The sequence below is a fragment of the Eleutherodactylus coqui genome, chromosome 2 (genome assembly GCF_035609145.1).
Source record: "Eleutherodactylus coqui strain aEleCoq1 chromosome 2, aEleCoq1.hap1, whole genome shotgun sequence".
NCBI lineage: Eukaryota > Metazoa > Chordata > Amphibia > Anura > Eleutherodactylidae > Eleutherodactylus > Eleutherodactylus coqui.
This window is the reverse complement of record NC_089838.1, coordinates 131,292,040-131,364,128: the sequence shown is the minus strand read 5'-3', so window position 1 is coordinate 131,364,128 and position 72,089 is coordinate 131,292,040.

Sequence of the window (72,089 nt, the reverse complement as noted above, 5' to 3'; positions counted from 1 at the left end):
ATTCTGGAGATGGAATGGCCGGCGGAAGGGGTTGGAGGTGCGCCGTTGTTTTTTAACACCCTGTGTGCATGTACTGAAAGACTGCATACCTGTTGTTAAATACATTTAACTCAGTCTAATGGTCTAGAAAATTGACATGCTTGTAACACCATCAGCATGGGCGCCCTTGAGATGCTAAGGCAGTTTGGACTCCACTCCTTAAAGACCTAAAGTGATACCAATTTCTCCAAGCAGGAGTAGACTCTGTGCATTAGCACCTCACGGGCGAATTGAATGCATGTTAATAAGTTTCAAGCAAGGAAACCAAAGCCCAACATTATTTAGAGAGATATTGGTCCTATATTGATGATGTAGTGTTTTAGTATGTTAATTGCATTTTTATATATAGTGAAAAAATGACAGTGCAGATGAGAAGTAAAAATATATACAAGATGGAGACAATTGTCCGCGGCTCCGGCCCGACTGCCCCTTTCCTTTGAGCGGCTCCTCAATGTTTTGGGAAACAGGTGGAGGACATTGTCTCCATTAGAATTGGCCCCCTTGTGATGCTAATGTAGTTTGGTCTTCACTCCTTGAATTCCACTACCTTCCACAGGTCGAGTGTTGAGTTCTACGGATAGTATTCTGTGCATTAGCACCTCACGGGCGAACTGTATTTATGTTGGTAAGTTTTGCATGAATAGACCGATTGATGACGCTTACATGCTGGACTGTCAAGTTTCTAGACCATCAGGCCCTTTGTTTTTTTTTACCTACTTGATAGGTGATGTTGGTGTGAGAAGTACACCAATTCTGGAGATGGAATGGCCGGCGGAAGGGGTTGGAGGTGCGCCGTTGTTTTTTAACACCATGTGTGCATGTACTGAAAGACTGCATACTTGTTGTTAAATACATTTAACTCAGTCTAATGGTCTAGAAAATTGACATGCTTGTAACACCATCAGCACAGTTAGTATATTAATTGCATTTTTATACATAGTGCAGAAATGACAGTGCAGATGAGAAGTAAAAATAAATACAGGATGGAGACAACCGTCTGCGGCTCCGGCCCGACTGCCCCTTTCCTTTGAGCGGCTCCTCAATGTTTTGGGAAACAGGTGGAGGACATTGTCTCCATTAGAATTGGCCCTCTTGTGATGCTAATGCAGTTTGGTCTCCACTCCTTGAATTCCACTACCTTCCATAGGTCGCGTGTTGAGTTCTATGGATAGTATTCTGTGCATTAGCACCTCACGGGCGAACTGTATTTATGTTGGTAAGTTTTGCATGAATAGACCGATTGATGACGCTTACATGCTGGACTGTCAAGTTTCTAGACCATCAGGCCCTTTGTTTTTTTTTACCTACTTGATAGGTGATGTTGGTGTGAGAAGTACACCAATTCTGGAGATGGAATGGCCGGCGGAAGGGGTTGGAGGTGCGCCGTTGTTTTTTAACACCCTGTGTGCATGTACTGAAAGACTGCATACCTGTTGTTAAATACATTTAACTCAGTCTAATGGTCTAGAAAATTGACATGCTTGTAACACCATCAGCATGGGCGCCCTTGAGATGCTAAGGCAGTTTGGACTCCACTCCTTAAAGACCTAAAGTGATACCAATTTCTCCAAGCAGGAGTAGACTCTGTGCATTAGCACCTCACGGGCGAATTGAATGCATGTTAATAAGTTTCAAGCAAGGAAACCAAAGCCCAGCATTATTTAGAGAGATATTGGTCCTATATTGATGATGTAGTGTTTTAGTATGTTAATTGCATTTTTATATATAGTGAAAAAATGACAGTGCAGATGAGAAGTAAAAATATATACAAGATGGAGACAATTGTCCGCGTCTCCGGCCCGACTGCCCCTTTCCTTTGAGCGGCTCCTCAATGTTTTGGGAAACAGGTGGAGGACATTGTCTCCATTAGAATTGGCCCCCTTGTGATGCTAATGTAGTTTGGTCTTCACTCCTTGAATTCCACTACCTTCCACAGGTCGAGTGTTGAGTTCTACGGATAGTATTCTGTGCATTAGCACCACACGGGCGAACTGTATTTATGTTGGTAAGTTTTGCATGAATAGACCGATTGATGACGCTTACATGCTGGACTGTCAAGTTTCTAGACCATCAGGCCCTTTGTTTTTTTTTACCTACTTGATAGGTGATGTTGGTGTGAGAAGTACACCAATTCTGGAGATGGAATGGCCGGCGGAAGGGGTTGGAGGTGCGCCGTTGTTTTTTAACACCATGTGTGCATGTACTGAAAGACTGCATACTTGTTGTTAAATACATTTAACTCACTCTAACGGTCTAGAAAATTGACATGCTTGTAACACCATCAGCACGGGTGCCCTTGAGATGCTGAGGCAGTTTGGACTCCACTCCTTAAAGACCTAGAGTGATACCAATTTCTCCAAACAGGAGTGGACTCTGTGCATTAGCACCTCACGGGCGAATTGAATGCATGTTAATAAGTTTCAAGCAAGGAAACCAAAGCCCAACATTATTTAGAGGGATATTGGTCCTATATTGATGATGTAGTGTTTTAGTATGTTAATTGCATTTTTATATATAGTGAAAAAATGACAGTGCAGATGAGAAGTAAAAATATATACAAGATGGAGACAATTGTCCGCGGCTCCGGCCCGACTGCCCCTTTCCTTTGAGCGGCTCCTCAATGTTTTGGGAAACAGGTGGAGGACATTGTCTCCATTAGAATTGGCCCCCTTGTGATGCTAATGTAGTTTGGTCTTCACTCCTTGAATTCCACTACCTTCCACAGGTCGAGTGTTGAGTTCTACGGATAGTATTCTGTGCATTAGCACCTCACGGGCGAACTGTATTTATGTTGGTAAGTTTTGCATGAATAGACCGATTGATGACGCTTACATGCTGGACTGTCAAGTTTCTAGACCATCAGGCCCTTTGTTTTTTTTTACCTACTTGATAGGTGATGTTGGTGTGAGAAGTACACCAATTCTGGAGATGGAATGGCCGGCGGAAGGGGTTGGAGGTGCGCCGTTGTTTTTTAACACCATGTGTGCATGTACTGAAAGACTGCATACTTGTTGTTAAATACATTTAACTCAGTCTAATGGTCTAGAAAATTGACATGCTTGTAACACCATCAGCACAGTTAGTATATTAATTGCATTTTTATACATAGTGAAGAAATGACAGTGCAGATGAGAAGTAAAAATAAATACAGGATGGAGACAACCGTCTGCGGCTCCGGCCCGACTGCCCCTTTCCTTTGAGCGGCTCCTCAATGTTTTGGGAAACAGGTGGAGGACATTGTCTCCATTAGAATTGGCCCCCTTGTGATGCTAATGCAGTTTGGTCTCCACTCCTTGAATTCCACTACCTTCCATAGGTCGCGTGTTGAGTTCTATGGATAGTATTCTGTGCATTAGCACCTCACGGGCGAACTGTATTTATGTTGGTAAGTTTTGCATGAATAGACCGATTGATGACGCTTACATGCTGGACTGTCAAGTTTCTAGACCATCAGGCCCTTTGTTTTTTTTTACCTACTTGATAGGTGATGTTGGTGTGAGAAGTACACCAATTCTGGAGATGGAATGGCCGGCGGAAGGGGTTGGAGGTGCGCCGTTGTTTTTTAACACCCTGTGTGCATGTACTGAAAGACTGCATACCTGTTGTTAAATACATTTAACTCAGTCTAATGGTCTAGAAAATTGACATGCTTGTAACACCATCAGCACGGTTAGTATATTAATTGCATTTTTATACATAGTGAAGAAATGACAGTGCAGATGAGAAGTAAAAATAAATACAGGATGGAGACAACCGTCTGCGGCTCCGGCCCGACTGCCCCTTTCCTTTGAGCGGCTCCTCAATGTTTTGGGAAACAGGTGGAGGACATTGTCTCCATTAGAATTGGCCCCCTTGTGATGCTAATGCAGTTTGGTCTCCACTCCTTGAATTCCACTACCTTCCATAGGTCGCGTGTTGAGTTCTATGGATAGTATTCTGTGCATTAGCACCTCACGGGCGAACTGTATTTATGTTGGTAAGTTTTGCATGAATAGACCGATTGATGACGCTTACATGCTGGACTGTCAAGTTTATAGACCATCAGGCCCTTTGTTTTTTTTTACCTACTTGATAGGTGATGTTGGTGTGAGAAGTACACCAATTCTGGAGATGGAATGGCCGGCGGAAGGGGTTGGAGGTGCGCCGTTGTTTTTTAACACCCTGTGTGCATGTACTGAAAGACTGCATACCTATTGTTAAATACATTTAACTCAGTCTAATGGTCTAGAAAATTGACATGCTTGTAACACCATCAGCATGGGCGCCCTTGAGATGCTAAGGCAGTTTGGACTCCACTCCTTAAAGACCTAAAGTGATACCAATTTCTCCAAGCAGGAGTAGACTCTGTGCATTAGCACCTCACGGGCGAATTGAATGCATGTTAATAAGTTTCAAGCAAGGAAACCAAAGCCCAGCATTATTTAGAGAGATATTGGTCCTATATTGATGATGTAGTGTTTTAGTATGTTAATTGCATTTTTATATATAGTGAAAAAATGACAGTGCAGATGAGAAGTAAAAATATATACAAGATGGAGACAATTGTCCGCGGCTCCGGCCCGACTGCCCCTTTCCTTTGAGCGGCTCCTCAATGTTTTGGGAAACAGGTGGAGGACATTGTCTCCATTAGAATTGGCCCCCTTGTGATGCTTATGTAGCTTGGTCTTCACTCCTTGAATTCCACTACCTTCCACAGGTCGAGTGTTGAGTTCTACGGATAGTATTCTGTGCATTAGCACCTCACGGGCGAACTGTATTTATGTTGGTAAGTTTTGCATGAATAGACCGATTGATGACGCTTACATGCTGGACTGTCAAGTTTCTAGACCATCAGGCCCTTTGTTTTTTTTTTACCTACTTGATAGGTGATGTTGGTGTGAGAAGTACACCAATTCTGGAGATGGAATGGCCGGCGGAAGGGGTTGGAGGTGCGCCGTTGTTTTTTAACACCATGTGCGCATGTACTGAAAGACTGCATACTTGTTGTTAAATACATTTAACTCAGTCTAATGGTCTAGAAAATTGACATGCTTGTAACACCATCAGCACGGGTGCCCTTGAGATGCTGAGGCAGTTTGGACTCCACTCCTTAAAGACCTAGAGTGATACCAATTTCTCCAAACAGGAGTGGACTCTGTGCATTAGCACCTCACGGGCGAATTGAATGCATGTTAATAAGTTTCAAGCAAGGAAACCAAAGCCCAACATTATTTAGAGGGATATTGGTCCTATATTGATGATGTAGTGTTTTAGTATGTTAATTGCATTTTTATATATAGTGAAAAAATGACAGTGCAGATGAGAAGTAAAAATATATACAAGATGGAGACAATTGTCTGTGGCTCCGGCCCAACTGCCCCTTTCCTTTGAGCGGCTCCTCAATGTTTTGGGAAACAGGTGGAGGACATTGTCTCCATTAGAATTGGCCCCCTTGTGATGCTAATGTAGTTTGGTCTTCACTCCTTGAATTCCACTACCTTCCACAGGTCGAGTGTTGAGTTCTACGGATAGTATTCTGTGCATTAGCACCTCACGGGCGAACTGTATTTATGTTGGTAAGTTTTGCATGAATAGACCGATTGATGACGCTTACATGCTGGACTGTCAAGTTTCTAGACCATCAGGCCCTTTGTTTTTTTTTACCTACTTGATAGGTGATGTTGGTGTGAGAAGTACACCAATTCTGGAGATGGAATGGCCGGCGGAAGGGGTTGGAGGTGCGCTGTTGTTTTTTAACACCATGTGTGCATGTACTGAAAGACTGCATACTTGTTGTTAAATACATTTAACTCAGTCTAATGGTCTAGAAAATTGACATGCTTGTAACACCATCAGCACAGTTAGTATATTAATTGCATTTTTATACATAGTGAAGAAATGACAGTGCAGATGAGAAGTAAAAATAAATACAGGATGGAGACAACCGTCCGCGGCTCCGGCCCGACTGCCCCTTTCCTTTGAGCGGCTCCTCAATGTTTTGGGAAACAGGTGGAGGACATTGTCTCCATTAGAATTGGCCCCCTTGTGATGCTAATGCAGTTTGGTCTCCACTCCTTGAATTCCACTACCTTCCATAGGTCGCGTGTTGAGTTCTATGGATAGTATTCTGTGCATTAGCACCTCACGGGCGAACTGTATTTATGTTGGTAAGTTTTGCATGAATAGACCGATTGATGACGCTTACATGCTGGACTGTCAAGTTTCTAGACCATCAGGCCCTTTGTTTTTTTTTACCTACTTGATAGGTGATGTTGGTGTGAGAAGTACACCAATTCTGGAGATGGAATGGCCGGCGGAAGGGGTTGGAGGTGCGCCGTTGTTTTTTAACACCCTGTGTGCATGTACTGAAAGACTGCATACCTGTTGTTAAATACATTTAACTCAGTCTAATGGTCTAGAAAATTGACATGCTTGTAACACCATCAGCATGGGCGCCCTTGAGATGCTAAGGCAGTTTGGACTCCACTCCTTAAAGACCTAAAGTGATACCAATTTCTCCAAGCTGGAGTAGACTCTGTGCATTAGCACCTCACGGGCGAATTGAATGCATGTTAATAAGTTTCAAGCAAGGAAACCAAAGCCCAACATTATTTAGAGAGATATTGGTCCTATATTGATGATGTAGTGTTTTAGTATGTTAATTGCATTTTTATATATAGTGAAAAAATGACAGTGCAGATGAGAAGTAAAAATATATACAAGATGGAGACAATTGTCCGCGGCTCCGGCCCGACTGCCCTTTTCCTTTGAGCGGCTCCTCAATGTTTTGGGAAACAGGTGGAGGACATTGTCTCCATTAGAATTGGCCCCCTTGTGATGCTAATGTAGTTTGGTCTTCACTCCTTGAATTCCACTACCTTCCACAGGTCGAGTGTTGAGTTCTACGGATAGTATTCTGTGCATTAGCACCTCACGGGCGAACTGTATTTATGTTGGTAAGTTTTGCATGAATAGACCGATTGATGACGCTTACATGCTGGACTGTCAAGTTTCTAGACCATCAGGCCCTTTGTTTTTTTTTACCTACTTGATAGGTGATGTTGGTGTGAGAAGTACACCAATTCTGGAGATGGAATGGCCGGCGGAAGGGGTTGGAGGTGCGCCGTTGTTTTTTAACACCATGTGTGCATGTACTGAAAGACTGCATACTTGTTGTTAAATACATTTAACTCAGTCTAATGGTCTAGAAAATTGACATGCTTGTAACACCATCAGCACAGTTAGTATATTAATTGCATTTTTATACATAGTGAAGAAATGACAGTGCAGATGAGAAGTAAAAATAAATACAGGATGGAGACAACCGTCTGCGGCTCCGGCCCGACTGCCCCTTTCCTTTGAGCGGCTCCTCAATGTTTTGGGAAACAGGTGGAGGACATTGTCTCCATTAGAATTGGCCCCCTTGTGATGCTAATGCAGTTTGGTCTCCACTCCTTGAATTCCACTACCTTCCATAGGTCGCGTGTTGAGTTCTATGGATAGTATTCTGTGCATTAGCACCTCACGGGCGAACTGTATTTATGTTGGTAAGTTTTGCATGAATAGACCGATTGATGACGCTTACATGCTGGACTGTCAAGTTTCTAGACCATCAGGCCCTTTGTTTTTTTTTACCTACTTGATAGGTGATGTTGGTGTGAGAAGTACACCAATTCTGGAGATGGAATGGCCGGCGGAAGGGGTTGGAGGTGCGCCGTTGTTTTTTAACACCCTGTGTGCATGTACTGAAAGACTGCATACCTGTTGTTAAATACATTTAACTCAGTCTAATGGTCTAGAAAATTGACATGCTTGTAACACCATCAGCACGGTTAGTATATTAATTGCATTTTTATACATAGTGAAGAAATGACAGTGCAGATGAGAAGTAAAAATAAATACAGGATGGAGACAACCGTCTGCGGCTCCGGCCCGACTGCCCCTTTCCTTTGAGCGGCTCCTCAATGTTTTGGGAAACAGGTGGAGGACATTGTCTCCATTAGAATTGGCCCCCTTGTGATGCTAATGCAGTTTGGTCTCCACTCCTTGAATTCCACTACCTTCCATAGGTCGCGTGTTGAGTTCTATGGATAGTATTCTGTGCATTAGCACCTCACGGGCGAACTGTATTTATGTTGGTAAGTTTTGCATGAATAGACCGATTGATGACGCTTACATGCTGGACTGTCAAGTTTATAGACCATCAGGCCCTTTGTTTTTTTTTACCTACTTGATAGGTGATGTTGGTGTGAGAAGTACACCAATTCTGGAGATGGAATGGCCGGCGGAAGGGGTTGGAGGTGCGCCGTTGTTTTTTAACACCCTGTGTGCATGTACTGAAAGACTGCATACCTATTGTTAAATACATTTAACTCAGTCTAATGGTCTAGAAAATTGACATGCTTGTAACACCATCAGCATGGGCGCCCTTGAGATGCTAAGGCAGTTTGGACTCCACTCCTTAAAGACCTAAAGTGATACCAATTTCTCCAAGCAGGAGTAGACTCTGTGCATTAGCACCTCACGGGCGAATTGAATGCATGTTAATAAGTTTCAAGCAAGGAAACCAAAGCCCAGCATTATTTAGAGAGATATTGGTCCTATATTGATGATGTAGTGTTTTAGTATGTTAATTGCATTTTTATATATAGTGAAAAAATGACAGTGCAGATGAGAAGTAAAAATATATACAAGATGGAGACAATTGTCCGCGGCTCCGGCCCGACTGCCCCTTTCCTTTGAGCGGCTCCTCAATGTTTTGGGAAACAGGTGGAGGACATTGTCTCCATTAGAATTGGCCCCCTTGTGATGCTTATGTAGCTTGGTCTTCACTCCTTGAATTCCACTACCTTCCACAGGTCGAGTGTTGAGTTCTACGGATAGTATTCTGTGCATTAGCACCTCACGGGCGAACTGTATTTATGTTGGTAAGTTTTGCATGAATAGACCGATTGATGACGCTTACATGCTGGACTGTCAAGTTTCTAGACCATCAGGCCCTTTGTTTTTTTTTTACCTACTTGATAGGTGATGTTGGTGTGAGAAGTACACCAATTCTGGAGATGGAATGGCCGGCGGAAGGGGTTGGAGGTGCGCCGTTGTTTTTTAACACCATGTGCGCATGTACTGAAAGACTGCATACTTGTTGTTAAATACATTTAACTCAGTCTAATGGTCTAGAAAATTGACATGCTTGTAACACCATCAGCACAGTTAGTATATTAATTGCATTTTTATACATAGTGAAGAAATGACAGTGCAGATGAGAAGTAAAAATAAATACAGGATGGAGACAACCGTCCGCGGCTCCGGCCCGACTGCCCCTTTCCTTTGAGCGGCTCCTCAATGTTTTGGGAAACAGGTGGAGGACATTGTCTCCATTAGAATTGGCCCCCTTGTGATGCTAATGCAGTTTGGTCTCCACTCCTTGAATTCCACTACCTTCCATAGGTCGCGTGTTGAGTTCTATGGATAGTATTCTGTGCATTAGCACCTCACGGGCGAACTGTATTTATGTTGGTAAGTTTTGCATGAATAGACCGATTGATGACGCTTACATGCTGGACTGTCAAGTTTCTAGACCATCAGGCCCTTTGTTTTTTTTTACCTACTTGATAGGTGATGTTGGTGTGAGAAGTACACCAATTCTGGAGATGGAATGGCCGGCGGAAGGGGTTGGAGGTGCGCCGTTGTTTTTTAACACCCTGTGTGCATGTACTGAAAGACTGCATACCTGTTGTTAAATACATTTAACTCAGTCTAATGGTCTAGAAAATTGACATGCTTGTAACACCATCAGCATGGGCGCCCTTGAGATGCTAAGGCAGTTTGGACTCCACTCCTTAAAGACCTAAAGTGATACCAATTTCTCCAAGCTGGAGTAGACTCTGTGCATTAGCACCTCACGGGCGAATTGAATGCATGTTAATAAGTTTCAAGCAAGGAAACCAAAGCCCAACATTATTTAGAGAGATATTGGTCCTATATTGATGATGTAGTGTTTTAGTATGTTAATTGCATTTTTATATATAGTGAAAAAATGACAGTGCAGATGAGAAGTAAAAATATATACAAGATGGAGACAATTGTCCGCGGCTCCGGCCCGACTGCCCTTTTCCTTTGAGCGGCTCCTCAATGTTTTGGGAAACAGGTGGAGGACATTGTCTCCATTAGAATTGGCCCCCTTGTGATGCTAATGTAGTTTGGTCTTCACTCCTTGAATTCCACTACCTTCCACAGGTCGAGTGTTGAGTTCTACGGATAGTATTCTGTGCATTAGCACCTCACGGGCGAACTGTATTTATGTTGGTAAGTTTTGCATGAATAGACCGATTGATGACGCTTACATGCTGGACTGTCAAGTTTCTAGACCATCAGGCCCTTTGTTTTTTTTTACCTACTTGATAGGTGATGTTGGTGTGAGAAGTACACCAATTCTGGAGATGGAATGGCCGGCGGAAGGGGTTGGAGGTGCGCCGTTGTTTTTTAACACCATGTGCGCATGTACTGAAAGACTGCATACTTGTTGTTAAATACATTTAACTCAGTCTAATGGTCTAGAAAATTGACATGCTTGTAACACCATCAGCACAGTTAGTATATTAATTGCATTTTTATACATAGTGAAGAAATGACAGTGCAGATGAGAAGTAAAAATAAATACAGGATGGAGACAACCGTCTGCGGCTCCGGCCCGACTGCCCCTTTCCTTTGAGCGGCTCCTCAATGTTTTGGGAAACAGGTGGAGGACATTGTCTCCATTAGAATTGGCCCCCTTGTGATGCTAATGCAGTTTGGTCTCCACTCCTTGAATTCCACTACCTTCCATAGGTCGCGTGTTGAGTTCTATGGATAGTATTCTGTGCATTAGCAGCTCACGGCGAACTGTATTTATGTTGGTAAGTTTTGCATGAATAGACCGATTGATGACGCTTACATGCTGGACTGTCAAGTTTCTAGACCATCAGGCGCTTTGTTTTTTTTTACCTAGTTAATAGGTGATGTTGGTGTGAGAAGTACACCAATTCTGGAGATGGAATGGCCGGCGGAAGGGGTTGGAGGTGCGCCGTTGTTTTTTAACACCCTGTGTGCATGTACTGAAAGACTGCATACCTGTTGTTAAATACATTTAACTCAGTCTAATGGTCTAGAAAATTGACATGCTTGTAACACCATCAGCATGGGCGCCCTTGAGATGCTAAGGCAGTTTGGACTCCACTCCTTAAAGACCTAAAGTGATACCAATTTCTCCAAGCAGGAGTAGACTCTGTGCATTAGCACCTCACGGGCGAATTGAATGCATGTTAATAAGTTTCAAGCAAGGAAACCAAAGCCCAACATTATTTAGAGAGATATTGGTCCTATATTGATGATGTAGTGTTTTAGTATGTTAATTGCATTTTTATATATAGTGAAAAAATGACAGTGCAGATGAGAAGTAAAAATATATACAAGATGGAGACAATTGTCTGTGGCTCCGGCCCAACTGCCCCTTTCCTTTGAGCGGCTCCTCAATGTTTTGGGAAACAGGTGGAGGACATTGTCTCCATTAGAATTGGCCCCCTTGTGATGCTAATGTAGTTTGGTCTTCACTCCTTGAATTCCACTACCTTCCACAGGTCGAGTGTTGAGTTCTACGGATAGTATTCTGTGCATTAGCACCTCACGGGCGAACTGTATTTATGTTGGTAAGTTTTGCATGAATAGACCGATTGATGACGCTTACATGCTGGACTGTCAAGTTTCTAGACCATCAGGCCCTTTGTTTTTTTTTACCTACTTGATAGGTGATGTTGGTGTGAGAAGTACACCAATTCTGGAGATGGAATGGCCGGCGGAAGGGGTTGGAGGTGCGCTGTTGTTTTTTAACACCATGTGTGCATGTACTGAAAGACTGCATACTTGTTGTTAAATACATTTAACTCAGTCTAATGGTCTAGAAAATTGACATGCTTGTAACACCATCAGCACAGTTAGTATATTAATTGCATTTTTATACATAGTGAAGAAATGACAGTGCAGATGAGAAGTAAAAATAAATACAGGATGGAGACAACCGTCCGCGGCTCCGGCCCGACTGCCCCTTTCCTTTGAGCGGCTCCTCAATGTTTTGGGAAACAGGTGGAGGACATTGTCTCCATTAGAATTGGCCCCCTTGTGATGCTAATGCAGTTTGGTCTCCACTCCTTGAATTCCACTACCTTCCATAGGTCGCGTGTTGAGTTCTATGGATAGTATTCTGTGCATTAGCACCTCACGGGCGAACTGTATTTATGTTGGTAAGTTTTGCATGAATAGACCGATTGATGACGCTTACATGCTGGACTGTCAAGTTTCTAGACCATCAGGCCCTTTGTTTTTTTTTACCTACTTGATAGGTGATGTTGGTGTGAGAAGTACACCAATTCTGGAGATGGAATGGCCGGCGGAAGGGGTTGGAGGTGCGCCGTTGTTTTTTAACACCCTGTGTGCATGTACTGAAAGACTGCATACCTGTTGTTAAATACATTTAACTCAGTCTAATGGTCTAGAAAATTGACATGCTTGTAACACCATCAGCATGGGCGCCCTTGAGATGCTAAGGCAGTTTGGACTCCACTCCTTAAAGACCTAAAGTGATACCAATTTCTCCAAGCTGGAGTAGACTCTGTGCATTAGCACCTCACGGGCGAATTGAATGCATGTTAATAAGTTTCAAGCAAGGAAACCAAAGCCCAACATTATTTAGAGAGATATTGGTCCTATATTGATGATGTAGTGTTTTAGTATGTTAATTGCATTTTTATATATAGTGAAAAAATGACAGTGCAGATGAGAAGTAAAAATATATACAAGATGGAGACAATTGTCCGCGGCTCCGGCCCGACTGCCCTTTTCCTTTGAGCGGCTCCTCAATGTTTTGGGAAACAGGTGGAGGACATTGTCTCCATTAGAATTGGCCCCCTTGTGATGCTAATGTAGTTTGGTCTTCACTCCTTGAATTCCACTACCTTCCACAGGTCGAGTGTTGAGTTCTACGGATAGTATTCTGTGCATTAGCACCTCACGGGCGAACTGTATTTATGTTGGTAAGTTTTGCATGAATAGACCGATTGATGACGCTTACATGCTGGACTGTCAAGTTTCTAGACCATCAGGCCCTTTGTTTTTTTTTACCTACTTGATAGGTGATGTTGGTGTGAGAAGTACACCAATTCTGGAGATGGAATGGCCGGCGGAAGGGGTTGGAGGTGCGCCGTTGTTTTTTAACACCATGTGTGCATGTACTGAAAGACTGCATACTTGTTGTTAAATACATTTAACTCAGTCTAATGGTCTAGAAAATTGACATGCTTGTAACACCATCAGCACAGTTAGTATATTAATTGCATTTTTATACATAGTGAAGAAATGACAGTGCAGATGAGAAGTAAAAATAAATACAGGATGGAGACAACCGTCTGCGGCTCCGGCCCGACTGCCCCTTTCCTTTGAGCGGCTCCTCAATGTTTTGGGAAACAGGTGGAGGACATTGTCTCCATTAGAATTGGCCCCCTTGTGATGCTAATGCAGTTTGGTCTCCACTCCTTGAATTCCACTACCTTCCATAGGTCGCGTGTTGAGTTCTATGGATAGTATTCTGTGCATTAGCACCTCACGGGCGAACTGTATTTATGTTGGTAAGTTTTGCATGAATAGACCGATTGATGACGCTTACATGCTGGACTGTCAAGTTTCTAGACCATCAGGCCCTTTGTTTTTTTTTACCTACTTGATAGGTGATGTTGGTGTGAGAAGTACACCAATTCTGGAGATGGAATGGCCGGCGGAAGGGGTTGGAGGTGCGCCGTTGTTTTTTAACACCCTGTGTGCATGTACTGAAAGACTGCATACCTGTTGTTAAATACATTTAACTCAGTCTAATGGTCTAGAAAATTGACATGCTTGTAACACCATCAGCACGGTTAGTATATTAATTGCATTTTTATACATAGTGAAGAAATGACAGTGCAGATGAGAAGTAAAAATAAATACAGGATGGAGACAACCGTCTGCGGCTCCGGCCCGACTGCCCCTTTCCTTTGAGCGGCTCCTCAATGTTTTGGGAAACAGGTGGAGGACATTGTCTCCATTAGAATTGGCCCCCTTGTGATGCTAATGCAGTTTGGTCTCCACTCCTTGAATTCCACTACCTTCCATAGGTCGCGTGTTGAGTTCTATGGATAGTATTCTGTGCATTAGCACCTCACGGGCGAACTGTATTTATGTTGGTAAGTTTTGCATGAATAGACCGATTGATGACGCTTACATGCTGGACTGTCAAGTTTATAGACCATCAGGCCCTTTGTTTTTTTTTACCTACTTGATAGGTGATGTTGGTGTGAGAAGTACACCAATTCTGGAGATGGAATGGCCGGCGGAAGGGGTTGGAGGTGCGCCGTTGTTTTTTAACACCCTGTGTGCATGTACTGAAAGACTGCATACCTATTGTTAAATACATTTAACTCAGTCTAATGGTCTAGAAAATTGACATGCTTGTAACACCATCAGCATGGGCGCCCTTGAGATGCTAAGGCAGTTTGGACTCCACTCCTTAAAGACCTAAAGTGATACCAATTTCTCCAAGCAGGAGTAGACTCTGTGCATTAGCACCTCACGGGCGAATTGAATGCATGTTAATAAGTTTCAAGCAAGGAAACCAAAGCCCAGCATTATTTAGAGAGATATTGGTCCTATATTGATGATGTAGTGTTTTAGTATGTTAATTGCATTTTTATATATAGTGAAAAAATGACAGTGCAGATGAGAAGTAAAAATATATACAAGATGGAGACAATTGTCCGCGGCTCCGGCCCGACTGCCCCTTTCCTTTGAGCGGCTCCTCAATGTTTTGGGAAACAGGTGGAGGACATTGTCTCCATTAGAATTGGCCCCCTTGTGATGCTTATGTAGCTTGGTCTTCACTCCTTGAATTCCACTACCTTCCACAGGTCGAGTGTTGAGTTCTACGGATAGTATTCTGTGCATTAGCACCTCACGGGCGAACTGTATTTATGTTGGTAAGTTTTGCATGAATAGACCGATTGATGACGCTTACATGCTGGACTGTCAAGTTTCTAGACCATCAGGCCCTTTGTTTTTTTTTTACCTACTTGATAGGTGATGTTGGTGTGAGAAGTACACCAATTCTGGAGATGGAATGGCCGGCGGAAGGGGTTGGAGGTGCGCCGTTGTTTTTTAACACCATGTGCGCATGTACTGAAAGACTGCATACTTGTTGTTAAATACATTTAACTCAGTCTAATGGTCTAGAAAATTGACATGCTTGTAACACCATCAGCACAGTTAGTATATTAATTGCATTTTTATACATAGTGAAGAAATGACAGTGCAGATGAGAAGTAAAAATAAATACAGGATGGAGACAACCGTCTGCGGCTCCGGCCCGACTGCCCCTTTCCTTTGAGCGGCTCCTCAATGTTTTGGGAAACAGGTGGAGGACATTGTCTCCATTAGAATTGGCCCCCTTGTGATGCTAATGCAGTTTGGTCTCCACTCCTTGAATTCCACTACCTTCCATAGGTCGCGTGTTGAGTTCTATGGATAGTATTCTGTGCATTAGCAGCTCACGGCGAACTGTATTTATGTTGGTAAGTTTTGCATGAATAGACCGATTGATGACGCTTACATGCTGGACTGTCAAGTTTCTAGACCATCAGGCGCTTTGTTTTTTTTTACCTAGTTAATAGGTGATGTTGGTGTGAGAAGTACACCAATTCTGGAGATGGAATGGCCGGCGGAAGGGGTTGGAGGTGCGCCGTTGTTTTTTAACACCCTGTGTGCATGTACTGAAAGACTGCATACCTGTTGTTAAATACATTTAACTCAGTCTAATGGTCTAGAAAATTGACATGCTTGTAACACCATCAGCATGGGCGCCCTTGAGATGCTAAGGCAGTTTGGACTCCACTCCTTAAAGACCTAAAGTGATACCAATTTCTCCAAGCAGGAGTAGACTCTGTGCATTAGCACCTCACGGGCGAATTGAATGCATGTTAATAAGTTTCAAGCAAGGAAACCAAAGCCCAACATTATTTAGAGAGATATTGGTCCTATATTGATGATGTAGTGTTTTAGTATGTTAATTGCATTTTTATATATAGTGAAAAAATGACAGTGCAGATGAGAAGTAAAAATAAATACAGGATGGAGACAACCGTCTGCGGCTCCGGCCCGACTGCCCCTTTCCTTTGAGCGGCTCCTCAATGTTTTGGGAAACAGGTGGAGGACATTGTCTCCATTAGAAATGGCCCCCTTGTGATGCTAATGCAGTTTGGTCTCCACTCCTTGAATTCCACTACCTTCCATAGGTCGCGTGTTGAGTTCTATGGATAGTATTCTGTGCATTAGCACCTCACGGGCGAACTGTATTTATGTTGGTAAGTTTTGCATGAATAGACCGATTGATGACGCTTACATGCTGGACTGTCAAGTTTCTAGACCATCAGGCCCTTTGTTTTTTTTTACCTACTTGATAGGTGATGTTGGTGTGAGAAGTACACCAATTCTGGAGATGGAATGGCCGGCGGAAGGGGTTGGAGGTGCGCCGTTGTTTTTTAACACCATGTGCGCATGTACTGAAAGACTGCATACTTGTTGTTAAATACATTTAACTCAGTCTAATGGTCTAGAAAATTGACATGCTTGTAACACCATCAGCACAGTTAGTATATTAATTGCATTTTTATACATAGTGAAGAAATGACAGTGCAGATGAGAAGTAAAAATAAATACAGGATGGAGACAACCGTCTGCGGCTCCGGCCCGACTGCCCCTTTCCTTTGAGCGGCTCCTCAATGTTTTGGGAAACAGGTGGAGGACATTGTCTCCATTAGAATTGGCCCCCTTGTGATGCTAATGCAGTTTGGTCTCCACTCCTTGAATTCCACTACCTTCCATAGGTCGCGTGTTGAGTTCTATGGATAGTATTCTGTGCATTAGCACCTCACGGGCGAACTGTATTTATGTTGGTAAGTTTTGCATGAATAGATCGATTGATGACGCTTACATGCTGGACTGTCAAGTTTCTAGACCATCAGGCCCTTTGTTTTTTTTTACCTACTTGATAGGTGATGTTGGTGTGAGAAGTACACCAATTCTGGAGATGGAATGGCCGGCGGAAGGGGTTGGAGGTGCGCCGTTGTTTTTTAACACCATGTGCGCATGTACTGAAAGACTGCATACTTGTTGTTAAATACATTTAACTCAGTCTAATGGTCTAGAAAATTGACATGCTTGTAACACCATCAGCATGGGCGCCCTTGAGATGCTAAGGCAGTTTGGACTCCACTCCTTAAAGACCTAAAGTGATACCAATTTCTCCAAGCAGGAGTAGACTCTGTGCATTAGCACCTCACGGGCGAATTGAATGCATGTTAATAAGTTTCAAGCAAGGAAACCAAAGCCCAACATTATTTAGAGAGATATTGGTCCTATATTGATGATGTAGTGTTTTAGTATGTTAATTGCATTTTTATATATAGTGAAAAAATGACAGTGCAGATGAGAAGTAAAAATATATACAAGATGGAGACAATTGTCCGCGGCTCCGGCCCGACTGCCCTTTTCCTTTGAGCGGCTCCTCAATGTTTTGGGAAACAGGTGGAGGACATTGTCTCCATTAGAATTGGCCCCCTTGTGATGCTAATGTAGTTTGGTCTTCACTCCTTGAATTCCACTACCTTCCACAGTTCGAGTGTTGAGTTCTACGGATAGTATTCTGTGCATTAGCACCTCACGGGCGAACTGTATTTATGTTGGTAAGTTTTGCATGAATAGACCGATTGATGACGCTTACATGCTGGACTGTCAAGTTTCTAGACCATCAGGCCCTTTGTTTTTTTTTACCTACTTGATAGGTGATGTTGGTGTGAGAAGTACACCAATTCTGGAGATGGAATGGCCGGCGGAAGGGGTTGGAGGTGCGCCGTTGTTTTTTAACACCATGTGCGCATGTACTGAAAGACTGCATACTTGTTGTTAAATACATTTAACTCAGTCTAATGGTCTAGAAAATTGACATGCTTGTAACACCATCAGCACAGTTAGTATATTAATTGCATTTTTATACATAGTGAAGAAATGACAGTGCAGATGAGAAGTAAAAATAAATACAGGATGGAGACAACCGTCTGCGGCTCCGGCCCGACTGCCCCTTTCCTTTGAGCGGCTCCTCAATGTTTTGGGAAACAGGTGGAGGACATTGTCTCCATTAGAATTGGCCCCCTTGTGATGCTAATGCAGTTTGGTCTCCACTCCTTGAATTCCACTACCTTCCATAGGTCGCGTGTTGAGTTCTATGGATAGTATTCTGTGCATTAGCAGCTCACGGCGAACTGTATTTATGTTGGTAAGTTTTGCATGAATAGACCGATTGATGACGCTTACATGCTGGACTGTCAAGTTTCTAGACCATCAGGCGCTTTGTTTTTTTTTACCTAGTTAATAGGTGATGTTGGTGTGAGAAGTACACCAATTCTGGAGATGGAATGGCCGGCGGAAGGGGTTGGAGGTGCGCCGTTGTTTTTTAACACCCTGTGTGCATGTACTGAAAGACTGCATACCTGTTGTTAAATACATTTAACTCAGTCTAATGGTCTAGAAAATTGACATGCTTGTAACACCATCAGCATGGGCGCCCTTGAGATGCTAAGGCAGTTTGGACTCCACTCCTTAAAGACCTAAAGTGATACCAATTTCTCCAAGCAGGAGTAGACTCTGTGCATTAGCACCTCACGGGCGAATTGAATGCATGTTAATAAGTTTCAAGCAAGGAAACCAAAGCCCAACATTATTTAGAGAGATATTGGTCCTATATTGATGATGTAGTGTTTTAGTATGTTAATTGCATTTTTATATATAGTGAAAAAATGACAGTGCAGATGAGAAGTAAAAATAAATACAGGATGGAGACAACCGTCTGCGGCTCCGGCCCGACTGCCCCTTTCCTTTGAGCGGCTCCTCAATGTTTTGGGAAACAGGTGGAGGACATTGTCTCCATTAGAAATGGCCCCCTTGTGATGCTAATGCAGTTTGGTCTCCACTCCTTGAATTCCACTACCTTCCATAGGTCGCGTGTTGAGTTCTATGGATAGTATTCTGTGCATTAGCACCTCACGGGCGAACTGTATTTATGTTGGTAAGTTTTGCATGAATAGACCGATTGATGACGCTTACATGCTGGACTGTCAAGTTTCTAGACCATCAGGCCCTTTGTTTTTTTTTACCTACTTGATAGGTGATGTTGGTGTGAGAAGTACACCAATTCTGGAGATGGAATGGCCGGCGGAAGGGGTTGGAGGTGCGCCGTTGTTTTTTAACACCATGTGCGCATGTACTGAAAGACTGCATACTTGTTGTTAAATACATTTAACTCAGTCTAATGGTCTAGAAAATTGACATGCTTGTAACACCATCAGCACAGTTAGTATATTAATTGCATTTTTATACATAGTGAAGAAATGACAGTGCAGATGAGAAGTAAAAATAAATACAGGATGGAGACAACCGTCTGCGGCTCCGGCCCGACTGCCCCTTTCCTTTGAGCGGCTCCTCAATGTTTTGGGAAACAGGTGGAGGACATTGTCTCCATTAGAATTGGCCCCCTTGTGATGCTAATGCAGTTTGGTCTCCACTCCTTGAATTCCACTACCTTCCATAGGTCGCGTGTTGAGTTCTATGGATAGTATTCTGTGCATTAGCACCTCACGGGCGAACTGTATTTATGTTGGTAAGTTTTGCATGAATAGACCGATTGATGACGCTTACATGCTGGACTGTCAAGTTTCTAGACCATCAGGCCCTTTGTTTTTTTTTACCTACTTGATAGGTGATGTTGGTGTGAGAAGTACACCAATTCTGGAGATGGAATGGCCGGCGGAAGGGGTTGGAGGTGCGCCGTTGTTTTTTAACACCATGTGCGCATGTACTGAAAGACTGCATACTTGTTGTTAAATACATTTAACTCAGTCTAATGGTCTAGAAAATTGACATGCTTGTAACACCATCAGCACGGGTGCCCTTGAGATGCTGAGGCAGTTTGGACTCCACTCCTTAAAGACCTAGAGTGATACCAATTTCTCCAAACAGGAGTGGACTCTGTGCATTAGCACCTCACGGGCGAATTGAATGCATGTTAATAAGTTTCAAGCAAGGAAACCAAAGCCCAACATTATTTAGAGGGATATTGCTCCTACATTGATGATGTAGTGTTTTAGTATGTTAATTGCATTTTTATATATAGTGAAAAAATGACAGTGCAGATGAGAAGTAAAAATATATACAAGATGGAGACAATTGTCCGCGGCTCCGGCCCGACTGCCCTTTTCCTTTGAGCGGCTCCTCAATGTTTTGGGAAACAGGTGGAGGACATTGTCTCCATTAGAATTGGCCCCCTTGTGATGCTAATGTAGTTTGGTCTTCACTCCTTGAATTCCACTACCTTCCACAGTTCGAGTGTTGAGTTCTACGGATAGTATTCTGTGCATTAGCACCTCACGGGCGAACTGTATTTATGTTGGTAAGTTTTGCATGAATAGACCGATTGATGACGCTTACATGCTGGACTGTCAAGTTTCTAGACCATCAGGCCCTTTGTTTTTTTTTACCTACTTGATAGGTGATGTTGGTGTGAGAAGTACACCAATTCTGGAGATGGAATGGCCGGCGGAAGGGGTTGGAGGTGCGCCGTTGTTTTTTAACACCATGTGCGCATGTACTGAAAGACTGCATACTTGTTGTTAAATACATTTAACTCAGTCTAATGGTCTAGAAAATTGACATGCTTGTAACACCATCAGCACAGTTAGTATATTAATTGCATTTTTATACATAGTGAAGAAATGACAGTGCAGATGAGAAGTAAAAATAAATACAGGATGGAGACAACCGTCTGCGGCTCCGGCCCGACTGCCCCTTTCCTTTGAGCGGCTCCTCAATGTTTTGGGAAACAGGTGGAGGACATTGTCTCCATTAGAATTGGCCCCCTTGTGATGCTAATGCAGTTTGGTCTCCACTCCTTGAATTCCACTACCTTCCATAGGTCGCGTGTTGAGTTCTATGAATAGTATTCTGTGCATTAGCAGCTCACGGCGAACTGTATTTATGTTGGTAAGTTTTGCATGAATAGACCGATTGATGACGCTTACATGCTGGACTGTCAAGTTTCTAGACCATCAGGCGCTTTGTTTTTTTTTACCTAGTTAATAGGTGATGTTGGTGTGAGAAGTACACCAATTCTGGAGATGGAATGGCCGGCGGAAGGGGTTGGAGGTGCGCCGTTGTTTTTTAACACCCTGTGTGCATGTACTGAAAGACTGCATACCTGTTGTTAAATACATTTAACTCAGTCTAATGGTCTAGAAAATTGACATGCTTGTAACACCATCAGCATGGGCGCCCTTGAGATGCTAAGGCAGTTTGGACTCCACTCCTTAAAGACCTAAAGTGATACCAATTTCTCCAAGCAGGAGTAGACTCTGTGCATTAGCACCTCACGGGCGAATTGAATGCATGTTAATAAGTTTCAAGCAAGGAAACCAAAGCCCAACATTATTTAGAGAGATATTGGTCCTATATTGATGATGTAGTGTTTTAGTATGTTAATTGCATTTTTATATATAGTGAAAAAATGACAGTGCAGATGAGAAGTAAAAATAAATACAGGATGGAGACAACCGTCTGCGGCTCCGGCCCGACTGCCCCTTTCCTTTGAGCGGCTCCTCAATGTTTTGGGAAACAGGTGGAGGACATTGTCTCCATTAGAATTGGCCCCCTTGTGATGCTAATGCAGTTTGGTCTCCACTCCTTGAATTCCACTACCTTCCATAGGTCGCGTGTTGAGTTCTATGGATAGTATTCTGTGCATTAGCACCTCACGGGCGAACTGTATTTATGTTGGTAAGTTTTGCATGAATAGACCGATTGATGACGCTTACATGCTGGACTGTCAAGTTTCTAGACCATCAGGCCCTTTGTTTTTTTTTACCTACTTGATAGGTGATGTTGGTGTGAGAAGTACACCAATTCTGGAGATGGAATGGCCGGCGGAAGGGGTTGGAGGTGCGCCGTTGTTTTTTAACACCATGTGCGCATGTACTGAAAGACTGCATACTTGTTGTTAAATACATTTAACTCAGTCTAATGGTCTAGAAAATTGACATGCTTGTAACACCATCAGCACAGTTAGTATATTAATTGCATTTTTATACATAGTGAAGAAATGACAGTGCAGATGAGAAGTAAAAATAAATACAGGATGGAGACAACCGTCTGCGGCTCCGGCCCGACTGCCCCTTTCCTTTGAGCGGCTCCTCAATGTTTTGGGAAACAGGTGGAGGACATTGTCTCCATTAGAATTGGCCCCCTTGTGATGCTAATGCAGTTTGGTCTCCACTCCTTGAATTCCACTACCTTCCATAGGTCGCGTGTTGAGTTCTATGGATAGTATTCTGTGCATTAGCACCTCACGGGCGAACTGTATTTATGTTGGTAAGTTTTGCATGAATAGACCGATTGATGACGCTTACATGCTGGACTGTCAAGTTTCTAGACCATCAGGCCCTTTGTTTTTTTTTACCTACTTGATAGGTGATGTTGGTGTGAGAAGTACACCAATTCTGGAGATGGAATGGCCGGCGGAAGGGGTTGGAGGTGCGCCGTTGTTTTTTAACACCATGTGCGCATGTACTGAAAGACTGCATACTTGTTGTTAAATACATTTAACTCAGTCTAATGGTCTAGAAAATTGACATGCTTGTAACACCATCAGCACGGGTGCCCTTGAGATGCTGAGGCAGTTTGGACTCCACTCCTTAAAGACCTAGAGTGATACCAATTTCTCCAAACAGGAGTGGACTCTGTGCATTAGCACCTCACGGGCGAATTGAATGCATGTTAATAAGTTTCAAGCAAGGAAACCAAAGCCCAACATTATTTAGAGGGATATTGCTCCTACATTGATGATGTAGTGTTTTAGTATGTTAATTGCATTTTTATATATAGTGAAAAAATGACAGTGCAGATGAGAAGTAAAAATATATACAAGATGGAGACAATTGTCCGCGGCTCCGGCCCGACTGCCCTTTTCCTTTGAGCGGCTCCTCAATGTTTTGGGAAACAGGTGGAGGACATTGTCTCCATTAGAATTGGCCCCCTTGTGATGCTAATGTAGTTTGGTCTTCACTCCTTGAATTCCACTACCTTCCACACGTCGAGTGTTGAGTTCTACGGATAGTATTCTGTGCATTAGCACCTCACGGGCGAACTGTATTTATGTTGGTAAGTTTTGCATGAATAGACCGATTGATGACACTTACATGCTGGACTGTCAAGTTTCTAGACCATCAGGCCCTTTGTTTTTTTTTACCTACTTGATAGGTGATGTTGGTGTGAGAAGTACACCAATTCTGGAGATGGAATGGCCGGCGGAAGGGGTTGGAGGTGCGCCGTTGTTTTTTAACACCATGTGTGCATGTACTGAAAGACTGCATACTTGTTGTTAAATACATTTAACTCAGTCTAATGGTCTAGAAAATTGACATGCTTGTAACACCATCAGCACGGTTAGTATATTAATTGCATTTTTATACATAGTGAAGAAATGACAGTGCCGATGAGAAGTAAAAATAAATACAGTATGGAGACAACTGTCTGCGGCTCCGGCCCGACTGCCCCTTTCCTTTGAGCGGCTCCTCAATGTTTTGGGAAACAGGTGGAGGACATTGTCTCCATTAGAATTGGCCCCCTTGTGATGCTAATGCAGTTTGGTCTCCACTCCTTGAATTCCACTACCTTCCATAGGTCGCGTGTTGAGTTCTATGGATAGTATTCTGTGCATTAGCACCTCACGGGCGAACTGTATTTATGTTGGTAAGTTTTGCATGAATAGACCGATTGATGACGCTTACATGCTGGACTGTCAAGTTTCTAGACCATCAGGCCCTTTGTTTTTTTTTACCTACTTGATAGGTGATGTTGGTGTGAGAAGTACACCAATTCTGGAGATGGAATGGCCGGCGGAAGGGGTTGGAGGTGCGCCGTTGTTTTTTAACACCATGTGCGCATGTACTGAAAGACTGCATACTTGTTGTTAAATACATTTAACTCAGTCTAATGGTCTAGAAAATTGACATGCTTGTAACACCATCAGCATGGGCGCCCTTGAGATGCTAAGGCAGTTTGGACTCCACTCCTTAAAGACCTAAAGTGATACCAATTTCTCCAAGCAGGAGTAGACTCTGTGCATTAGCACCTCACGGGCGAATTGAATGCATGTTAATAAGTTTCAAGCAAGGAAACCAAAGCCCAACATTATTTAGAGAGATATTGGTCCTATATTGATGATGTAGTGTTTTAGTATGTTAATTGCATTTTTATATATAGTGAAAAAATGACAGTGCAGATGAGAAGTAAAAATATATACAAGATGGAGACAATTGTCCGCGGCTCCGGCCCGACTGCCCTTTTCCTTTGAGCGGCTCCTCAATGTTTTGGGAAACAGGTGGAGGACATTGTCTCCATTAGAATTGGCCCCCTTGTGATGCTAATGTAGTTTGGTCTTCACTCCTTGAATTCCACTACCTTCCACAGGTCGAGTGTTGAGTTCTATGGATAGTATTCTGTGCATTAGCAGCTCACGGCGAACTGTATTTATGTTGGTAAGTTTTGCATGAATAGACCGATTGATGACGCTTACATGCTGGACTGTCAAGTTTCTAGACCATCAGGCGCTTTGTTTGTTTTTACCTAGTTAATAGGTGATGTTGGTGTGAGAAGTACACCAATTCTGGAGATGGAATGGCCGGCGGAAGGGGTTGGAGGTGCGCCGTTTTTTTTTAACACCATGTGCGCATGTACTGAAAGACTGCATACTTGTTGTTAAATACATTTAACTCAGTCTAATGGTCTAGAAAATTGACATGCTTGTAACACCATCAGCACGGGTGCCCTTGAGATGCTGAGGCAGTTTGGACTCCACTCCTTAAAGACCTAGAGTGATACCAATTTCTCCAAACAGGAGTGGACTCTGTGCATTAGCACCTCACGGGCGAATTGAATGCATGTTAATAAGTTTCAAGCAAGGAAACCAAAGCCCAACATTATTTAGAGAGATATTGGTCCTATATTGATGATGTAGTGTTTTAGTATGTTAATTGCATTTTTATATATAGCGAAAAAATGACAGTGCAGATGAGAAGTAAAAATATATACAAGATGGAGACAATTGTCTGCGGCTCCGGCCCGACTGCCCCTTTCCTTTGAGCGGCTCCTCAATGTTTTGGGAAACAGGTGGAGGACATTGTGTCCATTAGAATTGGCCCCCTTGTGATGCTAATGTAGTTTGGTCTTCACTCCTTGAATTCCACTACCTTCCACAGGTCCAGTGTTGAGTTCTACGGATAGTATTCTGTGCATTAGCACCTCACGGGCGAACTGTATTTATGTTGGTAAGTTTTGCATGAATAGACCGATTGATGACGCTTACATGCTGGACTGTCAAGTTTCTAGACCATCAGGCCCTTTGTTTTTTTTTACCTACTTGATAGGTGATGTTGGTGTGAGAAGTACACCAATTCTGGAGATGGAATGGCCGGCGGAAGGGGTTGGAGGTGCGCCGTTGTTTTTTAACACCCTGTGTGCATGTACTGAAAGACTGCATACTTGTTGTTAAATACATTTAACTCAGTCTAATGGTCTTGAAAATTGACATGCTTGTAACACCATCAGCATGGGCGCCCTTGAGATGCTAAGGCAGTTTGGACTCCACTCCTTTAAGACCTAAAGTGATACCAATTTCTCCAAGCAGGAGTAGACTCTGTGCATTAGCACCTCACGGGCGAATTGAATGCATGTTAATAAGTTTCAAGCAAGGAAACCAAAGCCCAACATTATTTAGAGAGATATTGGTCCTATATTGATGATGTAGTGTTTTAGTATGTTAATTGCATTTTTATATATAGTGAAAAAATGACAGTGCAGATGAGAAGTAAAAATATATACAAGATGGAGACAATTGTCCACGGCTCCGGCTCGACTGCCCCTTTCCTTTGAGCGGCTCCTCAATGTTTTGGGAAACAGGTGGAGGACATTGTCTCCATTAGAATTGGCCCCCTTGTGATCCTAATGTAGTTTTGTCTTCACTCCTTGAATTCCACTACCTTCCACAGGTCGAGTGTTGAGTTCTACGGATAGTATTCTGTGCATTAGCACCTCACGGGCGAACTGTATTTATGTTGGTAAGTTTTGCATGAATAGACCGATTGATGACGCTTACATGCTGGACTGTCAAGTTTCTAGACCATCAGGCCCTTTGTTTTTTTTTACCTACTTGATAGGTGATGTTGGTGTGAGAAGTACACCAATTCTGGAGATGGAATGGCCGGCGGAAGGGGTTGGAGGTGCGCCGTGGTTTTTTAACACCATGTGTGCATGTACTGAAAGACTGCATACTTGTTGTTAAATACATTTGACTCAGTCTAATGGTCTAGAAAATTGACATGCTTGTAACACCATCAGCACGGTTAGTATATTAATTGCATTTTTAACCCATAGTGAAGAAATGACAGTGCAGATGAGAAGTAAAAATAAATACAGGATGGGGACAACCGTCTGCGGCTCCGGCCCGACTGCCCCTTTCCTTTGAGCGGCTCCTCAATGTTTTGGGAAACAGGTGGAGGACATTGTCTCTATTAGAATTGGCCCCCTTGTGATGCTAATGCAGTTTGGTCTCCACTCCTTGAATTCCACTACCTTCCATAGGTCGAGTGTTGAGTTCTATGGATAGTATTCTGTGCATTAGCACCTCACGGGCGAACTGTATTTATGTTGGTAAGTTTTGCATGAATAGACCGATTGATGACGCTTACATGCTGGACTGTCAAGTTTCTAGACCATCAGGCGCTTTGTTTTTTTTACCTAGTTAATAGGTGATGTTGGTGTGAGAAGTACACCAATTCTGGAGATGGAATGGCCGGCGGAAGGGGTTGGAGGTGCGCCGTTGTTTTTTAACACCATGTGCGCATGTACTGAAAGACTGCATACTTGTTGTTAAATACATTTAACTCAGTCTAATGGTCTAGAAAATTGACATGCTTGTAACACCATCAGCACGGGTGCCCTTGAGATGCTGAGGCAGTTTGGACTCCCCTCCTTAAAGACCTAGAGTGATACCAATTTCTCCAAACAGGAGTGGACTCTGTGCATTAGCACCTCACGGGCGAATTGAATGCATGTTAATAAGTTTCAAGCAAGGAAACCAAAGCCCAACATTATTTAGAGAGATATTGGTCCTATGTTGATGATGTAGTGTTTTAGTATGTTAATTGCATTTTTATATATAGTGAAAAAATGACAGTGCAGATGAGAAGTAAAAATATATACAAGATGGAGACAATTGTCCGCGGCTCCGGACCGACTGCCCCTTTCCTTTGAGCGGCTCCTCAATGTTTTGGGAAACAGGTGGAGGACATTGTCTCCATTAGAATTGGCCCCCTTGTGATGCTAATGTAGTTAGGTCTTCACTCCTTGAATTCCACTACCTTCCACAGGTCGAGTGTTGAGTTCTACGGATAGTATTCTGTGCATTAGCACCTCACGGGCGAACTGTATTTATGTTGGTTAGTTTTGCATGAATAGACCGATTGATGACGCTTACATGCTGGACTGTCAAGTTTCTAGACCATCAGGCCCTTTGTTTTTTTTTACCTACTTGATAGGTGATGTTGGTGTGAGAAGTACACCAATTCTGGAGATGGAATGGCCGGCGGAAGGGGTTGGAGGTGCGCCGTGGTTTTTTAACACCATGTGTGCATGTACTGAAAGACTGCATACTTGTTGTTAAATACATTTGACTCAGTCTAATGGTCTAGAAAATTGACATGCTTGTAACACCATCAGCACGGTTAGTATATTAATTGCATTTTTAACCCATAGTGAAGAAATGACAGTGCAGATGAGAAGTAAAAATAAATACAGGATGGGGACAACCGTCTGCGGCTCCGGCCCGACTGCCCCTTTCCTTTGAGCGGCTCCTCAATGTTTTGGGAAACAGGTGGAGGACATTGTCTCTATTAGAATTGGCCCCCTTGTGATGCTAATGCAGTTTGGTCTCCACTCCTTGAATTCCACTACCTTCCATAGGTCGAGTGTTGAGTTCTATGGATAGTATTCTGTGCATTAGCACCTCACGGGCGAACTGTATTTATGTTGGTAAGTTTTGCATGAATAGACCGATTGATGACGCTTACATGCTGGACTGTCAAGTTTCTAGACCATCAGGCGCTTTGTTTTTTTTACCTAGTTAATAGGTGATGTTGGTGTGAGAAGTACACCAATTCTGGAGATGGAATGGCCGGCGGAAGGGGTTGGAGGTGCGCCGTTGTTTTTTAACACCATGTGCGCATGTACTGAAAGACTGCATACTTGTTGTTAAATACATTTAACTCAGTCTAATGGTCTAGAAAATTGACATGCTTGTAACACCATCAGCACGGGTGCCCTTGAGATGCTGAGGCAGTTTGGACTCCCCTCCTTAAAGACCTAGAGTGATACCAATTTCTCCAAACAGGAGTGGACTCTGTGCATTAGCACCTCACGGGCGAATTGAATGCATGTTAATAAGTTTCAAGCAAGGAAACCAAAGCCCAACATTATTTAGAGAGATATTGGTCCTATATTGATGATGTAGTGTTTTAGTATGTTAATTGCATTTTTATATATAGCGAAAAAATGACAGTGCAGATGAGAAGTAAAAATATATACAAGATGGAGACAATTGTCTGCGGCTCCGGCCCGACTGCCCCTTTCCTTTGAGCGGCTCCTCAATGTTTTGGGAAACAGGTGGAGGACATTGTGTCCATTAGAATTGGCCCCCTTGTGATGCTAATGTAGTTTGGTCTTCACTCCTTGAATTCCACTACCTTCCACAGGTCCAGTGTTGAGTTCTACGGATAGTATTCTGTGCATTAGCACCTCACGGGCGAACTGTATTTATGTTGGTAAGTTTTGCATGAATAGACCGATTGATGACGCTTACATGCTGGACTGTCAAGTTTCTAGACCATCAGGCTCTTTGTTTTTTTTTACCTACTTGATAGGTGATGTTGGTGTGAGAAGTACACCAATTCTGGAGATGGAATGGCCGGCGGAAGGGGTTGGAGGTGCGCCGTTGTTTTTTAACACCATGTGCGCATGTACTGAAAGACTGCATACTTGTTGTTAAATACATTTAACTCAGTCTAATGGTCTAGAAAATTGACATGCTTGTAACACCATCAGCACGGGTGCCCTTGAGATGCTGAGGCAGTTTGGACTCCACTCCTTAAAGACCTAGAGTGATACCAATTTCTCCAAACAGGAGTGGACTCTGTGCATTAGCACCTCACGGGCGAATTGAATGCATGTTAATAAGTTTCAAGCAAGGAAACCAAAGCCCAACATTATTTAGAGAGATATTGGTCCTATATTGATGATGTAGTGTTTTAGTATGTTAATTGCATTTTTATATATAGTGAAAAAATGACAGTGCAGATGAGAAGTAAAAATATATACAAGATGGAGACAATTGTCTGCGGCTCCGGCCCGACTGCCCCTTTCCTTTGAGCGGCTCCTCAATGTTTTGGGAAACAGGTGGAGGACATTGTGTCCATTAGAATTGGCCCCCTTGTGATGCTAATGTAGTTTGGTCTTCACTCCTTGAATTCCACTACCTTCCACAGGTCCAGTGTTGAGTTCTACGGATAGTATTCTGTGCATTAGCACCTCACGGGCGAACTGTATTTATGTTGGTAAGTTTTGCATGAATAGACCGATTGATGACGCTTACATGCTGGACTGTCAAGTTTCTAGACCATCAGGCGCTTTGTTTTTTTTTACCTAGTTAATAGGTGATGTTGGTGTGAGAAGTACACCAATTCTGGAGATGGAATGGCCGGCGGAAGGGGTTGGAGGTGCGCCGTTGTTTTTTAACACCCTGTGTGCATGTACTGAAAGACTGCATACCTGTTGTTAAATACATTTAACTCAGTCTAATGGTCTAGAAAATTGACATGCTTGTAACACCATCAGCATGGGCGCCCTTGAGATGCTAAGGCAGTTTGGACTCCACTCCTTAAAGACCTAAAGTGATACCAATTTCTCCAAGCAGGAGTAGACTCTGTGCATTAGCACCTCACGGGCGAATTGAATGCATGTTAATAAGTTTCAAGCAAGGAAACCAAAGCCCAGCATTATTTAGAGAGATATTGGTCCTATATTGATGATGTAGTGTTTTAGTATGTTAATTGCATTTTTATATATAGCGAAAAAATGACAGTGCAGATGAGAAGTAAAAATATATACAAGATGGAGACAATTGTCTGCGGCTCCGGCCCGACTGCCCCTTTCCTTTGAGCGGCTCCTCAATGTTTTGGGAAACAGGTGGAGGACATTGTGTCCATTAGAATTGGCCCCCTTGTGATGCTAATGTAGTTTGGTCTTCACTCCTTGAATTCCACTACCTTCCACAGGTCCAGTGTTGAGTTCTACGGATAGTATTCTGTGCATTAGCACCTCACGGGCGAACTGTATTTATGTTGGTAAGTTTTGCATGAATAGACCGATTGATGACGCTTACATGCTGGACTGTCAAGTTTCTAGACCATCAGGCTCTTTGTTTTTTTTTACCTACTTGATAGGTGATGTTGGTGTGAGAAGTACACCAATTCTGGAGATGGAATGGCCGGCGGAAGGGGTTGGAGGTGCGCCGTTGTTTTTTAACACCATGTGCGCATGTACTGAAAGACTGCATACTTGTTGTTAAATACATTTAACTCAGTCTAATGGTCTAGAAAATTGACATGCTTGTAACACCATCAGCACGGGTGCCCTTGAGATGCTGAGGCAGTTTGGACTCCACTCCTTAAAGACCTAGAGTGATACCAATTTCTCCAAACAGGAGTGGACTCTGTGCATTAGCACCTCACGGGCGAATTGAATGCATGTTAATAAGTTTCAAGCAAGGAAACCAAAGCCCAACATTATTTAGAGAGATATTGGTCCTATATTGATGATGTAGTGTTTTAGTATGTTAATTGCATTTTTATATATAGTGAAAAAATGACAGTGCAGATGAGAAGTAAAAATATATACAAGATGGAGACAATTGTCTGCGGCTCCGGCCCGACTGCCCCTTTCCTTTGAGCGGCTCCTCAATGTTTTGGGAAACAGGTGGAGGACATTGTGTCCATTAGAATTGGCCCCCTTGTGATGCTAATGTAGTTTGGTCTTCACTCCTTGAATTCCACTACCTTCCACAGGTCCAGTGTTGAGTTCTACGGATAGTATTCTGTGCATTAGCACCTCACGGGCGAACTGTATTTATGTTGGTAAGTTTTGCATGAATAGACCGATTGATGACGCTTACATGCTGGACTGTCAAGTTTCTAGACCATCAGGCGCTTTGTTTTTTTTTACCTAGTTAATAGGTGATGTTGGTGTGAGAAGTACACCAATTCTGGAGATGGAATGGCCGGCGGAAGGGGTTGGAGGTGCGCCGTTGTTTTTTAACACCCTGTGTGCATGTACTGAAAGACTGCATACCTGTTGTTAAATACATTTAACTCAGTCTAATGGTCTAGAAAATTGACATGCTTGTAACACCATCAGCATGGGCGCCCTTGAGATGCTAAGGCAGTTTGGACTCCACTCCTTAAAGACCTAAAGTGATACCAATTTCTCCAAACAGGAGTAGACTCTGTGCATTAGCACCTCACGGGCGAATTGAATGCATGTTAATAAGTTTCAAGCAAGGAAACCAAAGCCCAACATTATTTAGAGAGATATTGGTCCTATATTGATGATGTAGTGTTTTAGTATGTTAATTGCATTTTTATATATAGTGAAAAAATGACAGCGCAGATGAGAAGTAAAAATAAATACAGGATGGAGACAACCGTCTGCGGCTCCGGCCCGACTGCCCCTTTCCTTTGAGCGGCTCCTCAATGTTTTGGGAAACAGGTGGAGGACATTGTCTCCATTAGAATTGGCCCCCTTGTGATGCTAATGCAGTTTGGTCTCCACTCCTTGAATTCCACTACCTTCCATAGGTCGCGTGTTGAGTTCTATGGATAGTATTCTGTGCATTAGCACCTCACGGGCGAACTGTATTTATGTTGGTAAGTTTTGCATGAATAGACCGATTGATGACGCTTACATGCTGGACTGTCAAGTTTCTAGACCATCAGGCCCTTTGTTTTTTTTTACCTACTTGATAGGTGATGTTGGTGTGAGAAGTACACCAATTCTGGAGATGGAATGGCCGGCGGAAGGGGTTGGAGGTGCGCCGTTGTTTTTTAACACCATGTGTGCATGTACTGAAAGACTGCATACTTGTTGTTAAATACATTTAACTCAGTCTAATGGTCTGGAAAATTGACATGCTTGTAACACCATCAGCACGGTTAGTATATTAATTGCATTTTTACACATAGTGAAGAAATGACAGTGCAGATGAGAAGTAAAAATAAATACAGGATGGGGACACCAGTCTGAGGCTCCGGCCCGACTGCCCCTTTCCTTTGAGTGGCTCCTCAATGTTTTGGGAAACAGGTGGAGGACATTGTCTCCATTAGAATTGGCCCCCTTGTGATGCTAATGCAGTTTGGTCTCCACTCCTTGAATTCCACTACCTTCCATAGGTCGAGTGTTGAGTTCTATGGATAGTATTCTGTGCATTAGCACCTCACAGGCGAACTGTATTTATGTTGGTAAGTTTTGCATGAATAGACCGATTGATGACGCTTACATGCTGGACTGTCAAGTTTCTAGACCATCAGGCCCTTTGTTTTTTTTTACCTAGTTAATAGGTGATGTTGGTGTGAGAAGTACACCAATTCTGGAGATGGAATGGCCGGCGGAAGGGGTTGGAGGTGCGCCGTTGTTTTTTAACACCATGTGCGCATGTACTGAAAGACTGCATACTTGTTGTTAAACACATTTAACTCAGTCTAATGGTCTAGAAAATTGACATGCTTGTAACACCATCAGCATGGGCCCCCTTGAGATGCTAAGGCAGTTTGGACTCCACTCCTTAAAGACCTAAAGTGATACCAATTTCTCCAAGCAGGAGTAGACTCTGTGCATTAGCACCTCATGGGCGAATTGAATGCATGTTAATAAGTTTCAAGCAAGGAAACCAAAGCCCAACATTATTTAGAGAGATATTGGTCCTATATTGATGATGTAGTGTTTTAGTATGTTAATTGCATTTTTATATATAGAGAAAAAATGACAGTGCAGATGAGAAGTAAAAGTAAATACAGGATGGAGACAACCGTCTGCGGCTCCGCCCGACTCCCCCTTTCCTTTGAGTGGCTCCTCAATGTTTTGGGAAACAGGTGGAGGACATTGTCTCCATTAGAATTGGCCCCCTTGTGATGCTAATGTAGTTTGGTCTCCACTCCTTGAATTCCACTACCTTCCACAGGTCGAGTGTTGAGTTCTACGGATATTATTCTGTGCATTAGCACCTCACGGGCGAACTGTATTTATGTTGGTAAGTTTTGCATGAATAGACCGATTGATGACGCTTACATGCTGGACTGTCAAGTTTCTAGACCATCAGGCCCTTTGTTTTTTTTTACCTACTTGATAGGTGAAGTTAGTGTGAGAAGTACACCAATTCTGGAGATGGAATGGCCGGCGGAAGGGGTTGGAGGTGCGCCGTTGTTTTTTAACACCATGTGTGCATGTACTGAAAGACTGCATACTTGTTGTTAAATACATTTAACTCAGTCTAATGGTCTAGAAAATTGACATGCTTGTAAGACCATCAGCACGGTTAGTATATTAATTGCATTTTTACACATAGTGAAGAAATGACAGTGCAGATGAGAAGTAAAAATAAAATAGAATGGGGACAACCGTCTGAGGCTCCGGCCTGACTGCCCCTTTCCTTTGAGCGGCTACTCAATGTTTTGGGAAACAGGTGGAGGACATTGTCTCCATTAGAATTGGCCCCCTTGTGATGCTAATGCAGTTTGGTCTCCACTCCTTGAATTCCACTACCTTCCATAGGTCGAGTGTTGAGTTCTATGGATAGTATTCTGTGCATTAGCACCTCACGGGCGAACTGTATTTATGTTGGTAAGTTTTGCATGAATAGACCGATTGATGACGCTTACATGCTGGACTGTCAAGTTTCTAGACCATCAGGCGCTTTGTTTTTTTTTACCTAGTTAATAGGTGATGTTGGTATGAGAAGTATAGCAATTCTGGAGATGGAATGGCCGGCGGAAGGGGTTGGAGGTGCGCCGTTGTTTTTTAACACCCTGTGTGCATGTACTGAAAGACTGCATACTTGTTGTTAAATACATTTAACTCAGTCTAATGGTCTTGAAAATTGACATGCTTGTAACACCATCAGCATGGGCGCCCTTGAGATGCTAAGGCAGTTTGGACTCCACTCCTTTAAGACCTAAAGTGATACCAATTTCTCCAAGCAGGAGTAGACTCTGTGCATTAGCACCTCACGGGCGAATTGAATGCATGTTAATAAGTTTCAAGCAAGGAAACCAAAGCCCAACATTATTTAGAGAGATATTGGTCCTATATTGATGATGTAGTGTTTTAGTATGTTAATTGCATTTTTATATATAGTGAAAAAATGACAGCGCAGATGAGAAGTAAAAATAAATACAGGATGGAGACAACCGTCTGCGGCTCCGGCCCGACTGCCCCTTTCCTTTGAGCGGCTCCTCAATGTTTTGGGAAACAGGTGGAGGACATTGTCTCCATTAGAATTGGCCCCCTTGTGATGCTAATGCAGTTTGGTCTCCACTCCTTGAATTCCACTACCTTCCATAGGTCGCGTGTTGAGTTCTATGGATAGTATTCTGTGCATTAGCACCTCACGGGCGAACTGTATTTATGTTGGTAAGTTTTGCATGAATAGACCGATTGATGACGCTTACATGCTGGACTGTCAAGTTTCTAGACCATCAGGCCCTTTGTTTTTTTTTACCTACTTGATAGGTGATGTTGGTGTGAGAAGTACACCAATTCTGGAGATGGAATGGCCGGCGGAAGGGGTTGGAGGTGCGCCGTGGTTTTTTAACACCATGTGTGCATGTACTGAAAGACTGCATACTTGTTGTTAAATACATTTAACTCAGTCTAATGGTCTAGAAAATTGATACGCTTGTAACACCATCAGCATGGTTAGTATATTAATTGCATTTTTATATATAGTGAAGAAATGACAGTGCAGATGAGAAGTAAAAATATATACAAGATGGAGACAATTGTCCGCGGCTCCGGCTCGACTGCCCCTTTCCTTTGAGCGGCTCCTCAATGTTTTGGGAAACAGGTGGAGGACATTGTCTCCATTAGAATTGGCCCCCTTGTGATCCTAATGTAGTTTTGTCTTCACTCCTTGAATTCCACTACCTTCCACAGGTCGAGTGTTGAGTTCTACGGATAGTATTCTGTGCATTAGCACCTCACGGGCGAACTGTATTTATGTTGGTAAGTTTTGCATGAATAGACCGATTGATGACGCTTACATGCTGGACTGTCAAGTTTCTAGACCATCAGGCCCTTTGTTTTTTTTTACCTACTTGATAGGTGATGTTGGTGTGAGAAGTACACCAATTCTGGAGATGGAATGGCCGGCGGAAGGGGTTGGAGGTGCGCCGTGGTTTTTTAACACCATGTGTGCATGTACTGAAAGACTGCATACTTGTTGTTAAATACATTTGACTCAGTCTAATGGTCTAGAAAATTGACATGCTTGTAACACCATCAGCACGGTTAGTATATTAATTGCATTTTTAACCCATAGTGAAGAAATGACAGTGCAGATGAGAAGTAAAAATAAATACAGGATGGGGACAACCGTCTGCGGCTCCGGCCCGACTGCCCCTTTCCTTTGAGCGGCTCCTCAATGTTTTGGGAAACAGGTGGAGGACATTGTCTCTATTAGAATTGGCCCCCTTGTGATGCTAATGCAGTTTGGTCTCCACTCCTTGAATTCCACTACCTTCCATAGGTCGAGTGTTGAGTTCTATGGATAGTATTCTGTGCATTAGCACCTCACGGGCGAACTGTATTTATGTTGGTAAGTTTTGCATGAATAGACCGATTGATGACGCTTACATGCTGGACTGTCAAGTTTCTAGACCATCAGGCGCTTTGTTTTTTTTACCTAGTTAATAGGTGATGTTGGTGTGAGAAGTACACCAATTCTGGAGATGGAATGGCCGGCGGAAGGGGTTGGAGGTGCGCCGTTGTTTTTTAACACCATGTGCGCATGTACTGAAAGACTGCATACTTGTTGTTAAATACATTTAACTCAGTCTAATGGTCTAGAAAATTGACATGCTTGTAACACCATCAGCACGGGTGCCCTTGAGATGCTGAGGCAGTTTGGACTCCCCTACTTAAAGACCTAGAGTGATACCAATTTCTCCAAACAGGAGTGGACTCTGTGCATTAGCACCTCACGGGCGAATTGAATGCATGTTAATAAGTTTCAAGCAAGGAAACCAAAGCCCAACATTATTTAGAGAGATATTGGTCCTATGTTGATGATGTAGTGTTTTAGTATGTTAATTGCATTTTTATATATAGTGAAAAAATGACAGTGCAGATGAGAAGTAAAAATATATACAAGATGGAGACAATTGTCCGCGGCTCCGGACCGACTGCCCCTTTCCTTTGAGCGGCTCCTCAATGTTTTGGGAAACAGGTGGAGGACATTGTCTCCATTAGAATTGGCCCCCTTGTGATGCTAATGTAGTTAGGTCTTCACTCCTTGAATTCCACTACCTTCCACAGGTCGAGTGTTGAGTTCTACGGATAGTATTCTGTGCATTAGCACCTCACGGGCGAACTGTATTTATGTTGGTAAGTTTTGCATGAATAGACCGATTGATGACGCTTACATGCTGGACTGTCAAGTTTCTAGACCATCAGGCCCTTTGTTTTTTTTTACCTACTTGATAGGTGATGTTGGTGTGAGAAGTACACCAATTCTGGAGATGGAATGGCCGGCGGAAGGGGTTGGAGGTGCGCCGTGGTTTTTTAACACCATGTGTGCATGTACTGAAAGACTGCATACTTGTTGTTAAATACATTTGACTCAGTCTAATGGTCTAGAAAATTGACATGCTTGTAACACCATCAGCACGGTTAGTATATTAATTGCATTTTTAACCCATAGTGAAGAAATGACAGTGCAGATGAGAAGTAAAAATAAATACAGGATGGGGACAACCGTCTGCGGCTCCGGCCCGACTGCCCCTTTCCTTTGAGCGGCTCCTCAATGTTTTGGGAAACAGGTGGAGGACATTGTCTCTATTAGAATTGGCCCCCTTGTGATGCTAATGCAGTTTGGTCTCCACTCCTTGAATTCCACTACCTTCCATAGGTCGAGTGTTGAGTTCTATGGATAGTATTCTGTGCATTAGCACCTCACGGGCGAACTGTATTTATGTTGGTAAGTTTTGCATGAATAGACCGATTGATGACGCTTACATGCTGGACTGTCAAGTTTCTAGACCATCAGGCGCTTTGTTTTTTTTACCTAGTTAATAGGTGATGTTGGTGTGAGAAGTACACCAATTCTGGAGATGGAATGGCCGGCGGAAGGGGTTGGAGGTGCGCCGTTGTTTTTTAACACCATGTGCGCATGTACTGAAAGACTGCATACTTGTTGTTAAATACATTTAACTCAGTCTAATGGTCTAGAAAATTGACATGCTTGTAACACCATCAGCACGGGTGCCCTTGAGATGCTGAGGCAGTTTGGACTCCCCTACTTAAAGACCTAGAGTGATACCAATTTCTCCAAACAGGAGTGGACTCTGTGCATTAGCACCTCACGGGCGAATTGAATGCATGTTAATAAGTTTCAAGCAAGGAAACCAAAGCCCAACATTATTTAGAGAGATATTGGTCCTATGTTGATGATGTAGTGTTTTAGTATGTTAATTGCATTTTTATATATAGTGAAAAAATGACAGTGCAGATGAGAAGTAAAAATATATACAAGATGGAGACAATTGTCCGCGGCTCCGGACCGACTGCCCCTTTCCTTTGAGCGGCTCCTCAATGTTTTGGGAAACAGGTGGAGGACATTGTCTCCATTAGAATTGGCCCCCTTGTGATGCTAATGTAGTTAGGTCTTCACTCCTTGAATTCCACTACCTTCCACAGGTCGAGTGTTGAGTTCTACGGATAGTATTCTGTGCATTAGCACCTCACGGGCGAACTGTATTTATGTTGGTAAGTTTTGCATGAATAGACCGATTGATGACGCTTACATGCTGGACTGTCAAGTTTCTAGACCATCAGGCCCTTTGTTTTTTTTTACCTACTTGATAGGTGATGTTGGTGTGAGAAGTACACCAATTCTGGAGATGGAATGGCCGGCGGAAGGGGTTGGAGGTGCGCCGTGGTTTTTTAACACCATGTGTGCATGTACTGAAAGACTGCATACTTGTTGTTAAATACATTTGACTCAGTCTAATGGTCTAGAAAATTGACATGCTTGTAACACCATCAGCACGGTTAGTATATTAATTGCATTTTTAACCCATAGTGAAGAAATGACAGTGCAGATGAGAAGTAAAAATAAATACAGGATGGGGACAACCGTCTGCGGCTCCGGCCCGACTGCCCCTTTCCTTTGAGCGGCTCCTCAATGTTTTGGGAAACAGGTGGAGGACATTGTCTCTATTAGAATTGGCCCCCTTGTGATGCTAATGCAGTTTGGTCTCCACTCCTTGAATTCCACTACCTTCCATAGGTCGAGTGTTGAGTTCTATGGATAGTATTCTGTGCATTAGCACCTCACGGGCGAACTGTATTTATGTTGGTAAGTTTTGCATGAATAGACCGATTGATGACGCTTACATGCTGGACTGTCAAGTTTCTAGACCATCAGGCGCTTTGTTTTTTTTACCTAGTTAATAGGTGATGTTGGTGTGAGAAGTACACCAATTCTGGAGATGGAATGGCCGGCGGAAGGGGTTGGAGGTGCGCCGTTGTTTTTTAACACCATGTGCGCATGTACTGAAAGACTGCATACTTGTTGTTAAATACATTTAACTCAGTCTAATGGTCTAGAAAATTGACATGCTTGTAACACCATCAGCACGGGTGCCCTTGAGATGCTGAGGCAGTTTGGACTCCCCTCCTTAAAGACCTAGAGTGATACCAATTTCTCCAAACAGGAGTGGACTCTGTGCATTAGCACCTCACGGGCGAATTGAATGCATGTTAATAAGTTTCAAGCAAGGAAACCAAAGCCCAACATTATTTAGAGAGATATTGGTCCTATGTTGATGATGTAGTGTTTTAGTATGTTAATTGCATTTTTATATATAGTGAAAAAATGACAGTGCAGATGAGAAGTAAAAATATATACAAGATGGAGACAATTGTCCGCGGCTCCGGACCGACTGCCCCTTTCCTTTGAGCGGCTCCTCAATGTTTTGGGAAACAGGTGGAGGACATTGTCTCCATTAGAATTGGCCCCCTTGTGATGCTAATGTAGTTAGGTCTTCACTCCTTGAATTCCACTACCTTCCACAGGTCGAGTGTTGAGTTCTACGGATAGTATTCTGTGCATTAGCACCTCACGGGCGAACTGTATTTATGTTGGTAAGTTTTGCATGAATAGACCGATTGATGACGCTTACATGCTGGACTGTCAAGTTTCTAGACCATCAGGCCCTTTGTTTTTTTTTACCTAGTTAATAGGTGATGTTGGTGTGAGAAGTACACCAATTCTGGAGATGGAATGGCCGGCGGAAGGGGTTGGAGGTGCGCCGTTGTTTTTTAACACCATGTGCGCATGTACTGAAAGACTGCATACTTGTTGTTAAATACATTTAACTCAGTCTAATGGTCTAGAAAATTGACATGCTTGTAACACCATCAGCACGGTTAGTATATTAATTGCATTTTTATACATAGTGAAGAAATGACAGTGCAGATGAGAAGTAAAAATAAATACAGAATGGAGACAACCGTCTGAGGCTCCGGCCCGACTGCCCCTTTCCTTTGAGCGGCTCCTCAATGCTTTGGGAAACAGGTGGAGGACATTGTCTCCATTAGAATTGGCCCCCTTGTGATGCTAATGCAGTTTGGTCTCCACTCCTTGAATTCCACTACCTTCCATAGGTCGAGTGTTGAGTTCTATGGATAGTATTCTGTGCATTAGCACCTCACGGGCGAACTGTATTTATGTTGGTAAGTTTTGCATGAATAGACCGATTGATGACGCTTACATGCTGGACTGTCAAGTTTCTAGACCATCAGGCGCTTTGTTTTTTTTTACCTAGTTAATAGGTGATGTTGGTGTGAGAAGTACACCAATTCTGGAGATGGAATGGCCGGCGGAAGGGGTTGGAGGTGCGCCGTTGTTTTTTAACACCCTGTGTGCATGTACTGAAAGACTGCATACTAGTTGTTAAATACATTTAACTCAGTCTAATGGTCTAGAAAATTGACATGCTTGTAACACCATCAGCATGGGCGCCCTTGAGATGCTAATGCAGTTTGGACTCCACTCCTTAACCCATTCCCGCTGCAGGGCGTAAGTTTACGTCCTGGGAGCGGGGTACTTCCCACAACAGGGCGTAAACTTACGTCCTGGTGATAGCGCGGGATCGCATATGATCCAGCGCTATCCCGCAGCGGGAGCCGGCTGTCAGTCACAGCCCGGGTCCCGCTACAACAGCGGGGGGTCATCAGAGATGCGCCCGCCACTGTTAACCCCTTCCCTGCCGCGATCTAAGTAGATCGCGGCAGGGAAAGAGTTCACAGCGGGAGAGCGGCTCCCTCTGTGTCTCCGGCCGGAACTCGCGATGTCATCGCGAGAGCCCGGCCTGTCACCATGGCAACAGGACGCCAGGCACTGGCGTCCTGTATTGCCTATGCCTGAGATCGCTGTATGAGCGATAAGGCATGGGAGAGCAGTAGCTCTGCCATGCCTTATGACAGCGATCATTAGGGCAGTGGTTAAAGTCCCTCAGAGGGACACAAACAGTGTAAAAAAAAGAAAGATTTAAAAAATGAATTTAAAAAAATGTAAAAAAAAGAGTAAAAAAAACATTTTTTATGCTTTTTCTCAGATTAGCATAAAAAAGGTTAAAAAAAATAAAACCCCACATATTTGGTATTGTCGCATCCGTAACGATGCGTACAATAAGTTGCACATGCTTTTGACTGTGCACGGAAAAAAACGCTAAAAAAAAAGCTAAAAAACTGAGGCAAAATGCTCATTTTTAGCATTTTGCCTCACTAAAAACGCAATAAAAGTGATCAAAAAAGCCGTATGTACGCCAAAATGGTACCAATAAAATCTACAGCTCGTTTCACAAAAAATAAGCCCTCATAGAGCTCTGTACATCAAAAAATAAAAAAGTTACGTGACTTTGAATGCAGCAATTTAGAGTAGAAAAAAGATTTCCAAAAAAAAGGGTTTTTATTGCAGAAAAGTGGGAAAACCTAAAAAAAATGTTAGAATTTTGGTATCGTTGTAACCGTACCGGTCTGCAGAAAAAATGGAAAGTCTCATTTATGCTACATGATTAACGGTGTAAAAAAAAAAGTTAAAAAATCTATGGCAGAATTGATGCGTTTTCTCTCTCTGCTATCATAAAAAAAAAAAAAAAAATTTTACAATATAGTAAATGTACCCAAAATTGGCATCGATAAAAACTACAGTTCGCCACGCAAAAAACAAGCCCTCATACGGCCGCGTCGACGGAAAAATAAAAAAGTTATGGCTTTTGATAAACGGAGAAGAAAATCCGCCAAAAATTGTTGCGTCCTTAAGCCCAAAATAGGCCATGTCATGAAGGGGTTAAAGACCTACAGTGATACCAATTTATCCAAGCAGGAGTAGACTCAGTACATTAGCACCTCACGGGCGAATTGAATGCATGTTAATAAGTTTCAAGCAAGGAAACCAAAGCCCAACATTATTTAGAGGAATATTGGTCCTATATTGATGATGTAGTGTTTTAGTATGTTGATTGCATTTTCATATATAGTGAAAAAATGACAGTGCAGATGAGAAGTAAAAATAAATACAGGATTGAGACAACCGTCTGCGGCTCCGGCCCGACTGCCCCTTTCCTTTGAGCGGCTCCTCAATGTTTTGTGAAACAGGTGGAGGACATTGTCTCCATTAGAATTGGCCCCCTTGTGATGCTAATGTAGTTTGGTCTCCACTCCTTGAATTCCACTACCTTCCATAAGTCGAGTGTTGAGTTCTACGGATAGTATTCTGTGCATTAGCACCTCACGGGCGAACTGTATTTATGTTGGTAAGTTTTGCATGAATAGACCGATTGATGACGCTTACATGCTGGACTGTCAAGTTTCTAGACCATCAGGCGCTATGTTTTTTTTTACCTAGTTAATAGGTCATGTTGGTGTGAGAAGTACACCAATTCTGGAGATGGAATGGCCGGCGGAAGGGGTTGGAGGTGCGCCGTTGTTTTTTAACACCCTGTGTGCATGTACTGAAAGACTGCATACCTGTTGTTAAATACATTTAACTCAGTCTAATGGTCTAGAAAATTGACATGCTTGTAACACCATCAGCATGGGCGCCCTTGAGATGCTAAGGCAGTTTGGACTCCACTCCTTAAAGACCTAAAGTGATACCAATTTCTCCAAGCAGGAGTAGACTCTGTGCATTAGCACCTCACGGGCGAATTGAATGCATGTTAATAAGTTTCAAGCAAGGAAACCAAAGCCCAACATTATTTAGAGAGATATTGGTCCTATATTGATGATGTAGTGTTTTAGTATGTTAATTGCATTTTTATATATAGTGAAAAAATGACAGTGCAGATGAAAAGTAAAAATATATACAAGATGGAGACAATTGTCCGTGGCTCCGGCCCGACTGCCCCTTTCCTTTGAGCGGCTCCTCAATGTTTTGGGAAACAGGTGGAGGACATTGTCTCCATTAGAATTGGCCCCCTTGTGATGCTAATGTAGTTTGGTCTTCACTCCTTGAATTCCACTACCTTCCACAGGTCGAGTGTTGAGTTCTATGGATAGTATTCTGTGCATTAGCACCTCACGGGCGAACTGTATTTATGTTGGTAAGTTTTGCATGAATAGACCGATTGATGACGCTTACATGCTGGACTGTCAAGTTTCTAGACCATCAGGCCCTTTGTTTTTTTTTACCTACTTGATAGGTGATGTTGGTGTGAGAAGTACACCAATTCTGGAGATGGAATGGCCGGCGGAAGTGGTTGGAGGTGCGCCGTTGTTTTTTAACACCATGTGTGCATGTACTGAAAGACTGCATACTTGTTGTTAAATACATTTAACTCAGTCTAATGGTCTAGAAAATTGACATGCTTGTAACACCATCAGCACGGTTAGTATATTAATTGCATTTTTATACATAGTGAAGAAATGATAGTGCAGATGAGAAGTAAAAATAAATACAGGATGGAGACAACCGTCTGCGGCTCCGGCCCGACTGCCCCTTTCCTTTGAGCGGCTCCTCAATGTTTTGGGAAACAGGTGGAGGACATTGTCTCCATTAGAATTGGCCCCCTTGTGATGCTAATGCAATTTGGTCTCCACTCCTTGAATTCCACTACCTTCCATAGGTCGCGTGTTGAGTTCTATGGATAGTATTCTGTGCATTAGCACCTCACGGGCGAACTGTATTTATGTTGGTAAGTTTTGCATAAATAGAACGATTGATGACGCTTACATGCTGGACTGTCAAGTTTCTAGACCATCAGGCCCTTTGTTTTTTTTTAACTACTTGATAGGTGATGTTGGTGTGAGAAGTACACCAATTCTGGAGATGGAATGGCCGGCGGAAGGGGTTGGAGGTGCGCCGTTGTTTTTTAACACCATGTGCGCATGTACTGAAAGACTGCATACTTGTTGTTAAATACATTTAACTCAGTCTAATGGTCTAGAAAATTGACAAGCTTGTAACACCATCAGCACGGGTGCCCTTGAGATGCTGAGGCAGTTTGGACTCCACTCCTTAAAGACCTAGAGTGATACCAATTTCCCCAAACAGGAGTGGACTCTGTGCATTAGCACCTCACGGGCGAATTGAATGCATGTTAATAAGTTTCAAGCAAGGAAACCAAAGCCCAACATTATTTAGAGGGATATTGGTCCTATATTGATGATGTAGTGTTTTAGTATGTTAATTGCATTTTTATATATAGTGAAAAAATGACAGTGCAGATGACAAGTTAAAATATATACAAGATGGAGACAATTGTCTGCGGCTCCGGCCCGACTGCCCCTTTCCTTTGAGCGGCTCCTCAATGTTTTGGGAAACAGGTGGAGGACATTGTCTCCATTAGAATTTGCCCCCTTGTGATGCTAATGTAGTTTGGTCTTCACTCCTTGAATTCCACTACCTTCCACAGGTCGAGTGTTGAGTTCTATGGATAGTATTCTGTGCATTAGCACCTCACGGGCGAACTGTATTTATGTTGGTAAGTTTTGCATGAATAGACCGATTGATGACGCTTACATGCTGGACTGTCAAGTTTCTAGACCATCAGGCGCTTTGTTTTTTTTTACCTAGTTAATAGGTGATGTTGGTGTGAGAAGTACACCAATTCTGGAGATGGAATGGCCGGCGGAAGGGGTTGGAGGTGCGCCGTTGTTTTTTAACACCCTGTGTGCATGTACTGAAAGACTGCATACCTGTTGTTAAATACATTTAACTCAGTCTAATGGTCTAGAAAATTGACATGCTTGTAACACCATCAGCATGGGCGCCCTTGAGATGCTAAGGCAGTTTGGACTCCACTCCTTAAAGACCTAAAGTGATACCAATTTCTCCAAGCAGGAGTAGACTCTGTGCATTAGCACCTCACGGGCGAATTGAATGCATGTTAATAAGTTTCAAGCAAGAAAACCAAAGCCCAACATTATTTAGAGAGATGTTCGTCCTATATTGATGATGTAGTGTTTTAGTATGTTAATTGCATTTTTATATATAGTGAAAAAATGACAGCGCAGATGAGAAGTAAAAATAAATACAGGATGGAGACAACCGTCTGCGGCTCCGGCCCGACTGCCCCTTTCCTTTGAGCGGCTCCTCAATGTTTTGGGAAACAGGTGGAGGACATTGTCTCCATTAGAATTGGCCCCCTTGTGATGCTAATGCAGTTTGGTCTCCACTCCTTGAATTCCACTACCTTCCATAGGTCGCGTGTTGAGTTCTATGGATAGTATTCTGTGCATTAGCACCTCACGGGCGAACTGTATTTATGTTGGTAAGTTTTGCATGAATAGACCGATTGATGATGCTTACATGCTGGACTGTCAAGTTTCTAGACCATCAGGCCCTTTGTTTTTTTTGACCTACTTGATAGGTGATGTTGGTGTGAGAAGTACACCAATTCTGGAGATGGAATGGCCGGCGGAAGGGGTTGGAGGTGCGCCGTTGTTTTTTAACACCCTGTGTGCATGTACTGAAAGACTGCATACCTGTTGTTAAATACATTTAACTCAGTCTAATGGTCTAGAAAATTGACATGCTTGTAACACCATCAGCATGGGCGCCCTTGAGATGCTAAGGCAGTTTGGACTCCACTCCTTAAAGACCTAAAGTGATACCAATTTCTCCAAGCAGGAGTAGACTCTGTGCATTAGCACCTCACGGGCGAATTGAATGCATGTTAATAAGTTTCAAGCAAGGAAACCAAAGCCCAACATTATTTAGAGAGATATTGGTCCTATATTGATGATGTAGTGTTTTAGTATGTTAATTGCATTTTTATATATAGTGAAAAAATGACAGTGCAGATGAAAAGTAAAAATATATACAAGATGGAGACAATTGTCCGTGGCTCCGGCCCGACTGCCCCTTTCCTTTGAGCGGCTCCTCAATGTTTTGGGAAACAGGTGGAGGACATTGTCTCCATTAGAATTGGCCCCCTTGTGATGCTAATGTAGTTTGGTCTTCACTCCTTGAATTCCACTACCTTCCACAGGTCGAGTGTTGCGTTCTATGGATAGTATTCTGTGCATTAGCACCTCACGGGCGAACTGTATTTATGTTGGTAAGTTTTGCATGAATAGACCGATTGATGACGCTTACATGCTGGACTGTCAAGTTTCTAGACCATCAGGCCCTTTGTTTTTTTTTACCTACTTGATAGGTGATGTTGGTGTGAGAAGTACACCAATTCTGGAGATGGAATGGCCGGCGGAAGGGGTTGGAGGTGCGCCGTTGTTTTTTAACACCATGTGCGCATGTACTGAAAGACTGCATACTTGTTGTTAAATACATTTAACTCAGTCTAATGGTCTAGAAAATTGACATGCTTGTAACACCATCAGCACGGGTGCCCTTGAGATGCTGAGGCAGTTTGGACTCCACTCCTTAAAGACCTAGAGTGATACCAATTTCTTCAAACAGGAGTGGACTCTGTGCATTAGCAGCTAACGGGCGAATTGAATGCATGTTAATAAGTTTCAAGCAAGGAAACCAAAGTCCAACATTATTTAGAGAGATATTGGTCCTATATTGATGATGTAGTGATTCAGTATGTTAATTGCATTTTTATATATAGTGAAAAAATGACAGTGCAGATGAGAAGTAAAAATAAATACAGGATGGAGACAACCGTCTGCGGCTCCCCCCGACTCCTCCTTTCCTTTGAGCGGCTCCTCAATGTTTTGGGAAACAGGTGGAGGACATTGTCTCCATTAGAATTGGCCCCCTTGTGATGCTAATGTAGTTTGGTCTCCACTCCTTGAATTCCACTACCTTCCATAGGTCGAGTGTTGAGTTCTACGGATAGTATTCTGTGCATTAGCACCTCACGGGCGAACTGTATTTATGTTGGTAAGTTTTGCATGAATAGACCGATTGATGACGCGTACATGCTGGACTGTCAAGTTTCTAGACCATCAGGCCCTTTGTTTTTTTTTATCCACTTGATAGGTGATGTTGGTGTGAGAAGTACACCAATTCTGGAGATGGAATTGCCGGCGGAAGGGTTTGGAGGTGCGCCGTTGTTTTTTAACACCATGTCTGCATGTACTGAAAGACTGCATACTTGTTGTTGAATACATTTAACTCAGTCTAATGGTCTAGAAAATTGACATGCTTGTAACACCATCAGCACGGTTAGTATATTAATTGCATTTTTATACATAGTGAAGAAATGACAGTGCAGATGAGAAGTAAAAATAAATACAGGATGGAGACAACCGTCTGCGGCTCCGGCCCGACTGCCCCTTTCCTTTAAACGGCTCCTCAATGTTTTGGGAAACAGGTGGAGGACATTGTCTCCATTAGAATTGGCCCCCTTGTGATGCTAATGCAGTTTGGTCTCCACTCCTTGAATTCCACTACCTTCCATAGGTCGCGTGTTGAGTTCTACGGATAGTATTCTGTGCATTAGCACCTCACGGGCGAACTGTATTTATGTTGGTAAGTTTTGCATGAATAGACCGATTGATGACGCTTACATGCTGGACTGTCAAGTTTCTAGACCATCAGGCGCTTTGTTTTTTTTTTACCTAGTTAATAGGTGATGTTGGTGTGAGAAGTACACCAATTCTGGAGATGGAATGGCCGGCGGAAGGGGTTCGAGGTGCGCCGTTGTTTTTTAACACCATGTGCGCATGTACTGAAAGACTGCATACTTGTTGTTAAATACATTTAACTCAGTCTAATGGTCTAGAAAATTGACATGCTTGTAACACCATCAGCACGGGTGCCCTTGAGATGCTGAGGCAGTTTGGACTCCCCTCCTTAAAGACCTAGAGTGATACCAATTTCTCCAAACAGGAGTGGACTCTGTGCATTAGCACCTCACGGGCGAATTGAATGCATGTTAATAAGTTTCAAGCAAGGAAACCAAAGCCCAACATTATTTAGAGAGATATTGGTCCTATGTTGATAATGTAGTGTTTTAGTATGTTAATTGCATTTTTATATATAGTGAAAAAATGACAGTGCAGATGAGAAATAAAAATATATACAAGATGGAGACAATTGTCCGCGGCTCCGGACCGACTGCCCCTTTCCTTTGAGCGGCTCCTCAATGTTTTGGGAAGCAGGTGGAGGACATTGTCTCCATTAGAATTGGCCCCCTTGTGATGCTAATGTAGTTTGGTCTTCACTCCTTGAATTCCACTACCTTCCACAGGTCGAGTGTTGAGTTCTACGGATAGTATTCTGTGCATTAGCACCTCACGGGCGAACTGTATTTATGTTGGTAAGTTTTGCATGAATAGACCGATTGATGACGCTTACATGCTGGACTGTCAAGTTTCTAGACCATCAGGCCCTTTGTTTTTTTTTACCTAGTTAATAGGTGATGTTGGTGTGAGAAGTACACCAATTCTGGAGATGGAATGGCCGGCGGAAGGGGTTGGAGGTGCGCCGTTGTTTTTTAACACCATGTGCGCATGTACTGAAAGACTGCATACTTGTTGTTAAATACATTTAACTCAGCCTAATGGTCTAGAAAATTGACATGCTTGTAACACCATCAGCATGGGCGCCCTTGAGATGCTAATGCAGTTTTGACTCCACTCCTTAAAGACCTAAAGCGATACCAATTTATCCAAGCAGGAGTAGACTCTGTGCATTAGCACCTCACGGGCGAATTGAATGCATGTTAAAAAGTTTCAAGCAAGGAAACCAAAGCCCAACATTATTTAGAGAGATATTGGTCCTATATTGATGATGTAGTGTTTTAGTATGTTGATTGCATTTTTATATATAGTGAAAAAATGACAGTGCAGATGAGAAGTAAAAATAAATACAGGATGGAGACAACCGTCTGCGGCTCCGGCCCGACTGCCCCTTTCCTTTGAGCGGCTCCTCAATGTTTTGTGAAACAGGTGGAGGACATTGTCTCCATTAGAATTGGCCCCCTTGTGATGCTAATGTAGTTTGGTCTCCACTCCTTGAATTCCACTACCTTCCATAGGTCGAGTGTTGAGTTCTACGGATAGTATTCTGTGCATTAGCACCTCACGGGCGAACTGTATTTATGTTGGTAAGTTTTGCATGAATAGACCGATTGATGATGCTTACATGCTGGACTGTCAAGTTTCTAGACCATCAGGCCCTTTGTTTTTTTTGACCTACTTGATAGGTGATGTTGGTGTGAGAAGTACACCAATTCTGGAGATGGAATGGCCGGCGGAAGGGGTTGGAGGTGCGCCGTTGTTTTTTAACACCCTGTGTGCATGTACTGAAAGACTGCATACCTGTTGTTAAATACATTTAACTCAGTCTAATGGTCTAGAAAATTGACATGCTTGTAACACCATCAGCATGGGCGCCCTTGAGATGCTAAGGCAGTTTGGACTCCACTCCTTAAAGACCTAAAGTGATACCAATTTCTCCAAGCAGGAGTAGACTCTGTGCATTAGCACCTCACGGGCGAATTGAATGCATGTTAATAAGTTTCAAGCAAGGAAACCAAAGCCCAACATTATTTAGAGAGATATTGGTCCTATATTGATGATGTAGTGTTTTAGTATGTTAATTGCATTTTTATATATAGTGAAAAAATGACAGTGCAGATGAAAAGTAAAAATATATACAAGATGGAGACAATTGTCCGTGGCTCCGGCCCGACTGCCCCTTTCCTTTGAGCGGCTCCTCAATGTTTTGGGAAACAGGTGGAGGACATTGTCTCCATTAGAATTGGCCCCCTTGTGATGCTAATGTAGTTTGGTCTTCACTCCTTGAATTCCACTACCTTCCACAGGTCGAGTGTTGCGTTCTATGGATAGTATTCTGTGCATTAGCACCTCACGGGCGAACTGTATTTATGTTGGTAAGTTTTGCATGAATAGACCGATTGATGACGCTTACATGCTGGACTGTCAAGTTTCTAGACCATCAGGCCCTTTGTTTTTTTTTACCTACTTGATAGGTGATGTTGGTGTGAGAAGTACACCAATTCTGGAGATGGAATGGCCGGCGGAAGGGGTTGGAGGTGCGCCGTTGTTTTTTAACACCATGTGCGCATGTACTGAAAGACTGCATACTTGTTGTTAAATACATTTAACTCAGTCTAATGGTCTAGAAAATTGACATGCTTGTAACACCATCAGCACGGGTGCCCTTGAGATGCTGAGGCAGTTTGGACTCCACTCCTTAAAGACCTAGAGTGATACCAATTTCTTCAAACAGGAGTGGACTCTGTGCATTAGCAGCTAACGGGCGAATTGAATGCATGTTAATAAGTTTCAAGCAAGGAAACCAAAGTCCAACATTATTTAGAGAGATATTGGTCCTATATTGATGATGTAGTGATTCAGTATGTTAATTGCATTTTTATATATAGTGAAAAAATGACAGTGCAGATGAGAAGTAAAAATAAATACAGGATGGAGACAACCGTCTGCGGCTCCCCCCGACTCCTCCTTTCCTTTGAGCGGCTCCTCAATGTTTTGGGAAACAGGTGGAGGACATTGTCTCCATTAGAATTGGCCCCCTTGTGATGCTAATGTAGTTTGGTCTCCACTCCTTGAATTCCACTACCTTCCATAGGTCGAGTGTTGAGTTCTACGGATAGTATTCTGTGCATTAGCACCTCACGGGCGAACTGTATTTATGTTGGTAAGTTTTGCATGAATAGACCGATTGATGACGCGTACATGCTGGACTGTCAAGTTTCTAGACCATCAGGCCCTTTGTTTTTTTTTATCCACTTGATAGGTGATGTTGGTGTGAGAAGTACACCAATTCTGGAGATGGAATTGCCGGCGGAAGGGGTTGGAGGTGCGCCGTTGTTTTTTAACACCATGTCTGCATGTACTGAAAGACTGCATACTTGTTGTTAAATACATTTAACTCAGTCTAATGGTCTAGAAAATTGACATGCTTGTAACACCATCAGCACGGTTAGTATATTAATTGCATTTTTATACATAGTGAAGAAATGACAGTGCAGATGAGAAGTAAAAATAAATACAGGATGGAGACAACCGTCTGCGGCTCCGGCCCGACTGCCCCTTTCCTTTAAACGGCTCCTCAATGTTTTGGGAAACAGGTGGAGGACATTGTCTCCATTAGAATTGGCCCCCTTGTGATGCTAATGCAGTTTGGTCTCCACTCCTTGAATTCCACTACCTTCCATAGGTCGCGTGTTGAGTTCTACGGATAGTATTCTGTGCATTAGCACCTCACGGGCGAACTGTATTTATGTTGGTAAGTTTTGCATGAATAGACCGATTGATGACGCTTACATGCTGGACTGTCAAGTTTCTAGACCATCAGGCGCTTTGTTTTTTTTTTACCTAGTTAATAGGTGATGTTGGTGTGAGAAGTACACCAATTCTGGAGATGGAATGGCCGGCGGAAGGGGTTCGAGGTGCGCCGTTGTTTTTTAACACCATGTGCGCATGTACTGAAAGACTGCATACTTGTTGTTAAATACATTTAACTCAGTCTAATGGTCTAGAAAATTGACATGCTTGTAACACCATCAGCACGGGTGCCCTTGAGATGCTGAGGCAGTTTGGACTCCCCTCCTTAAAGACCTAGAGTGATACCAATTTCTCCAAACAGGAGTGGACTCTGTGCATTAGCACCTCACGGGCGAATTGAATGCATGTTAATAAGTTTCAAGCAAGGAAACCAAAGCCCAACATTATTTAGAGAGATATTGGTCCTATGTTGATAATGTAGTGTTTTAGTATGTTAATTGCATTTTTATATATAGTGAAAAAATGACAGTGCAGATGAGAAATAAAAATATATACAAGATGGAGACAATTGTCCGCGGCTCCGGACCGACTGCCCCTTTCCTTTGAGCGGCTCCTCAATGTTTTGGGAAGCAGGTGGAGGACATTGTCTCCATTAGAATTGGCCCCCTTGTGATGCTAATGTAGTTTGGTCTTCACTCCTTGAATTCCACTACCTTCCACAGGTCGAGTGTTGAGTTCTACGGATAGTATTCTGTGCATTAGCACCTCACGGGCGAACTGTATTTATGTTGGTAAGTTTTGCATGAATAGACCGATTGATGACGCTTACATGCTGGACTGTCAAGTTTCTAGACCATCAGGCCCTTTGTTTTTTTTTACCTAGTTAATAGGTGATGTTGGTGTGAGAAGTACACCAATTCTGGAGATGGAATGGCCGGCGGAAGGGGTTGGAGGTGCGCCGTTGTTTTTTAACACCATGTGCGCATGTACTGAAAGACTGCATACTTGTTGTTAAATACATTTAACTCAGCCTAATGGTCTAGAAAATTGACATGCTTGTAACACCATCAGCATGGGCGCCCTTGAGATGCTAATGCAGTTTTGACTCCACTCCTTAAAGACCTAAAGTGATACCAATTTATCCAAGCAGGAGTAGACTCTGTGCATTAGCACCTCACGGGCGAATTGAATGCATGTTAAAAAGTTTCAAGCAAGGAAACCAAAGCCCAACATTATTTAGAGAGATATTGGTCCTATATTGATGATGTAGTGTTTTAGTATGTTGATTGCATTTTTATATATAGTGAAAAAATGACAGTGCAGATGAGAAGTAAAAATAAATACAGGATGGAGACAACCGTCTGCGGCTCCGGCCCGACTGCCCCTTTCCTTTGAGCGGCTCCTCAATGTTTTGTGAAACAGGTGGAGGACATTGTCTCCATTAGAATTGGCCCCCTTGTGATGCTAATGTAGTTTGGTCTCCACTCCTTCAATTCCACTACCTTCCATAGGTCGAGTGTTGAGTTCTACGGATAGTATTCTGTGCATTAGCACCTCACGGGCGAACTGTATTTATGTTGGTAAGTTTTGCATGAATAGACCGATTAATGACGCTTACATGCTGGACTGTCAAGTTTCTAGACCATCAGGCCCTTTGTTTTTTTTTACCTACTTGATAGGTGATGTTGGTGTGAGAAGTACACCAATTCTGGAGATGGAATGGCCGGCGGAAGGGGTTGGAGGTGCACTGTTGTTTTTTAACACCATGTGTGCAATTACTGAAAGACTGCATACTTGTTGTTAAATACATTTAACTCAGTCTAATGGTCTAGAAAATTGACACGCTTGTAACACCATCAGCATGGTTAGTATATTAATTGCATTTTTATATATAGTGAAGAAATGACAGTGCAGATGAGAAGTAAAAATAAATACAGGATGGAGACAACCGTCTGCGGCTCCGGCCCGACTGCCCCTTTCCTTTGAGCGGCTCCTCAATGTTTTGGGAAACAGGTGGAGGACATTGTCTCCATTAGAATTGGCCCCCTTGTGATGCTAATGCAGTTTGGTCTCCACTCCTTGAATTCCACTACCTTCCATAGGTCGAGTGTTGAGTTCTACGGACAGTATTCTGTGCATTAGCACCTCACGGGCGAACTGTATTTACGTTGGTAGGTTTTGCATGAATAGACCGATTGATGATGCGTACATGCTGGACTGTCAAGTTTCTAGACCATCAGGCCCTTTGTTTTTTTTTACCTAGTTGATAGGTGATGTTGGTGTGAGAAGTACACCAATTCTGGAGATGGAATGGCCGGCGGAAGGGGTTGGAGGTGCGCCGTTTTTTTAAACACCATGTGCGCATGTACTGAAAGACTGCATACTTGTTGTTAAATACATTTAACTCAGTCTAATGGTCTAGAAAATTGACATGCTTGTAACACCATCAGCACGGGTGCCCTTGAGATGCTGAGGCAGTTTGGACTCCACTCCTTAAAGACCTAGAGTGATACCAATTTCTCCAAACAGGAGTGGACTCTGTGCATTAGCAGCTCACGGGCGAATTGAATGCATGTTAATAAGTTTCAAGCAAGGAAACCAAAGCCCAACATTATTTCGAGAGAGATATTGGTCCCATATTGATGATGTAGTGTTTTAGTATGTTAATTGCATTTTTATATATATAGTGAAAAAATGACAGTGCAGATGAGAAGTAAAAATAAATACAGGATGGAGACAACCGTCTGCGGCTCCGCCCGACTGCCCTTTTCCTTTGAGCGGCTCCTCAATGTTTTGGGAAACAGGTGGAGGACATTGTCTCCATTAGAATTGGCCCCCTTGTGATGCTAATGTAGTTTGGTCTCCACTCCTTGAATTCCACTACCTTCCATAGGTCGAGTGTTGAGTTCTATGGATAGTATTCTGTGCATTAGCACCTCACGGGCGAACTGTATTTATGTTGGTAAGTTTTGCATGAATAGACCGATTGATGACGCTTACATGCTGGACTGTCAAGTTTCTAGACCATCAGGCCCTTTGTTTTTTTTTACCTAGTTAATAGGTGATGTTGGTGTGAGAAGTACACCAATTCTGGAGATGGAATGGCCGGCGGAAGGGGTTGGAGGTGCGCCGTTGTTTTTTAACACCATGTGCGCATGTACTGAAAGACTGCATACTTGTTGTTAAATACATTTAACTCAGTCTAATGGTCTAGAAAATTGACACGCTTGTAACACCATCAGCATGGTTAGTATATTTATTGCATTTTTATATATAGTGAAGAAATGACAGTGCAGATGAGAAGTAAAAGTAAATACAGGATGGAGACAACCGTCTGCGGCTCCGGCCCGACTCCCCCTTTCCTTTGAGTGGCTCCTCAATGTTTTGGGAAACAGGTGGAGGACATTGTCTCCATTAGAATTGGCCCCCTTGTGATGCTAATGTAGTTTGGTCTCTACTCCTTGAATTCCACTACCTTCCACAGGTCGAGTGTTGAGTTCTACGGATAGTATTCTGTGCATTAGCACCTCACGGGCGAACTGTATTTATGTTGGTAAGTTTTGCATGAATAGACCGATTGATGACGCTTACATGCTGGACTGTCAAGTTTATAGACCATCAGGCCCTTTGTTTTTTTTTACCTACTTGATAGGTGATGTTAGTGTGAGAAGTACACCAATTCTGGAGATGGAATGGCCGGCGGAAGGGGTTGGAGGTGCGCCGTTGTTTTTTAACACCATGTGTGCATGTACTGAAAGACTGCATACTTGTTGTTAAATACATTTAACTCAGTCTAATGGTCTAGAAAATTGACATGCTTGTAAGACCATCAGCACGGTTAGTATATTAATTGCATTTTTACACATAGTGAAGAAATGACAGTGCAGATGAGAAGTAAAAATAAAATAGAATTGGGACAACCGTCTGAGGCTCCGGCCTGACTGCCCCTTTCCTTTGAGCGGCTACTCAATGTTTTGGGAAACAGGTGGAGGACATTGTCTCCATTAGAATTGGCCCCATTGTGATGCTAATGCAGTTTGGTCTCCACTCCTTGAATTCCACTACCTTCCATAGGTCGAGTGTTGAGTTCTATGGATAGTATTCTGTGCATTAGCACCTCACGGGCGAACTGTATTTATGTTGGTAAGTTTTGCATGAATAGACCGATTGATGACGCTTACATGCTGGACTGTCAAGTTTCTAGACCATCAGGCGCTTTGTTTTTTTTTACCTAGTTAATAGGTGATGTTGGTATGAGAAGTATAGCAATTCTGGAGATGGAATGGCCGGCGGAAGGGGTTGGAGGTGCGCCGTTGTTTTTTAACACTCGTGTGCATGTACTGAAAGACTGCATGCTTGTTGTTAAATACATTTAACTCAGTCTAATGGTCTTGAAAATTGACATGCTTGTAACACCATCAGCATGGGCGCCCTTGAGATGCTAAGGCAGTTTGGACTCCACTCCTTTAAGACCTAAAGTGATACCAATTTCTCCAAGCAGGAGTAGACTCTGTGCATTAGCACCTCACGGGCGAATTGAATGCATGTTAATAAGTTTCAAGCAAGGAAACCAAAGCCCAACATTATTTAGAGAGATATTGGTCCTATATTGATGATGTAGTGTTTTAGTATGTTAATTGCATTTTTATATATAGTGAAAAAATGACAGTGCAGATGAGAAGTAAAAATAAATACAGGATGGAGACAACCGTCTGCGGCTCCCCCCGACTCCTCCTTTCCTTTGAGCGGCTCCTCAATGTTTTGGGAAACAGGTGGAGGACATTGTCTCCATTAGAATTGGCCCCCTTGTGATGCTAATGTAGTTTGGTCTCCACTCCTTGAATTCCACTACCTTCCATAGGTCGAGTGTTGAGTTCTACGGATAGTATTCTGTGCATTAGCACCTCACGGGCGAACTGTATTTATGTTGGTAAGTTTTGCATGAATAGACCGATTGATGACGCGTACATGCTGGACTGTCAAGTTTCTAGACCATCAGGCCCTTTGTTTTTTTTTATCCACTTGATAGGTGATGTTGGTGTGAGAAGTACACCAATTCTGGAGATGGAATTGCCGGCGGAAGGGGTTGGAGGTGCGCCGTTGTTTTTTAACACCATGTCTGCATGTACTGAAAGACTGCATACTTGTTGTTAAATACATTTAACTCAGTCTAATGGTCTAGAAAATTGACATGCTTGTAACACCATCAGCACGGTTAGTATATTAATTGCATTTTTATACATAGTGAAGAAATGACAGTGCAGATGAGAAGTAAAAATAAATACAGGATGGAGACAACCGTCTGCGGCTCCGGCCCGACTGCCCCTTTCCTTTAAGCGGCTCCTCAATGTTTTGGGAAACAGGTGGAGGACATTGTCTCCATTAGAATTGGCCCCCTTGTGATGCTAATGCAGTTTGGTCTCCACTCCTTGAATTCCACTACCTTCCATAGGTCGCGTGTTGAGTTCTACGGATAGTATTCTGTGCATTAGCACCTCACGGGCGAACTGTATTTATGTTGGTAAGTTTTGCATGAATAGACCGATTGATGACGCTTACATGCTGGACTGTCAAGTTTCTAGACTATCAGGCGCTTTGTTTTTTTTTTTACCTAGTTAATAGGTGATGTTGGTGTGAGAAGTACACCAATTCTGGAGATGGAATGGCCGGCGGAAGGGGTTCGAGGTGCGCCGTTGTTTTTTAACACCATGTGCGCATGTACTGAAAGACTGCATACTTGTTGTTAAATACATTTAACTCAGTCTAATGGTCTAGAAAATTGACATACTTGTAACACCATCAGCACGGGTGCCCTTGAGATGCTGAGGCAGTTTGGACTCCCCTCCTTAAAGACCTAAAGTGATACCAATTTCTCCAAACAGGAGTGGACTCTGTGCATTAGCACCTCACGGGCGAATTGAATGCATGTTAATAAGTTTCAAGCAAGGAAACCAAAGCCCAACATTATTTAGAGAGATATTGGTCCTATGTTGATGATGTAGTGTTTTAGTATGTTAATTGCATTTTTATATATAGTGAAAAAATGACAGTGCAGATGAGAAGTAAAAATATATTAAAGATGGAGACAATTGTCCGCGGCTCCGGACCGACTGCCCCTTTCCTTTGAGCGGCTCCTCAATGTTTTCGGAAACAGGTGGAGGACATTGTCTCCATTAGAATTGGCCCCCTTGTGATGCTAATGTAGTTTGGTCTTCACTCCTTGAATTCCACTACCTTCCACAGGTCGAGTGTTGAGTTCTACGGATAGTATTCTGTGCATTAGCACCTCACGGGCGAACTGTATTTATGTTGGTAAGTTTTGCATGAATAGACCGATTGATAACGCTTACATGCTGGACTGTCAAGTTTCTAGACCATCAGGCCCTTTGTTTTTTTTTACCTAGTTAATAGGTGATGTTGGTGTGAGAAGTACACCAATTCTGGAGATGGAATGGCCGGCGGAAGGGGTTGGAGGTGCGCCGTTGTTTTTTAACACCATGTGCGCATGTACTGAAAGACTGCATACTTGTTGTTAAATACATTTAACTCAGTCTAATGGTCTAGAAAATTGACATGCTTGTAACACCATCAGCATGGGCGCCCTTGAGATGCTAATGCAGTTTTGACTCCACTCCTTAAAGACCTAGAGTGATACCAATTTATCCAAGCAGGAGTAGACTCTGTGCATTAGCACCTCACGGGCGAATTGAATGCATGTTAATAAGTTTCAAGCAAGGAAACCAAAGCCCAACATTATTTAGAGAGATATTGGTCCTATATTGATGATGTAGTGTTTTAGTATGTTGATTGCATTTTTATATATAGTGAAAAAATGACAGTGCAGATGAGAAGTAAAAATAAATACAGGATGGAGACAACCGTCTGCGGCTCCGGCCCGACTGCCCCTTTCCTTTGAGCGGCTCCTCAATGTTTTGTGAAACAGGTGGAGGACATTGTCTCCATTAGAATTGGCCCCCTTGTGATGCTAATGTAGTTTGGTCTCCACTCCTTGAATTCCACTACCTTCCATAGGTCGAGTGTTGAGTTCTACGGATAGTATTCTGTGCATTAGCACCTCACGGGCGAACTGTATTTATGTTGGTAAGTTTTGCATGAATAGACCGATTAATGACGCTTACATGCTGGACTGTCAAGTTTCTAGACCATCAGGCCCTTTGTTTTTTTTTACCTACTTGATAGGTGATGTTGGTGTGAGAAGTACACCAATTCTGGAGATGGAATGGCCGGCGGAAGGGGTTGGAGGTGCACTGTTGTTTTTTAACACCATGTATGCAATTACTGAAAGACTGCATACTTGTTGTTAAATACATTTAACTCAGTCTAATGGTCTAGAAAATTGACACGCTTGTAACACCATCAGCATGGTTAGTATATTAATTGCATTTTTATATATAGTGAAGAAATGACAGTGCAGATGAGAAGTAAAAATAAATACAGGATGGAGACAACCGTCTGAGGCTCCGGCCCGACTGCCCCTTTCCTTTGAGCGGCTCCTCAATGTTTTGGGAAACAGGTGGAGGACATTGTCTCCATTAGAATTGGCCCCCTTGTGATGCTAATGCAGTTTGGTCTCCACTCCTTGAATTCCACTACCTTCCATAGGTCGAGTTTTGAGTTCTACGGATAGTATTCTGTGCATTAGCACCTCACGGGCGAACTGTATTTACGTTGGTAGGTTTTGCATGAATAGACCGATTGATGATGCGTACATGCTGGACTGTCAAGTTTCTAGACCATCAGGCCCTTTGTTTTTTTTGACCTAGTTGATAGGTGATGTTGGTGTGAGAAGTACACCAATTCTGGAGATGGAATGGCCGGCGGAAGGGGTTGGAGGTGCGCCGTTGTTTTTTAACACCATGTGCGCATGTACTGAAAGACTGCATACTTGTTGTTAAATACATTTAACTCAGTCTAATGGTCTAGAAAATTGACATGCTTGTAACACCATCAGCACGGGTGCCCTTGAGATGCTGAGGCAGTTTGGACTCCACTCCTTAAAGACCTAGAGTGATACCAATTTCTCCAAACAGGAGTGGACTCTGTGCATTAGCAGCTCACGGGCGAATTGAATGCATGTTAATAAGTTTCAAGCAAGGACACCAAAGCCCAACATTATTTCGAGAGAGATATTGGTCCTATATTGATGATGTAGTGTTTTAGTATGTTAATTGCATTTTTATATATATAGTGAAAAAATGACAGTGCAGATGAGAAGTAAAAATAAATACAGGATGGAGACAACCGTCTGCAGCTCCGCCCGACTGCCCCTTTCCTTTGAGCGGCTCCTCAATGTTTTGGGAAACAGGTGGAGGACATTGTCTCCATTAGAATTGGCCCCCTTGTGATGCTAATGTAGTTTGGTCTCCACTCCTTGAATTCTACTACCTTCCATAGGTGGAGTGTTCAGTTCTACGGATAGTATTCTGTGCATTAGCACCTCACGGGCGAACTGTATTTATGTTGGTAAGTTTTGCATGAATAGACCGATTGATGACGCGTACATGCTGGACTGTCAAGTTTCTAGACCATCAGGCCCTTTGTTTTTTTTTATCCACTTGATAGGTGATGTTGGTGTGAGAAGTACACCAATTCTGGAGATGGAATTGCCGGCGGAAGGGGTTGGAGGTGCGCCGTTGTTTTTTAACACCATGTCTGCATGTACTGAAAGACTGCATACTTGTTGTTAAATACATTTAACTCAGTCTAATGGTCTAGAAAATTGACATGCTTGTAACACCATCAGCACGGTTAGTATATTAATTGCATTTTTATACATAGTGAAGAAATGACAGTGCAGATGAGAAGTAAAAATAAATACAGGATGGAGACAACCGTCTGCGGCTCCGGCCCGACTGCCCCTTTCCTTTAAGCGGCTCCTCAATGTTTTGGGAAACAGGTGGAGGACATTGTCTCCATTAGAATTGGCCCCCTTGTGATGCTAATGCAGTTTGGTCTCCACTCCTTGAATTCCACTACCTTCCATAGGTCGCGTGTTGAGTTCTACGGATAGTATTCTGTGCATTAGCACCTCACGGGCGAACTGTATTTATGTTGGTAAGTTTTGCATGAATAGACCGATTGATGACGCTTACATGCTGGACTGTCAAGTTTCTAGACTATCAGGCGCTTTGTTTTTTTTTTTACCTAGTTAATAGGTGATGTTGGTGTGAGAAGTACACCAATTCTGGAGATGGAATGGCCGGCGGAAGGGGTTCGAGGTGCGCCGTTGTTTTTTAACACCATGTGCGCATGTACTGAAAGACTGCATACTTGTTGTTAAATACATTTAACTCAGTCTAATGGTCTAGAAAATTGACATACTTGTAACACCATCAGCACGGGTGCCCTTGAGATGCTGAGGCAGTTTGGACTCCCCTCCTTAAAGACCTAAAGTGATACCAATTTCTCCAAACAGGAGTGGACTCTGTGCATTAGCACCTCACGGGCGAATTGAATGCATGTTAATAAGTTTCAAGCAAGGAAACCAAAGCCCAACATTATTTAGAGAGATATTGGTCCTATGTTGATGATGTAGTGTTTTAGTATGTTAATTGCATTTTTATATATAGTGAAAAAATGACAGTGCAGATGAGAAGTAAAAATATATTAAAGATGGAGACAATTGTCCGCGGCTCCGGACCGACTGCCCCTTTCCTTTGAGCGGCTCCTCAATGTTTTCGGAAACAGGTGGAGGACATTGTCTCCATTAGAATTGGCCCCCTTGTGATGCTAATGTAGTTTGGTCTTCACTCCTTGAATTCCACTACCTTCCACAGGTCGAGTGTTGAGTTCTACGGATAGTATTCTGTGCATTAGCACCTCACGGGCGAACTGTATTTATGTTGGTAAGTTTTGCATGAATAGACCGATTGATGACGCTTACATGCTGGACTGTCAAGTTTCTAGACCATCAGGCCCTTTGTTTTTTTTTACCTAGTTAATAGGTGATGTTGGTGTGAGAAGTACACCAATTCTGGAGATGGAATGGCCGGCGGAAGGGGTTGGAGGTGCGCCGTTGTTTTTTAACACCATGTGCGCATGTACTGAAAGACTGCATACTTGTTGTTAAATACATTTAACTCAGTCTAATGGTCTAGAAAATTGACATGCTTGTAACACCATCAGCATGGGCGCCCTTGAGATGCTAATGCAGTTTTGACTCCACTCCTTAAAGACCTAGAGTGATACCAATTTATCCAAGCAGGAGTAGACTCTGTGCATTAGCACCTCACGGGCGAATTGAATGCATGTTAATAAGTTTCAAGCAAGGAAACCAAAGCCCAACATTATTTAGAGAGATATTGGTCCTATATTGATGATGTAGTGTTTTAGTATGTTGATTGCATTTTTATATATAGTGAAAAAATGACAGTGCAGATGAGAAGTAAAAATAAATACAGGATGGAGACAACCGTCTGCGGCTCCGGCCCGACTGCCCCTTTCCTTTGAGCGGCTCCTCAATGTTTTGTGAAACAGGTGGAGGACATTGTCTCCATTAGAATTGGCCCCCTTGTGATGCTAATGTAGTTTGGTCTCCACTCCTTGAATTCCACTACCTTCCATAGGTCGAGTGTTGAGTTCTACGGATAGTATTCTGTGCATTAGCACCTCACGGGCGAACTGTATTTATGTTGGTAAGTTTTGCATGAATAGACCGATTAATGACGCTTACATGCTGGACTGTCAAGTTTCTAGACCATCAGGCCCTTTGTTTTTTTTTACCTACTTGATAGGTGATGTTGGTGTGAGAAGTACACCAATTCTGGAGATGGAATGGCCGGCGGAAGGGGTTGGAGGTGCACTGTTGTTTTTTAACACCATGTATGCAATTACTGAAAGACTGCATACTTGTTGTTAAATACATTTAACTCAGTCTAATGGTCTAGAAAATTGACACGCTTGTAACACCATCAGCATGGTTAGTATATTAATTGCATTTTTATATATAGTGAAGAAATGACAGTGCAGATGAGAAGTAAAAATAAATACAGGATGGAGACAACCGTCTGAGGCTCCGGCCCGACTGCCCCTTTCCTTTGAGCGGCTCCTCAATGTTTTGGGAAACAGGTGGAGGACATTGTCTCCATTAGAATTGGCCCCCTTGTGATGCTAATGCAGTTTGGTCTCCACTCCTTGAATTCCACTACCTTCCATAGGTCGAGTTTTGAGTTCTACGGATAGTATTCTGTGCATTAGCACCTCACGGGCGAACTGTATTTACGTTGGTAGGTTTTGCATGAATAGACCGATTGATGATGCGTACATGCTGGACTGTCAAGTTTCTAGACCATCAGGCCCTTTGTTTTTTTTGACCTAGTTGATAGGTGATGTTGGTGTGAGAAGTACACCAATTCTGGAGATGGAATGGCCGGCGGAAGGGGTTGGAGGTGCGCCGTTGTTTTTTAACACCATGTGCGCATGTACTGAAAGACTGCATACTTGTTGTTAAATACATTTAACTCAGTCTAATGGTCTAGAAAATTGACATGCTTGTAACACCATCAGCACGGGTGCCCTTGAGATGCTGAGGCAGTTTGGACTCCACTCCTTAAAGACCTAGAGTGATACCAATTTCTCCAAACAGGAGTGGACTCTGTGCATTAGCAGCTCACGGGCGAATTGAATGCATGTTAATAAGTTTCAAGCAAGGACACCAAAGCCCAACATTATTTCGAGAGAGATATTGGTCCTATATTGATGATGTAGTGTTTTAGTATGTTAATTGCATTTTTATATATATAGTGAAAAAATGACAGTGCAGATGAGAAGTAAAAATAAATACAGGATGGAGACAACCGTCTGCAGCTCCGCCCGACTGCCCCTTTCCTTTGAGCGGCTCCTCAATGTTTTGGGAAACAGGTGGAGGACATTGTCTCCATTAGAATTGGCCCCCTTGTGATGCTAATGTAGTTTGGTCTCCACTCCTTGAATTCTACTACCTTCCATAGGTGGAGTGTTCAGTTCTACGGTTAGTATTCTATGCATTAGCACCTCACGGGCGAACTGTATTTATGTTGGTAAGTTTTGCATGAATAGACCGATTGATGACGCTTACACGCTTATATGCTGGACTGTCAAGTTTCTAGACCATCAGGCCCTTTGTTTTTTTTGACCTACTTGATAGGTGATGTTGGTGTGAGAAGTACACCAATTCTGGAGATGGAATGGCCGGCGGAAGGGGTTGGAGGTGCGCCGTTGTTTTTTAACACCATGTGTGCATGTACTGAAAGACTGCATACTTGTTGTTAAATACATTTAACTCAGTCTAATGGTCTAGAAAATTGATACGCTTGTAACACCATCAGCATGGTTAGTATATTAATTGCATTTTTATATATAGTGAAGAAATGACAGTGCAGATGAGAAGTAAAAATAAATACAGGATGGAGACAACCGTCTGCGGCTCCGGCCCGACTGCCCCTTTCCTTTGAGCGGCTCCTCAATGTTTTGGGAAACAGGTGGAGGACATTGTCTCCATTAGAATTGGCCCCCTTGTGATGCTAATGCAGTTTGGTCTCCGAGACTCCTTGAATTCCACTACCTTCCATAGGTCGCGTGTTGAGTTCTACGGATAGTATTCTGTGCATTAGCACCTCACGGGCGAACTGTATTTATGTTGGTAAGTTTTGCATGAATAGACCGATTGATGACGCTTACATGCTGGACTGTCAAGTTTCTAGACCATCAGGCCCTTTGTTTTTTTTTACCTACTTGATAGGTGATGTTGGTGTGAGAAGTACACCAATTCTGGAGATGGAATGGCCGGCGGAAGGGGTTGGAGGTGCGCTGTTGTTTTTTAACACCATGTGCGCATGTACTGAAAGACTGCATACTTGTTGTTAAATACATTTAACTCAGTCTAATGGTCTAGAAATTGACATGCTTGTAACACCATCAGCATGGGTGCCCTTGAGATGCTGAGGCAGTTTGGACTCCACTCCTTAAAGACCTAGAGTGATACCAATTTCTCCAAACAGGAGTGGACTCTGGGCATTAGCACCTCACGGGCGAATTGAATGCATGTTAATAAGTTTCAAGCAAGGAAACCAAAGCCCAACATTATTTAGAGAGATATTGGTCCTATATTGATGATGTAGTGTTTTAGTATGTTAATTGCATTTTTATATATAGTGAAAAAATGACAGTGCAGATGAGAAGTAAAAATATATACAAGATGGAGACAATTGTCCGCGGCTCTGGCCCGACTGCCCCTTTCCTTTGAGCGGCTCCTCAATGTTTTGGGAAACAGGTGGAGGACATTGTCTCCATTAGAATTGGCCCCCTTGTGATGCTAATGTAGTTTGGTCTTCACTCCTTGAATTCCACTACCTTCCACAGGTCGAGTGTTGAGTTCTACGGATAGTATTCTGTGCATTAGCACCTCACGGGCGAACTGTATTTATGTTGGTAAGTTTTGCATGAATAGACCGATTGATGACGCTTACATGCTGGACTGTCAAGTTTCTAGACCATCAGGCCCTTTGTTTTTTTTGACCTACTTGATAGGTGATGTTGGTGTGAGAAGTACACCAATTCTGGAGATGGAATGGCCGGCGGAAGGGGTTGGAGGTGTGCCGTTGTTTTTTAACACCATGTGTGCATGTACTGAAAGACTGCATACTTGTTGTTAAATACATTTAACTCAGTCTAATGGTCTAGAAAATTGACATGCTTGTAACACCATCAGCATGGTTAGTATATTAATTGCATTTTTATACATAGTGAAGAAATGACAGTGCAGATGAGAAGTAAAAATAAATACAGAATGGAGACAACCGTCTGCGGCTCCGGCCCGACTGCCCCTTTCCTTTGAGCGGCTCCTCAATGCTTTGGGAAACAGGTGGAGGACATTGTCTCCATTAGAATTGGCCCCCTTGTGATGCTAATGCAGTTTGGTCTCCACTCCTTGAATTCCACTACCTTCCATAGGTCGAGTGTTGAGTTCTATGGATAGTATTCTGTGCATTAGCACCTCACGGGCGAACTGTATTTATGTTGGTAAGTTTTGCATGAATAGACCGATTGATGACGCTTACATGCTGGACTGTCAAGTTTCTAGACCATCAGGCCCTTTGTTTTTTTTTACCTAGTTAATAGGTGATGTTGGTGTGAGAAGTACACCAATTCTGGAGATGGAATGGCCGGCGGAAGGGGTTGGAGGTGCGCCGTTGTTTTTTAACACCCTGTGTGCATGTACTGAAAGACTGCATACTAGTTGTTAAATACATTTAACTCAGTCTAATGGTCTAGAAAATTGACATGCTTGTAACACCATCAGCATGGGCGCCCTTGAGATGCTAATGCAGTTTGGACTCCACTCCTTAACCCATTCCCGCTGCAGGGCGTAAGTTTACGTCCTGGGAGCGGGGTACTTCCCACAACACGGCGTAAACTTACGTCCTGGAGATAGCGCGGGATCGCATATGATCCAGCGCTATCCCGCAGCGGGAGCCGGCTGTCAGTCACAGCCGGCGTCCCGCTGCAACAGCGGGGGGGCATCAGAGATGCGCCCGCCACTGTTAACCCCTTCTCTGCCGCGATCTAAGTAGATCGCGGCAGGGAAAGAGTTCACAGCGGGAGAGCTGCTCCCTCTGCGTCTCCGGCCGGAACTCACGATGTCATCGCGAGAGCCCGGCCTGTCACCATGGCAACAGGACGCCAGGCACTGGCGTCCTGTATTGCCTATGCCTGAGATCGCTGTATGAGCGATAAGGCATGGGAGAGCAGTAGCTCTGCCATGCCTTATGACAGCGATCATTAGGGCAGTGGTTAAAGTCCCTCAGAGGGACACAAACAGTGTAAAAAAAAGAAAGATTTAAAAAATGAATTTAAAAAAATGTAAAAAAAAGAGTAAAAAAAAACATTTTTTATGCTTTTTCTCAGATTAGCATAAAAAAGGTAAAAAAAAATAAAACCCCACATATTTGGTATTGTCGCATCCGTAACGATGCCTACAATAAGTTGCACATGCTTTTGACTGTGCACGGAAAAAAACGCTAAAAAAAAAGCTAAAAAACTGAGGCAAAATGCTCATTTTTAGCATTTTGCCTCACTAAAAACGCAATAAAAGTGATCAAAAAAGCCATATGTACGCCAAAATGGTACCAATAAAATCTACAGCTCGTCTCACAAAAAATAAGCCCTCATAGAGCTCTGTACATCAAAAAATAAAAAAGTTACGTGACTTTGAATGCAGCAATTTAGAATAGAAAAAAGATTTCCAAAAAAAGGGTTTTTATTGCAGAAAAGTGGGAAAATCTAAAAAAAATGTTAGAATTTTGGTATCGTTGTAACCGTACCAGTCTGCAGAAAAAATGGAAAGTCTCATTTATGCTACATGATTAACGGTGTAAAAAAAAAATAAAAAAATCTATGGCAGAATTGATGCGTTTTCTCTCTCTGCTATCATTAAAAAAAAAAAAAAAATTTTACAATATAGTAAATGTACCCAAAATTGGCATCGATAAAAACTACAGTTCGCCACGCAAAAAACAAGCCCTCATAAGGCCGCGTCGACGGAAAAATAAAAAAGTTATGGCTTTTGATAAACGGAGAAGAAAATCCGCCAAAAATTGTTGCGTCCTTAAGCCCAAAATAGGCCATGTCATGAAGGGGTTAAAGACCTAAAGTGATACCAATTTATCCAAGCAGGAGTAGACTCAGTACATTAGCACCTCACGGGCGAATTGAATGCATGTTAATAAGTTTCAAGCAAGGAAACCAAAGCCCAACATTATTTAGAGGAATATTGGTCCTATATTGATGATGTAGTGTTTTAGTATGTTGATTGCATTTTTATATATAGTGAAAAAATGACAGTGCAGATGAGAAGTAAAAATAAATACAGGATTGAGACAACCGTCTGCGGCTCCGGCCCGACTGCCCCTTTCCTTTGAGCGGCTCCTCAATGTTTTGTGAAACAGGTGGAGGACATTGTCTCCATTAGAATTGGCCCCCTTGTGATGCTAATGTAGTTTGGTCTCCACTCCTTGAATTCCACTACCTTCCATAGGTCGAGTGTTGAGTTCTACGGATAGTATTCTGTGCATTAGCACCTCACGGGCGAACTGTATTTATGTTGGTAAGTTTTGCATGAATAGACCGATTAATGACGCTTACATGCTGGACTGTCAAGTTTCTAGACCATCAGGCCCTTTGTTTTTTTTGACCTACTTGATAGGTGATGTTGGTGTGAGAAGTACACCAATTCTGGAGATGGAATGGCCGGCGGAAGGGGTTGGAGGTGCACTGTTGTTTTTTAACACCATGTGTGCATGTACTGAAAGACTGCATACTTGTTGTTAAATACATTTAACTCAGTCTAATGGTCTAGAAAATTGACACGCTTGTAACACCATCAGCATGGTTAGTATATTAATTGCATTTTTATATATAGTGAAGAAATGACAGTGCAGATGAGAAGTAAAAATAAATACAGGATGGAGACAACCGTCTGCGGCTCCGGCCCGACTGCCCCTTTCCTTTGAGCGGCTCCTCAATGTTTTGGGAAACAGGTGGAAGACATTGTCTCCATTAGAATTGGCCCCCTTGTTATGCTAATGCAGTTTGGTCTCCACTCCTTGAATTCCACTACCTTCCATAGGTCGAGTGTTGAGTTCTATGGATAGTATTCTGTGCATTAGCACCTCACGGGCGAACTGTATTTATGTTGGTAAGTTTGCGTGAGCAGGCCGGTTGATGACGCTTGCATCCTGGACTGTCAAGTTTCTAGACCATCAGGCCCTTGTTTTTTTTTTTACCTAGTTGATAGGTGATGTTGGTGTGAGAAGTACACCAATTCTGGAGATGGAATGGCCGGCGGAAGGGGTTGGAGGTGCGCCGTTGTTTTTTAACACCATGTGTGCATGTACTGAAAGACTGCATACTTGTTGTTAAATACATTTAACTCAGTCTAATGGTCTTGAAAATTGACATGCTTGTAACACCATCAGCACAGTTAGTATATTAATTGCATTTTTATACTTAGTTAAGAAATGACAGTGCAGATGAGAAGTAAAAATAAATACAGGATGGAGACAACCGTCTGCGGCTCCGGCCCGACTGCCCCTTTCCTTTGAGTGGCTCCTCAATGTTTTGGGAAACAGGTGGAGGACATTGTCTCCATTAGAATTGGCCCCCTTGTGATGCTAATGCAGTTTGGGCTCCACTCCTTGAATTCCACTATTTTCCTTAGGTCAAGTGTTGAGTTCTATGGAGAGTTCTGTGTATTAGGACCTCACGGGCGAACTGTATTTATGTTGGTAAGTTTGCGTGAGCAGGCCGGTTGATGACGCTTGCATCCTGGACTGTCAAGTTTCTAGACCATCAGGCCCTTGGTTTTTTTTTTACCTAGTTGATAGGTGATGTTGGTGTGAGAAGTACACCAATTCTGGAGATGGAATGGCCGGCGGAAGGGGTTGGAGGTGCGCCTTTTTTTTTTTTAACACCATGTGTGCATGTACTGAAAGACTGCATACTTGTTGTTAAATACATTTAACTCAGTCTAATGGTCTAGAAAATTGACACACTTGTAACACCATCAGCACGGTTAGTATATTAATTGCATTTTTATACATAGTGAAGAAATGACAGTGCAAATGAGAAGTAAAAATAAATACAGGATGGAGACAACCGTCTGCGGCTCTGGCCCGACTGCCCCTTTCCTTTGAGTGGCTCCTCAATGTTTAGGGAAACAGGTGGAGGACATTGTCTCCATTAGAATTGGCCCCCTTGTGATGCTAATGCAGTGTGGGCTCCACTCCCTGAATTCCACTACCTCTCGTAGTTCGAGTGTTGAGTTCAGCTGTAGAGAGGTGAGTATAATTTTTTTTTGGATTGATTTTCAGGGAGAGGCTTACATTTTAAGCCCTACCCCGAAAATCACTGCAGACCTTGCGGACAGTCTATTGCTTTCAATGGAGCCAGCTGTATTGCTGGCGCCCATATGTTCAATGGGAGAACATCACTCTCCTCTACCACAGCTGTGACAGCTGTGGCAGAGAATATCTTCATCTCCGTGGGGAGACCCAGTTACACTAAACACTGTGACAATGCTGTCACAGTGTCCAGTGACAATGGAACTGCCTGTGGAGACGAAGAAATCCTCTGCCATAGCTGTCACAGGTGTAGCAGAGGATCGCGATGTTCTGTGTATGTCAATGGGGCTGCTGCAGCTGCCGCCGGCCCCAATGACCACAGGTGAAACTCCTGGATGTGACAGCATCCAGGGGTTTCACATCCAAGGAATTCCCTGCTACAGCTGTCACAGCCGCAGTAGGGGATAGCTCTTTTTGAGCGGATATAAGCTCCTAGCAGTGTTTTTTCCGCCCTGACGCCCAATTCGGTCACGCAAATTTTTGAACCCATAATTGATGCATTCAAAAACTTGTGTGTCAAAATGCCCGTGTGACTGAGCCCTTAGCCCTCTTTCGCACAAATGATGCGGTTTCACGTCCCGGGCGGCTGCAGCATATTAGCGCGGAAATCCCTGGGTCGGCAAAAATCCTTGGAATTACTTATAATAGTTAAATAGAGCCAGCTGTCTTCCTTATGCAGCATTGGACACAGCTAAACTCCTTCCCCCTACCTTTTTTTTCAGCTCCCCTTAGAAGCCTATGAGAGCCTCCAGAGCTGGGCAAGACATATTGTTTCCAGCTGCGTATAACATCAGGCACCGTTTTCGGTCGCTATTGTCCTATTATTTTTGATGCAACATTTCTACGCGGCTAAAAATTGCTCAGGCATACTCCGAATAACTTCTAATCCCTAAGGGCTCATGTCCACGGGCAAAATATGATTTAAGATCCGCAGCGGATCTCCCGCATGCGGATCCGCATCCCATAGGGATGCATTGACCACCCGCGGGTAGATAAATACCCGCGGATCGTCAATAAAAGGGATTTTAAAAAAAATGGAGCATGGAAAAATCCGGACCATGCTCCATTTTCGTGCGGGTCTCCCGCGGGGACGGCTCCCGCGGGCTTCTATTGAAGCCTATGGAAGCCGTCCGGATCCGCGGGAGACCTAAAATAGGAATTTAAAGTATTTACCATCCGGCGCGGGCGGGGAAGGTCAGCTGTTCCTCACGGCCGCATCTTCCTTGCTTCGGCTCGGCGGATGTGCCCGGCGCATGCGCGCGGCACGTCGGCGACGTGCTGGCGACGTGCCGCCGGCGTCAGGAATTCATCCGCCGGCCGAAAATGAAGATCCGGCCGTGAGGAACAGCTGATCTTCTCCGCCCGCGCCGGATGGTAAATACTTTTAAATTCTTATTTTCGGCGCTCATGTCCGCGGGGCAGGAGGGACCCGCTGCAGATTCTACATGTAGAATCTGCAGCGGATCTGATTTTCCCCGTGGACATGAGGCCTAAATAGAGCCACCTGTCATGTTTTAGCATCATTGGACACAGCTAAACTTCCTCTCCCTCCCTTTTTTGTCAGCTCCCATAGAAGTCTATGGAAGCCACCGGTGTATATTGACCGAAAGACAGGGCAACAGTATGTTTTCTGTCTGCGTATAAAATCATTGCAATGTTTTTTATGCAGCTTAAAATTGCGTATCTGAATGAATACATTGGAAACCACTGCTTCAGATGGTCACAATTTTTTTTTTATTGTTGCTAAATTAGTCACGTGAAAACGCTTGTCTGAATAAAGCATAACACAGAAAACTGCCATAGAAATCTATGGCAGGTTATTAAAAGCAAAGGGAAGTGTGTGACACTGCTTAAGGAAGGCAGCTGCCCCTTATTGGGGCTTGCTTACACAGGTGTTTGCAGAAATGCAGCGTTTTTCAACGATGCATTTACTGCAGATTCCGCCCGCTTTCAGCAGCGCTAGCATACGTTATGCCAGCGTTTTCAGCACAGCTAAAAGCACAGCCAAAGCTGCTGATAAAAGAAAAAAAATCAATACTCACCTAGCTGGTGAAGTCACTGTCCCCGGCGCCGCTGTCAGGACCTTGTTAAGCAGGCCGATTGCTCTGATTGGCTAAGTGCCGCTGAGTGACAGCCAGCTGAGCCAATCGTGAAAGCCTTTATGCTGTGGATTTCAGCCTGTAAAATACAAGGGTTAAAATCCATAGTTGATCTGTAAAAAAATGCGACCAAATCCGTACCATTTAGGTGTGGATTTAGCCACTGTGGATTTCCTGTGTATTTGCTGCGAGTTTTCCACTGCACAAAGCCAGCAGCATATACGCTATGTGTGAAGCCAACCTTAGGCCTTGTTCACGCAAGCGTCCTTTTGACGCAGAGTAGGTGTGTCAAAAAAATCACATCTAAAAGAATCTATGGTTATCTATGGGTTCCTTCAGACGAACGCTTTTTGACTCACCTAAAAAATGAAGGAGATTCCCTTCATCTCCACAGGGATTCCCTGCATCCCCACTGTGTTAAACCCGCTCCCCTTTCCTTTTCCGGCAGGGTTGAGTAGACTTCTATAGGAGTCTATGGAGCCGCCAGCATTTTCCTGTCAAAATAAAGGACCGGTCCTATGTGTTGAAGGAGAGAAATTTTTTAGGCCCGTCAAAAAATGGTTTGGCTGAAAGAACCCATAGCAAACTATAGGTTCTTTTAGATGCGATTTTTTGATGCACCTACGCTGCATCAAAATGACGATCATATGAACGAGGCCTTAGGGTGTTTGCACAGGATATGTCATAAATATCTGAGAAGTGAAGCTTCCACCGCTGGAATCCTTATTTTATTGGGAGAATGGGGATCCCCTGACCCTATTTATATATTAAGCACAATGGGGGCCATATATAAAATGATGGGTTATTGATCAATATGTGGCCTGAGACATGCGGAATATAATTATTTATA